At 54.0% G+C, this 70,170-nt stretch overlaps 1 protein-coding gene across 2 annotated transcripts; it reads left to right on the forward strand.

Moving 5' to 3' along the window:
• The first annotated feature begins 9,640 nt into the window (after nt 1-9,640).
• CDK18 (cyclin dependent kinase 18) lies at nt 9,641-40,375 on the forward strand. Of its 2 annotated transcripts, none has more exons than XM_055420039.2 (16): nt 9,641-9,789; nt 27,775-27,923; nt 28,091-28,230; nt 28,821-28,946; nt 30,049-30,105; nt 31,348-31,462; nt 31,624-31,718; nt 31,925-31,987; nt 35,384-35,492; nt 35,589-35,709; nt 36,443-36,540; nt 36,742-36,847; nt 36,956-36,998; nt 37,893-37,983; nt 38,280-38,357; nt 38,995-40,375. In XM_055420039.2, exons 2-16 carry the CDS (start codon nt 27,800-27,802, stop codon nt 39,027-39,029), a joined length of 1,401 nt encoding a protein of 466 aa, XP_055276014.2. In that variant the 5' UTR covers nt 9,641-9,789; nt 27,775-27,799; the 3' UTR covers nt 39,030-40,375. The 2 variants fall into 2 exon arrangements, with proteins under 2 accessions (XP_055276014.2, XP_055276013.2); XM_055420038.2 differs by having other exon boundaries at nt 35,369-35,492; nt 38,995-40,374.
• The last annotated feature ends 29,795 nt before the right edge of the window (nt 40,376-70,170 follow it).

A 70,170-nucleotide genomic window follows, 5' to 3' on the forward strand; every position in this document is an offset into this window, starting at 1 on the left:
CTGGGCTCCCAAGGTGTGGTGGCAAAGGGCTCCCAGTGGGCCTGGCGGGACAGGCTGGGCTGGGAAACTTGGTTCCTTGGGGCCGCAGTGGGAGGGGAGCCCTGGCCCAGGGCTGCTGATGAGCTGGGGTTCGGAGCGGGCACCGGGAGGAGCACAGCTCGCCTGGCATTGCTCCAGCTTCTGCCAGCCTCGGAGACCAGCGGTGTGAGTCACCCTCTGAGGCCATCCGCAGCCTCCTGTCCTCCCGGCTGGGACTGGGGGGGCCGGGGGTGCGGCAGCCTCGGCCTGGGCCGGTCAGAGCCGGGAGAAGACCTGGGGGAGGGCAAGGCCCAGGTCCAAGCTCTCTTCTCTCAGCAGAGGTAATTCCTGAGCTCTGGCTGGGCACCAGCCACCACTCCCGCTGCCCCGTTAGGACGAAATGCCTCACCGATGGGTGCCAGAGGGCGTCGGTGTCCGTCCGCGCCTGCCTCGGGGCTCCGGCCCGGGTCCCCCTGTCTCTGGCTGTCTTGCCCGCTCACCGTCTTTTCTCTGCAGTGCTCCCTTCTCTGTCAGGATGGGGCTGCTGGAGCTGGAGGTCGGAACAGCACCCATCGGGGCCCAAGCGGCTTGGGCTGGGGAGGCGGCACACGAGGGAATCCCGAGGGGCACGGTGCTGCCCTCCCCGGGCACCAGGCAGCTGCTGGTCCTGCAGTCTGCCCTCTCTTGCTTCGCCCTCTGTCCAGACCTGGGTGCTGCCGGCGTCCTGCAGTGTCTGATCCCTCCTCCAGCGGGCGGTCGTGGTTGGCTGGAGACCCACGGGCATCAGGGCAGGCAGGTCACCCAGCACCCCTCCCTGGGGATGTCTCTTCACCTGTGCAAAGCGGATCTAGAAGAGAGGCCGGGGCTTTGTGGGGGTGGGCAGAGAGCTGCTGGGACCAGCTCGGGCCCCTCTTGCTTCCCAGGGAGTCTGTGTCCTCCACTCGGCATAGCACAAGCTCGGTGGCGTCCAACCCCACTGTCTCGTCCCTGGAGCATTCCTGGCCATTAGGGGTGCTCATCTCTGCCCTTAGAGGCTTGGAGAATGATTTCTCCTACACACATCTTGTTATATTTCCATCTTGGGAACCTGCCTGCCAACCCAGCCCTTACTGCAATTCTGGCTACTGTGGCCTCTGGGGGCCGTATTGCCCCGGCCCCGAGTCCTCCCCCGGCCCCAGGTACCATCCCCACCAGCCCCCGGGTGACTGAGAACCAGTGTCTGTGTGTGTGTGTGTGTGTGTGTGTGCACACATGCTGGGTGGCTTGGGTGCTTAAATGTTCTTAGACAAACTTGGAGCAAAGACTTTACCACCTCCCCACCTTCCTGGAGTTCACCTCCAACCCAGAGTCTCCCAGGAGGCCCGTCTGGCCCATTGCTCCCGGTACCAGGTGTCCAAGTGGGGAGAAGGCGGGGTTCCTGCCCTTGTTCCTTGCCCTTTCACTTCCTTCCCCGAGGACTTCCCAGATCTCCTCCCAAGGTCACAGCAGGGCTGGGACTCTCCTCTCAGACCTTCGCTCTGACCTCCCTTCCCCTGAGCAGGGCCCACAGCCGGGCCCGCCCGTGCCCTGCCCCTGCCCCTCAGGAGGGGCGGGTGGGCACCTCGCTGAGGCCGGGACTCTGTGTCTAATTATGGAGCAGGCGCTTGGCAATGGGGCGGTACCCGGCAGGGCGTGTAGCGTCTCTGGCACCCTGGCTAATGAGATAGCACCGAGCCGGCTGACAGGCAGCCTCTGTAATTTACGGGGGCCTAATTGCCATGCAGGCTATTGTTTTTTAATGTGATCAGGAGCAAAGGCCTTCTTCTTCTTCTTTTTTTCCTCCCTTTAATTCGTCCAACTGGGAGAAACGGAGTTCTGGTCTCACCTCACATGTTGTTCCAGCCTGAACTCAATGGCCATGAGTGGTCCGTTCAAACAATCTTGACTTCTGAGCCACTGTGCAGAGCAGGGTCCTGATCCACCTGGTGCTTGGGAGACGCAGAGCGGAAGCTGAAGGTGCCTGCAGCGCCCCTCAGATTAACGCCCTTTAGCGCCTGTCACTGCATGCCCTGCAGTCAGCATGCAGGTCCGTGTCGCCCACTGGACCCCTGACTCTTGGTCTTTTCTGGACCAAGAGCCCTTTGAGAGTCTCATGAATGCTTCTCTCTCTCTCTCTCTCCCTCTCAGAAACAACAAGAGCCAACACTGTTCGTCCTCTTATTCTGTTCCAAGCGCTGTGTCATTTATATACATTCCCCATTGTGCCCTCACTGTGACCCTAGGAGAAAGGTACTATATGGTCCCCATTTCACAGACCAGGAAAAGGAGACGAAGAGTGGAGACTAATTCGCCATATCACACAGATAATACTTGAATCCAGCTGACTGGCTCCACCTGAATATGTTCATTTGTAGCGTCTCTCTTTAGAACCTGCGGTCTCCATCTCTGACACACACACACCGAGCCAGTATTGGCATGTAGCAGTATGGGTTTTACAGACTCTCTGAAGCTCTCTGCTGGCTCCAGGGTATAAAATTCTCCACGATCAGGTCTCCTGAACCCAGACTGTGAGACCCCTGAGAACAGGAACTCTAAGCATCATCGTGACGCCAGAGAGACAGCACTTAACTAGTGTTTACTGAAGGAAGGAAAGGGGAGGCAGTGGGGAGCACATGGTCCCTGCCTTCGAGAAGTTCAGGATCTAATTACTGGGACAAGATGCACAGATTCAAAGAAGACTTTCACAGCTCAAAAGAAGAGAGGACCCCCAACCTGTCCGAGCAGAATCCGCTGTGCTCAGTGGACAAAATACACAGAGGACAGAGGCCGCAGCTGCCGCTGCAGGGATCAGGGTGCTGGAAGGAACAGTCGGGCGGCAGGGCTGGAGCCCTTCGGGAAGAAGTCACTCAGATGCCCACAGAGCTCCTGACAGCTTTGTCTGCCATCTCTCCGGAGCGGTGGGGCTGGGGAGTCCCCCAGTTTCTCGCCTGCTCTCCCCTCTCAGCACAGCCTCACAACTCAGCAGTCACAGCACCCCAATCTCCCTTCTCTGCCTCCATCACATCAGGCTTCTGCCCACCCCCACCCGCAGAACTGCACTCGTCAAAGTCACCGATGTTGAGTGACTGACCACCTCCATTTGCCCAAGACTTTTCATCCTAGGGCTAGATGAGCCCTCGAGAAGTGGGACTGTTTGCTTCCTAGTTGCCAAATTCGAGGCTAATTTTCAGTCCTTCACCAGCTTAACAGCCAGACAGGCCCCTACTGATGCCTCCTTCCTTCTTGATGCCCTCTCTGCTCAAGACTCCTGACTTGTTCTTCACCTCCTGTGCCCGCTCCGTTTCCTCTGCCAATTCAGTCCCACCATCTTGCTTCTCCAGACCTATTAAATGCTAGATCCTGGGAATACAAAGGCTAAAGATGTGGTGTCTGGCCTTAGGAAGCTCATAGTAAAGAAGACAGACAGAGTCCCCATGTATCAGGAGGCCCTCGGGGAGAGAAGTGTGTAGACGGGGCAGAACTGATTCAGGCTGCAGAGTGATTGAGCCTGTCTGGACAGCATCGAAGAGGTGCTGACTCCTGAGCTGGGTTTTGAGGAACGAGCAGGTGTTAACTAGACACCAGGAGGAAGCCTCTCTAGCTGGTGAGGACAGCATAAGCAGAGTCACAGTGAAATACAGCAGGTATGCAAGAGACCCGCATGCAGATTGACGTGGCTGGGCATACACCAGCCGGGGAGGTCAGGATGGGCTGGCGAGGGAGGCAGAGGCTGGTGACCTAGGGGCCTCACGGGCCATGCCTCCACAAGCGACTCCCTGAACGAGCTTGAAAGAGGCCCAGAGTCCCCCAGAATGAAAGAAAAGTACTGTGCATATGTGACTCTAGGAAGGGAATTCCTCAGCTTTCACCGAGTTCTGAAGGAGGTCTTGGGGGTCCGAAGGCCCATTGTTGGGGAGCTATCGTGCAGCTGCGCAGAAGAGACCACTGTCTGTTTTCCACTCTTAACTAAGATCACGCTGGCAGCTGACCGAAGGGAGGAGTCTGAGGTGTGGAGCAAAAAGCCAGTGGGGCGCAAGGCTGGAAGCCTCAGCTTTCTCTTTGGCCCGAGCGGTCTCTGCAGGCAGTCTGCCGTCCGTACCAGGACCTGTACCCACCTCGCAGGTCTGCTGGACCTTTCCAGTCGCCTCCACCAAGACGCGCTGCAGGCCCCTCGAAGTCTGCCTGGCCACAGCCAAAATCAGCATCTGTGCCTGGCAAACGGCACATCCCAAGTAAGTGTTCTCAAGTTGAAGTGAGTTCCAACTCACAATGAATTCATGAGCTGAATTTTAGGACTTGATTTTAGGTCTTTCTGGGGACCTATCAACTCTCTTTTTACCCAGAAGTCTCGCATTTCTTTAGGTTTTTCTAAAAATGTAACCTATAGTTTCCATCCCTATTAATTAGTTGAAAAGTAATTACATGCTCTGAGCACATAATCTAATACAAGTAGGAGCATGGACCCCCATCTATAGATGAGAAACGGAGGCCCACAGCTAAAACAGTGGGCTTGGAAAGCCTTGGTGAACCAGCTCTTTCTCCCGCCTCGTCCTGCATGGGACCCTACTCAGTGTCCCAACCCCAGCTTGTGCTGCCTGCATTCTCATCCCAGTGACTGTCCGGTCTCATTGCTGAGGGCCACTTTCCCATTTTCTTGGCTGTATGTGGTGGTTTCGTTGCCGTGGCAATGCAGCAACCTGAAGGCTGTGTGTGTGTGCGCGCGTGTGTGGAATGTTTGGGAGGTACTGCTGGATACAGGGGTGGGGTTCTAATTGGCCTGATGGTTGCTAGGGTCGACAGGACTGTGATTGGCTGGCTCTGTTTATGTGCCCACCCTGTCCTAGAGCCCTCTAGGGATGCAGCTGTTACCCCATCTGAAGTCTGGAGTGGTCGCGCAGTATGTGTGTGTGTGCATGTGTGTACACACGCACAAGTACAAATGCGCCTGTCCATTTGGCACGAACAGTGAGGAGAGATGAGATGTTTGGTGCAGTGATAAAGTGGAGACTCCCTTGCCGTCTACCAGAATCATAATGGAATCAGGTAAATGATATTTTTCTCCTACTCATCCCCACTCTCCACAGATCACTGGAAAACATTTGGCCTGGGTTTATTTAGAGGAGAAGAATTGGCTGAGTCCAGCCACATCCTCCTTTTCCAGCCGACTGGTACAGCCTAAGGAACAAGGCCACAGGGGTTTAGTCTGTGGGCTCAGGTCTCTACCGCCACTCTCCCTCCTCCCTGCCAAGGACATACATGCCCTTCTGGAGAGTTTCTCCATTCTTACTTAGTTTCTCAATTCTCTTGTCTTTACTTGTCTCCTAGAACCCTAAGAAGGGCCCTTTGGCCAAACACTAATGATCTACACACATGCAGATCTTCTTACAGTTAAGTAAGCAGTTCTACATTCATATTCTCAGAATCCTCCTGAGAGGCAAGCATTCACTTTATTCCCATTTTGCAGAGGAGGAAAACTGAGGCCCAGGTAAAGGAAATGACTCTGGCACCTTAGGGGTAGAGTCAGGTCAGGGCCCGCCAAGGGTTCCTGCAGTAGTGCTTCGGGAGACTCTGTCTGCCCGGGTGCAGGTGGGGCCAGAAAGGAGAGCCTGCAGCAGTGGTGCAGGAAGGGGGTTTCTCTGCTGGCTGAGCTCTCCTGGTCTGGATGCTGCGCCTCCCAGGAGAACGTGGGGCGGGCTTGAACTTTGGTTTTTCAGAAACTGCCTGCACAGTCTGTGAGGGAGAGCTGTTTCCAGCTTCCGCACTCGACCCGCAGGGAGCAGGGATGCCTGTCCTACCTGCAGGGCAGTGACCTGTCGCGGGCAGCGGGGAGGAGGGGCTGAATGGGGCAGGGGGTGGGCTGGGCTGCCCCGGGGCACCCACGTCCTCACTGTCATGCTGCTTGGACTCCCGAGCTGTCGTGCTGGTGCCACCAGAGCCTCCAAGGAATGCCACAGACCCTTTAGGTTGGCAGAGCAGAGGCGTCTGCAGAAGAGGGGCCCCAGGGGCTGCGGTGCCAGGGGAACCCCCAGCTGAGTCTTGTCTGACTCTCCGCAAGGAGACAGCTATTGGGCTGCAGAGGAGGGAAGAGAGCATTGGGCATGGGTTTGCATCTCACAGCAGCCCCACGAGACAGGCACTGTTACCGTCTTCACATTACAGATGGGCAGGCAGGAGACGTGAGCAACTGCCCAAGGCCATGTGTCTAGTGGCTGCACAGCCCGAGGTCCTACTTGCTGGGGCAGTAGGGTGGGGGGTCCCTCCTTAGTGGAGGACCCAGGCACTGCGGTTTCTACTAAGCTCAGCTTGTTGAGAGATGGAGGGAAAGAAAATCGGCGTCGGAGAAGGGTGGGGACATCAGAGGATTTGGAGGCAACTTTCCAAAGAACAGAGAAAGGGAGCAGAAGAATCAGGATGAGCCACACACACGCACACAGGCAAACTCCGCCCACATGCCCATGGTCACTCTCACCTGTCTTCCCCTCCTCCCTGTCCACACGCTCATGCCCTTCCCTGGGGATGCCAAGGCTCCATCTGCCATTCAGACTCCATAGAGACACCCATCTACAGCCCATTCCCCCCGTCCAAATCCAAAGAGCAAGGCTTTGCCGTCAAAACTGAAGATTTCAAAGATGCTGAAATGCAATCCCATGTCAGAGGGTGGGGGCGACGGGTCAGTCTCTGAGCAAGTCGCAGACTCTCCGCCGTTTCAGCCGTACCCTCTCCTCTGTGAAGGTGTCCCTGACTCTCCTGGGCCCTAGCCCATATCACCTTGCTGTGCAACTCTTCCTCCACACATCTCTCTCCCCCTGGACGCTGACCTGCATGAGAATGGGCACTGAGATTTAAATCCCAAGGATCCACTACAGACCCTGGCACATAGCAGATGCTCAATAAATGTTAGTTGAATCGACAAAGGTAATTACATCTGCTATGTACTGAGGTCCTGTTACGAGCCAAACCCTGTGCCGTGGGAAACATTGTCTTTAGTGTGTACCACAACCACACACGTTAATTTTAGTATCTTTACTTACAGATTGCAAAACTCAGCTCAGAAAGTTTAAGTCACTTGCCCAAGGGTACACAGGAGGTCCTGGGAGTCAAGGTGTCCCTAAGAAGCTCCCAGCTTGGCTTATCACACCAGTGGTTCCAACCTGGACACTCTGATCCCTTATCTTCCAGGCACAAAGTTCCGTGACCCTGTCTCCTAACTGTCTCTCCTCCCTTCGTCTCTGCTGCTCCTCCTCATGGTGTTTCACCAGCTTCGGCCTCCAAACTGGGGTTCTCATCTCCCAGTTCAACCCCACCATCAGTCCTCCACTTGACTACCAGAGGGCTTGTCCTCAATCACAGACCGGGTGATTCCTCTTTCCTCTGAAATGTTCTAGGTTGCCTCCTTTTGTAGGAGAGGACCCTGGCTCATTAGCCCTGGTGCATGTAGAAGGCTCTTCAGAACCCAGCACCTGCTCCCTTTGTGAAGTCACCTCCAGCTCCACTCCAAGCGCTGGCCGTACAGAGCTGTGTGGCCAGATTCTCCAGTCTTGCACTTTGCACTTGATATTATCCCTGCTGGAAAAACACAAAAGCCCTTCCTCCCCTCCACTGTCCTCTCATCCCGTAACCCTGCGCTCAAGTAGCAGAACAACCCCTCCAGGCGGCCACGGCTCTGACCTTGGCCCTCTGGCCCAGGAACTGGTCACTTACTGCCCACGGGAGAGTGCGCTCCCTGAGGGCGGGGCTGCATTTCATTCAGCTTCTGTGCCCGGAGAATTGGCTGTTGTTTGCATAGAAAAGATGATCAGTCGAGTTTTGTTGAAACCTCTTAACTACATATACGCCCCTGGTTCCTTTAGCCTCATTCTCTCTAATCCTCTAAAAAACAGTTCTTCAGCATAGCTCCTGCCCGGCCACTGCATGGACTCCTCCCGGCATGCCTGTATTCTTATCACACAGGTGGATTATGGAGCCAGGCAGGTTGCTGCTGCTTCTGAAAGCCTGGAGTCTCCAGATCCAGGAGACTTTGCTCCTGATCCATTGCTCTTGGCACCCCTTCAGCGCGCAGCAGATTTATTCCTATAGAGCACATGGCTCAGGAAATCTGCCTGCCTTGGCAGAGAAGACAGAGCGAGCAAAGAGCTGGGAGGCCCTTTGCCAGGTCGCTGTCCTGATGGGCCTGGTGTCTCGCTTCTGCCTCCCAAGTCCGAGCCCTGTGGAGTCGCGAGAGTTCTTGTGCTGCAGGCTGGAGGCAGGCTGATGTCGGAGGGCAGACCTCAGGCCCATGTCTTCCGGAAAGAAATTTTTCCTATTCTCAACCAGTCAGTCTCTCTCTCTAGGGAAAGGGCCCAGGCTCAAAGCCTAGGACTTAAAGAGTGGCAGTCACTTTCGATCAATCGCCAGAGAGCATTCAGCAGGAACAATCCCCACTGTGGACTGTCCTCCTCAAGAGTCCTCTGATAGGACCCCCAGACTGCAGAGGCCACGTCCACTGGCAGGGCAGAGGCCACAGCCCTCCCCGATTTGGTGACCATCTCCTCTCCTCACAGCCTTCAGGAGGAAATAGCGCTGGAAGGGGGCCAGATTGGGCACTTGATCCCATCCCAGTTTTCCTTTGATCCCTGAAGTCTGATGGGGCAGGGATGGCAGTGGCCATTGGCCTAGGTCCTCATCATGGTTTGCCACTAACTCCTTGTGAGACTGTGCCAATCCAATATCCTTTCTGGGTGTCAGTTTCCCCTTCTCTGGCCTAGTACCAGGTATTCCGTAAGCCTTGTTGGGTAATCCTCAGTTGGCTCGCAGGGTTTTATTCCAAAAGGAGACACTGAATTACTCCGGGGTAGGAAGTGGGAGCGATGATTATTTTTACCTACCTTTGCGCAACTGTGTTAGTCGCTCAGTAGAGTCCAACTCTTTGCGACCCTCCTCTGTCTATGGGATTTCTCAGACAAGAATACTGGAGCAGGTAGCCATTCCCTTCTCCAGGGGACCTTCCTGACTGAGAGATTGAACCTGGGTTTCCTGCATCGCAGGCAGAGTCATTATTGCCTGAGCCACCAGGGAAGCCCTTACTCACCTGAAGGTAAGTGATAAGTCCCATTGGACAGAGGGACAGCCCTGCCAGGACTGCTGCTGTCAAGAACTCTAAAGGCAAAAATGACCAACGGGACCCGTCTGTGCACATTAGCTCCTGGGGTGCCAGGTGCTGGGATCCAGCGTCAGACCCAGAAGGCTGGGAGAGCCTCACTGAAAGGTGGACACTCAGCAAATCCCCCCCAGCCCCCTTTTCCCCGGTGCCCTGGCCCCAGTCCTGGGTGCTCCAAGTCCGGAGACCTCATCCCCGGGTCAAGGCGCTCAGGGCAGCCCCAGAGGGCTGACGGAGGCCAGGCGGAGGACCGAAACCGGAAGAGGCGCTTGGACCCTGGCTCCCAGGCGGGAGAGGGGTGGGCACCAGGGCAGAGCGAGCCCCGGGGATTGGCAGCGGCTGTGGGCAGGGCGGGCGGGCCGGGGGCGGAGTCGGGCCGTGCGTGTGGGAAACTCCGGCGGGGGCCCGGCTCTCCCCGCCCCGCCCCGCCCTCCTCCCAACCCCTCCTCCCCTCCTCCCCTCCTCCCGCTCAGGTTGCAGCCTCTCCGGGAGCCGCTCACCTTTCCCGAGCAGCGGCCGCCGCTCCGAGCGCGGGCAGGGACCCCAGCAGGGCGCAGGGCCCGGCCCCTCGGCTGTCGCGGGCGGGAGCCGGCGCCGCTGCCCCCAGGACACGCGCGGTGAGTCCCGCGGGCGACTCGCGGCGGCCGGCCGGCCAGGGAGGAGGGGGCGGCGCGGCGCCGGGTAAACGGAGCAAAGGTAAACCGAGCGGCTCTTAAAGGCGCAGCTCTGCTTCTGCCCGGGGCCCCGGGCTGCAGGGCGACCACAGGGCGAAGCGGGGAGGTCGGCGATGGCCGGGCGGCGGGGCCGGCGTGCTGGGGGGCGGGCGATGCCCTCCCTGCGCTGGCCGGCTCCCGGCGTCCAGGGGCTTAGGACGGAGGGCTGTTTTGCCTTCTCAGGTCCGCCGCCCCTCCCGGGCTTCTCCAGCGGGACTCACTTTGGCCTCCCCCGAGCTCCTAGGAAGCAAAGTTTTTCACCCGATCGGGAATCGGGCGCGTTCTCTGCTCCCTTCCTCCTGGGAAGGGCAAGGGTCAGGAGCCTCCGGTAATGGGAGAACCGCCAGTGTGGGACCAGACCCCGCCTTGAAGGGCTTTCGGGGCTCCGGTGAACTTTCCAGAGAGGCAGGCTGGCGCGGGTGGGAGGCCAGGGCCCTCGGGTGAAGGTGGAAGGACACACGTGAAGCCCTGCAGCTTCCAGCACTAGGGGGTGTGTGGGGGTGCGGGGGTGGGGTGGGGGCTCTTCTCTCCCTGGCCAACCAAAGGGGCAATGCCCCTTGCACACCCAGACGCAACAGGCAAAGGGTTAATGCAGTCATGGGAAGGGTGGGTGGCCAGTTGGGAGATGTGGCCTGAGGATTCTTGGGGAGGTGGGGAGATGATCAGGAATCAGAAATCTGAAGTCAGCTCTGGCTGGAGGCCTCTCTTTTCTGCCTGTTGGGGGCCAGGGTTTCTGGAGCTGTCTGCAGGCCTTGTGGTGGGTGTCCTGCGGTTGAGACAGTGACTGATCTCTGGTGCTTGGGGTCAACACCCTGCTGGGCACCAGGGGCCTTTGATCCTCTCTGAACTCCTTCCCTACAGTATGAGTGGGAGACAGCTCCCCAGAACCTCATCCCCACCCCCAGCCCAGCCCTCAGCAGTTCCCCAACTGCGTCCTGAGCCCTGTGATTCACTGACACCACCAGCCTGGCCCTCCAGTGCCGGCGCCCTGGGAGATTCAGTGTGCTCATGGGGCATTTTCCACTGGGCTCGGGCACACAGCACATTCCTGGACACTGGCCTGAGGGAGCAGAATCCTTAGGACGAGGATGCTGGAATGTCTGGCTGACAGGCGCATCCTCAGAGATCCCCTACCTTTCCTCTGACCTGGGCGGGGGGTGGGGGGTGGGGGGGTCTGGGATCCCTTTGCTTAGGGTTGGGGGAAGGCAAAGATGGCCCCAGGCAATACTGGCTCCTTGGTGTTCTGGAGAGAGGGTCACCTTGCCACAGGAGAGCTTCTGTCTCAGGTTACCCTGCTCCAGGCACCTCCTGTGCAACTGATGAGCCTGGGAGCCTGACCTCCCCCCAGCCCTGCACACTCCCTGCCCACTCGGTTTTGGGACTCTCCCCTCTGGCTGCCCACCCCTAGCCAGGAGCCTTCATTCTTCCCAAACGTATTGGGGTTTCCAGAGCCAGAGTAGTTTTCAGTAAGTTACATTTGATTTCTTAAAGCCTTAGTTGCTACCGTTTATTAGTTATCTACTGGGTGCCAAGCAGTGTGTCACACAACTTTATGAGGGAGGTAGTATTTGTGCATGAGTGCATGCTAAGTCGCTTTAGCCATATGCAACTTTTGTGATCCTATGGACTGTAGCCTGCCAGGCTCCTTTGTCCATGGGATTCTTCAGGCACGAATACTGGAGTGAGAAGCCATGCCCTCCTCCAGGATATCTTCCTGATCCAGGGATCAAACCCATGTCTCTTACATTTCCTGCATTAGCACGCAGGTCCTTTACCAGTAGCGCCACCGCAACTGTTATTATTATCCCACTTTATGGTGAGGAAACAGAGACTCTGCGACACCAACTTTCCCCAGATCCACATAGGTGGGATCCCACTTCCTCTGACCTCAAGCCCCCTGGCTTTTAGTTCATGCCCCCATCAAGGGAGACCCCAGCCTACTCCAGAGCTGGTTCTATATTGGTCCTTGGAGAAGGAAGGATGGGGGCTGGTGCTCTGAGTAAGGAGGCTCCCACTTGTCCTGTGCCAGGCAGAGCGTGGCTTCTCCATAGGTCATGGGAGAGAGGCACCCGATCTGAGGGACAAGTAAGTTTTTGGTCTAAGATCTTATGGGATCAGGCTGCCTGTCTTGGAAGTGCCCCCTCGAGGAGATGGAGCTGCCTTTATGTCTGCATTTGTTTTCCCTACGGACCCAGACTGTCCTCTGGTGATTTGACCTTCCTATGCCCAGGTAGACAGGCCCCATGCCTGGCTTGGCCCCTCACAGTTCCTACCCCAGTCTGGCCTCTACTTTCTGGCCTCTCACCCTGCTTTGGACTTTTGCTCAGTATCTCCACCTATCCCTTCTCTGATTCGTTTTTTCCTTCCCTGAGTTTGAGATCTAAAGGAGAGAGCCAGCCCAGAAAGTGCTCGCTGTGCGACTCCTCTCCCCCAGCAAACTCCTGAGCTTCTCCTAGCCTGTTTCCTCACCAATGAAATGGAGGTCATAACAGGGAGGCTTGTTACCTGAATTAAATGAAGTAATGTACAGTGCCTGGCACCTGGCAAATGCTAAATAACCGGTGGCTTTATTTTTTGTTTGGGAATGAATTGCTGGTTATTGCACTGTGCCTGGCTTTGCGTAGAGATGGAGGCAGGCTTTCCTAATCTCATCAGGCTGGGCCCTTAGCAGTATCTTTTCCATTCCTCCAGATTGAGGAGGAGGTCCCTGTGTAAGAGAGTGGGGGCTGGGTGGGGTTCCTGTTGGATTAGAACCTTCCTGGAGGGGACCAGGGGGACTGGCCCCCCGTGAGGGGGACTCTACCCTCCCCTCTGTCTCAGCTTCCAAGAGGAGTGAGGTGGGCCCCGGGGGCTGGGAAGCTAACAGCCTCCTGCTCTGAGGGCCCTCCGCCAGGCCTCCCTTCCCTGGGGTAAGAAGACCCTCCCCCAGTGCTTAACTGCGGGCCCAGTTCTGCTCTGTTGTCTGGGAGGGAGTGGCTGGCCTGGATCCAGACTCACCTGATTAGCTTCGCCCCTTTGGGTGTGAGTCACATTTCTCTTCTCCTGTCCACCCTGGACCCTTCGCCCTCCTGGCATCAGCTGCTGAGTATGCACTTTCCCATCTCTGGGGGTGGGAGCAGACCAGGGTCTTGTCCTGGGCCTCACAGCGCATGTGCCAGTGCACGCACACAGAAGCCAGCTCGAAGGCTGGGCTCATGGCCGCTCAGACAGTCTGGGACCCAGGATCACGACAGAGCTGGTGGCTGGCCTGGCAGGAGCTGGCCCATGGCGCAGCAGCAGACTAGGAAGAGGGGACACTGTGGGCGCATCTCAGCCAGACCTCCCGTCGGAAGGAGAGCCCCCCCAGCTCCTGACGTCTTCAGGGTCCCGTCTGCAGAGGAGGAGCGGTAAGGAGGCAGGGTGAGGAGCGCCTTTGAACTCAAGAGGGTCTTCAGGCTCCCTGACAGCATGAGCGGCCCTGGTAAGACAGGACACCCTGGTCTTGGAGACATTGGCCTGAACCTCTGAAGGGCAGTGGTGAGGCTGGGAACTCTGCATGGTGGCTTCACCCCATCCTCCCACCCCACCCTTCTGACGTTAAATAAAGTCTTTCCTGGAAATAGAGGAGTCAGTGTAGACAAGACGACCCGATAATTTTTTAAAACGTTTATTTGTTTGGCTGCCCTGGGTTTTAGTTGTGGCACGTGGGATCTTCAATCTTCCTTGCAGCATGCACGATCTTTAGTTGTGGCATGCAAACTCTCAATTGTGGCAGGTAGGACCTGGTCCCCTAACCAGGGATCAAACCTGGGCTCCTTGCTTTGGGGGCTTGGAGTCTTAGCCACTGGACCACCAGGGAAGTCCTGGATGACCTGCTGATGATGGCGCACTGGTATGTTCATTCATTTTCACGTGTGGAAGGTGTATCTCTTGCCCGCCATGGGTGGGGGCAGTGTTTGGACTTCGGGGTCAGTTCAGATCCTGCCCCTCTTGCTCAGGAAGTGGCTGCCTTAGGTGAAGGACCTTGCTCACCCAAGTTTTAGTTTCCTCCTTTAGAAATGGAGAGAGGAGCAGGATTGCCTCGTGTGGCTGTGAGAATTCCGATGAGATATTGTCAACAGTACTCCTCACCTTTTGCCTCACCTGGTGTGACCAAGGGCTGGTGGCAGACGGAGTCAGCGGACCGCATTTGGCAGTCCTCAGAACCCTGCCCTCTCCTTGATCCCTGTAGAAACCAGGGCTCAGGCCCCCAGCTGGGGAGGAAGCTCTATTCTTAAAACATTTCCACGCTCCCTTACCCTAAGCGCCCTCTCCATGTTATCATTATCATGAGAAGCTCTGGGAAAGCTCCAGAATGATTTCTGTCCTCACCCCTCGCTTCCATAAAGCAGCCTCCCCTTTTCTTTCTTTGGGGGTCCCCTCAGAAAACAGGACTGCTTCTCCCCTCTGGCCCTAGCCACCCAGCAGAGAAGATTCTTGCTGGGAGAGCAGACCCCTGGAGAGGGGGTAGATAGCTGTCCTTCCCCACATCCTGGCAGGACCCAGCGCCTGGAAGCAGGTAGGGAGTAGGTCCTGTGCTGGAGGGCATCACGCTCGTGACATCAGCAGTGCTGGGTCCCTAGACCCCCTCTGCCAGCAGGCCATGGGCTGAGGCCAGGAAAGGAGGCCCTAAGCCCCTCCCTGTTCCTGGCACGGAGCTCAGCTGGCAGCACCTCTTGCCATGGCTGGGCCGAGTGCCACGCTCTGGGCTGATGCCAGACCTGCCTAGCTGCTTCCCTGGGCAAGGCGGCTCTCCAGTGGACGGCTGATGTCCCTGATAATGGTGCCTGGTGCAGGGAATGCCATCTCTGACCAGACCCTTGCTGTCCCTTCCAACCCTGGGGAGCAGAAAGGGCACTGAGCTCAGAGTCACAAGCCCTCGGTTCTCGTTTGGCTCTACCCCATTGGACAAGTGGCCTTGGGCAGGCCACTCCCCTTTCTGAGTCTTCCCTTCTTCAGCCGGTAGATGAGGGCACAGACCTGGGGATTCCTAGAGCCCCGTCCAGGATCGCTGGTTTGTGGTTCCAGCTTTTGCCAATCCTGCTGGCAAGGGGAGCTGTCCTCGGAGACCCCAGGAGGGACTCTTGATCCCCAAACTCTGCAGCACATGGCCTCCCCCCAGCTGAGGCCGGGGTAGCTGGCCCTTGCCATAGCTCCAGCGGATGAGGAAGCCCTGGAAGACCACCTCCTTGTCAGGCGCAAGGAGAAAAAGTATTTCCCAAGGCAGTGGGTGTAGGATTCAAACATCATACAGGCACTGATGCCAAAGGGCAAGGCTTGACGAACTATGGCTCTTGGCCAAATCCAGCCTATATTAGTCTGACCTGTGAGCTAAGAATGATATTTATAGGTTTAAGTGGTTGGGAAAAATTCAGAAGATGAAAGTAATATTTTGTGACACTTGGAAATTACATAATATATGAATTTTAGTGTCCACGAGTGAAGGTTTACTGGAACACAGCCATGCATTCGTTTCCATCCTGTCTGTGGGTACTTTTAGGGGGATAGAGTTGTGTGACGGCAGCAGAGACCGTCTGGCCACAACGCCCAAAATACTGGCAGTCTGGCCTTTACAGGAATACTTGCCACCCTGCTTAGATAATCATAGTTCTCCCAAGGTTTGCACTAAACAGCTCTGGAATCTCTATCTAAAAATACTTTCTTTTCATTTAGAAAGAAACGTTGTTCTTTTAACATAAGCAATGAAAGTTCATTATGGAAATATTAGAAGCTGCAAATAAGCGAAAAGGAGGTATTAAAATCACCCGTAATTCTGTCACCCAGTTAGATAACTAGTGTTAGCGTTTTAATGTAGAGCCGTCTGGAATATATATATATATAGTGTGTGTGTGTGTGTGCACGTCCCGCTGGATTATGGAGTGTTCGTCTACATGTATTTACAGGTGTTCATGTATGACACACATGTCTAGCACACAGCTTTTACAAGTTGCACACAAATGCCCTTTTCATTTAAATACACATCTCAGACTGCTTGCTGTCTCAGGGACTGTCCTAGGCACAGTGGGGTGATTCTAGTATCCCAGACCCTGGGGGAACATCGAGACCGAGGTGCCCAGCAGGCATTCGGGCCTGTATGTGAGGCTCAGGGGCTTGGTGGGGCCTGAGCTGCGAATCTGGAAGTCATCAGCACGTGGGTGGTGGTTTCCACTGCAGGAAAGCCTGAGGTCACCAGGATGAGGGTAGAGACGGAAGAACAGAGGACCGAAGAGGGAACTCTGAGCAGCGTGACATTCAGAGCCAGGTAGAGGAAGTGAGCTCCCAGACAGGGGCGGAGGAGGAAGCTGGAGAACTGGGGGCTGCGGGAGGGGAGATATAATGAGAGCTTGGTGCCGAGCCTGGAGCCTGGTGCCGAGCGGGTGCTTCTGGAATGAGACCGGGACTAGGAGAAACCAGCGCTGCCCCCAAGCTCTGAGCGGTGGGTGCCGCTGACGGGCCATCGGAAGCACAGGATGTTTGGAGGTGTCCCAGAGCGGGCCTTGGAGACAGAGCGGAGCAGGGCGGTGGTCGTGGCCGCAGCGGCTGCCCACGCTGAGGGTGAGGAGGCCAGCATGCCCTGAAGGGTGGAGAATGTTGGCCAGGGTCCCTCAGAAGGCGGGCGTGACGTCTCTGGGCCAGGCTGGTGGTGGCGAGTGCGGGGAGTGCAGTATAAACAGGAGCGTGGTCTGGAGATGTGGGAAACCCTCCCCTCCGGCCCCTCACTGCTGATGAGACAGCTGTTCCCCTGGGATGCGCCCGCTTGAGGGCCCCTGCTGTTCCGTGGCTAAAGTTGGGCGTGGCGAGAAAACCAGAGATGTTAACAAAGATCCCGCGACAGGTTGTTCAGTCTGGACGAGGGAAGACGAAAGGGAAGGTGGCCTGGGTGCTCTTCATGTCTCCTGTTGGTTGAATAGAGGTTGGTGGGCATCAGGCTCTGTGTTAGGCAAATAGCGTGGAAACAGATAAGCTCTTTCCACTGGGATTTAGCGAGGAAGACTTAAGAAAAGGTTCCAGACTTTGGAATTTTAAAAACACTGATGGTAGGTGAGGGACCTTCCTTGAGGGTCTTTCTTTGGTGCACACTGAGTGGAAAAGGGTCTCCTCTGTCTGGGAGGTGGGGTGGGCCTGGTCTGGAAGCAGACATAGGAGACAGAGGTCTTGCCTGCCCTGGCTCCTTGCTCCCACCTCTGGTCTGGGTGGGATGTCTGGGACTGCCAGGGTCAGAGCTGACAGAAGGGTGCCTCACCCCACCTTATCACTTAGAAATCCACAGCCTCTCCAGAGATTCCAGGCCAGCCTTGGCTGGGTGTCCAAAAAAGGCTAAAAAAGAAAGTGCTAGAAGATGATATATGTGGCTTCATTCCTTGAGCCCCAGGAAGCCAAAAAGAGTGACAGTATCAGCAGGGCTGATGGGGTGGTCTGGGGTGAGGAGGGGTCATCTGTAGGGGTCAAGGTCAAGATCTGAGCCCAGGTGGCACACGTGACCCGTGAGGCCCTGGAAATCTGCCCCTGCGGGGACGGGAGCCCAGGAGGAGGGCGCCGGGGCCTGCCAAGCCCCCTCCCACGAGACCTGGGAGCCGCAGCTCAGCGCGTGTTCAGCTGGAACCACTCTTGAGGGTCGCCTCCATCCCTGTCTATTCCTTACCAAACTGTGGCAACTGCCCACCCTCAGGCCTGCACAGACCTCACTGGGAGCACAGTTGCGGGGCCGGAAGCCCCTGTCTCTGCCCCAGCCTCCCCACCCCACGCCCCCACTACCCTGGGGAAGGAGCCTAGCTTACAGCTGAGGCTTGGCGTCCAGTGGGCAACTGGCAGCCTCGGGGTGGCCCACTTACCTCCAGACACTCCCCGAACCAGGAGTGCTCGGCTGTTGTAGATTTGCTCACTGCTCATTCGAGGGTTTGCGTGGTGCCAAGCCCTGTGTCAGGGACTAGGGGTGTAATGATGAGTCAGACCAGTCCTTGCCCTTAACTCACCCACAGGCAAACTAGGGAGACAGACAAGCCAGCAGTTACAGTACAGCAAGCCAAATGCGCTGCTTGGGGACATCTAGCATGCTGTGGGAGCCCAGGGTAGGGGCCCCAGGTGGCCAGTGGAGTTTCAGGCTAGAGAGACTAGGAGGGGTGTGGTGGAAGGCATGCGAGGAAGAGGTCACGTCTGCCCTGAGCCTTGAAGATGCAAACACTTGGTTGGCTTTCCCCTTGTCCCTGGTGCACTGGTCCCTGGGCTCCAGTTTCCATGGAAATTCAGGATAACCAAAGAGGAAAGACGTTTCAGGGAGCCCTGGGCTAGCCGGTGGACCCCCGGGCCTGCCCTTGTGTCCCCAGGAAGAGAGCAGGACCAGGCCACCCACGGGGCCAAGTCCCACCTGCTGAGAGTTGGGGCTGGCCTGACAAGGAGAAGATAAACGTAGCAACAGGACCTGGCCTGCCTGAGAGTGAAAGAAAGGGTCTGCACACTAATGGAGTGTCCTGGGGGTCAAGGTCTTTTTCTTCAGTGGGTCCAATGTTTAAATGTAGAGGAGAGGCTCCAGTGAGCCGTTACAGTGCACCCTATGGTCTAATTCACTGTGTCCATTCATTCCATGAACACTGGGTAAGCGCCTGGGAGGTTGCTTCCACGTGAGGCTGCGGAAGCAAAGCTGCCCGAGTCCATGCTCTTGCCCTGAAGGACATGTCAGTCTGGAGGCATCTCGTTTTACCTCCTGGAGGAGGGGCGGCCACGGTCAGCCTCCTAGGGGAAGCAGCAGCTGAGTCTGGGGGCAGTTTTACTAAGGGAAAAGTGAGGAAGACCGTCCCAGGGGTGGCCAGGAGGGTGCTTTCCTCTGAGAAGGTCAGCTGTGTTCCCGAAAGCGGGACCCTCCAGGGAGGCCTGAGAGCAGAGACGAGGAGGAGACAGGGGGCAAAACACAAGAGGCCTAGTCTTCTGGCCGCTGGACTTTGGACTTTTTCCTGAGGGTGGTGTTAACACTGAAGGATTTAAAACGGGGAAGTGATGTCATCAGAAGGCAGCTGAGAAAGTCAGGTCTCGCAGCCCCCCGTGGCAACTGGATAGGAGGTTGGACATTCTCCCCATTTTGCAGACAAGGAAGCTGAGGTCTTCCCAGGTCACGGTGCTAGCAGGTGGGAGAGCTGGGGCTCCTCCCATGACTCCAAACTGAAGAGCCTTCTGGTGAGCAGGCCCGGGTGGCATGTGGCCCTCACGATGGGACTTTTGCATCAGGTAGGATGCCATCCCTCACCACTGTGGCTCCTGCCCGCCCAAGGCCCGCACAGACCTCCCTGGGGGAGTGACTGCTGGCCGGAAGCTGTCCCCTCTGCCCCGGCCCACCCTGCTCCCACTGCCATGGGGAAGAATTGGGGTGCACTTGTCTAGGACAGGGTCGACCCTGGGCCCCAGACAGCCGCCTCCTGCCCAGCTTCCTGTGGGTTAGTCCAGAAGGCCTTCCCCCCCTGCCCCCACGCATTCCGGCAGGAGCTGTGGGAATCATCTCTGAGCTCTGTCCCTGCATCCAGGGCATCTGTTCACTGGCAGGGTGACCACAGGCCTCTCTGCCCCCTGGATCCCAGCCCCTCAGAAAGGCCCAGGCTGACGGCCTCTCCCCCACGCGGGAGCTCGCAGAGCAAGGTGAGTGATGCGGGCTCCGGGGCCTCTGCTTCCCCGCTTCCTCCCTGCTCCCGGTGGTCATGGGGTGACTGGCTTCCCCTGAGGTTTGTTGTGATCTAGGGAAACTAAAGCCTCAAGCCGTGCAGGGCAGGGTCAGTGAGAGGGTGCAGGAAGAGATGCTTATCTGCCAGCTCCCTGCAGGCACGGTTCTGCTGGGGGAAGGGGTGTCTCTGAAGTCCCAGTGCGTGACGTGTGCAGACCTGGTCAGCTGTGGGCCCTGGCTATTTTAAAACCTGCCCACAGGCCCAGAGTGGCCGAGGCAGGGCCTGGAAGCGAGCAGCGGAGAGTGTCATGAGGCCCGTAGCTGGTGGTCGGCCTTTGGGCACGAGAGAGACCTTCGGGGCTTCGGAAAGCGGGCAGTTGGAAATTACTTCCTTCATCCCCTAGCCCTGGGCTCGCAGAGACTGAGACCTAAAAGAAAAGAAAACAAAGCATAAGGGGGACTTGAAAAAGCACTCACATGCCTGGAACTCAGCAGGTGCTCCAAATGCTGGTCAAACAGCCAGGCTGCCATGTGCCGCAGCGCTAGCCTGGGGGTCGAAGCATGCCCGGTGAGGGGCGTGAGCAGAGTCCTCCCCATGGCCCCACGGATGACGCACTTCCATGAGTGTGCCCATCGGGAGGGTGCCCGCTGGGGAGGCTTCTGGAGACCTGGGACCTGAGCCGCACGCCACGGTGGGGAGTGGGGAGAGTTGAGCCCCAGAGGAAGGCGGTGCAGCTTCTGAAGGGCCCTGGGTTGCAGGCTGCGAATTGGCTTTTTTAAAATAAACTGTATCTCTTTGTTATTTTGGCTGTGCTGGGTCTTTGTGGCTGGGCACCAGCCTTCCCTAGCTGTGATGCACTGGCTTTTCTTGTTGCTGTTGTGGCCCGTGGGCTCAGCTGGTCCACCCCGCATGGGATCTTTGCAGGCCATGGGTCGAACCCGCATCCCCTGCATTGACAGGCTGATTCTTAACTACTGGACTACAGGGAAGTCCCAATGAGGGCTTTATTCAGGAGGAAGGCAAAGGGGCTTCTCATAAGGTTTCCTGAGGGATCTCAGAGCTGGCTTCCCTGAGATTTAGGAGGAAAAGCTGACCTCGCCCTCTGCAACAGCCTGCAGTCACACTCCTGTGAGAGGGGGGCCGTGGCCCAGCTTCCCGGGATGTTCTGCCAGCCGCCTTCTCTGCCTCCAAGGTCTGCCCGTCTGGGTCTTCCAGGTGTCCCAGCTGGAGGGCGGGGGTTAGTTCTGGGTCCTGACAGAGGTTGTCCTGGGGGCAGGGAGCCTCTGCGCCTCCTGGACAATGGGTGATGGGCTTGCGGGCCGGTGGCCTCCCCGGGGATGGGCGCTGTCTGCCCGGGGGCTGAGGGCCTGCCTGGTGGTGTCAGCCACGGGGACCCCTCCTGCCTGCCCTGCCCTCTCCGTTTGGAGGCTCCAGCCTGCCCATTGCTGACCACGTCCCCGCTTCCTGTCCCTCTTCCGTCCCAAGGCCTCAAAGTGCCTTATGGACGGTAGGAATGTCTGTGAGGGATGTGTGTTATAGGATGAGCTTTATATGGGCCTCTTTTCTGATATTTTTACATCTGTGCCGGAAGCCGAGAAAAAAAAGGAGAGAAGAGAGCTAACATTTTCTGAGTGCCTTCCTTGTGTCAGCTCAGCACCCCCACTCAGACATCAGTGAATGTAAAACTCGTGCCCCAAACCCATCCAAAGCTTGTGCCCCAAACCCACCAGGCCTCCGCTCGCAGCACCCCTCACCCCCACGGTGGCCACCCGTCCTTCCCTAGCTCAGGTCAACCCCTTCGGAGCCCCGCATGACTCTTCTCACCCCCCATTTGCAGTCTGTCAGCAAATCCCTCCGGCTGCCCCTCTGTGATACACCCAGGAGCCAGCGCTTCTCCCCACCTCTACTGTGCCACTCTGACCCTGGCCATCACCCCCTCACTGTCGTCTCCTGGCCAGGCTCCCTGCGGCCCCCGTGCTGTGGCCAGAGGGAGCCTGTTAGAACCTAAGCCTGATCAGATCACTCATCCCCTCAGGCCCTCCCAGACCCCATGGAGACCCAGCACGGTCTGTGGCTCTCTGCTCTCCAGACCACCCCAAACTCACTTCTGCCTCAGGACCTTTGTACCTGCCATTTCCCTGTTACCTGCTTCCCCCAGATTCTGTGTGACTAGCTCCCTCCCTGGTGCCTTCTCAGGATTTTCCTCAGAAGATGCCACCTTCTCAAGGAGGACTTCCTGATCACCCTATTTAAAATTGCAACACCTCGCCTCTCACATCCCATCTCTTTCTTGTTTTTTCTCCCTTGCACCTGTCACCATCTAACATGTTGTGTCTTTTATTTAGTTATATTTAATTATATTGTCTGCTACCTCTCCCCACCCCCGTTAGAGCATCAGCACCTTGAGGACAGAATTAGTGCCCGTTTTGTTCACAAGTAGATTCTCAGGGTCAGCGACAGTGCCTGGTGTGCAGTAGGCATTCAGTAAATAATCGTGGGATGAAAGACTGGGGCCGACTACGAGCGCTGGCTGCGCGCTGCCCTTGGCCTGCTGGTGTCAGCGCAGAACCGCCATCTGGGGCTGTCTGGCTTTGAATTTGGGCTGAGGGTGGAGGAGACCTGGGAGGCAGAGAACAGCACTTACAACCTGGGCCTCTGGAGGGGCAGGGGGCAGTTCCAGCTAAGAGAAGAAAGGAGCGATGCGGTCACGGAGTTTGTGCACTTGGCAACAGCCAGGAAGTCGCTGCATGATTTTGAGCAAGTCAGTTCCCCTCTGGGAGCCAGTGAGGACTGGAACAGTGGCTCTGTGAGTGCCCGCTCCGGCTGGCACTCCAGGAGCCCCACCTTTCCCACGGCGGCCTCTGGAGAAGCGTCCTCCTGGCCCGGCCCCCACTTCCTCCTGTGCAACTCACTTCTCTGGCACTTCTCTGGCTGGCTGGTGTGTGCCCAGAAGGAGGTGATGGCAGGAAGGCGAGAACTTCATGGACTTACCTGGGCAGGAGGAAGGGCTGCAGTCTGCCTTCCAACCCTGCAGCTCCCAAGGGGGACTGCTCCTCCAACACCCTCCACACCCAGCCAGGCCAGCATCTCTGAACGCGCGTCTCCCTCTTCCCCTGGCACCGGTTGCCCGGGGACAGCCCCAGATGGCTCCCTGGCCCTGGGGACAAAGGCCACACTGTGCCCAGCCCTGGGCTGGCTTCAGACTGGGTGACACTGAGCCCTTCTGTCCCCCGACGCGGGTGAGGGGCCGACTGCACGAAGGTAACAGGCCTTTTTCCTGTCTCCCTTCCCCCTTGACCCTCAAATCTGAGGAGCTGACGCTCCCAAGAAAGAAGTGACAGAGGCATCTTGTGTCCTGAGCTAGGAAACAACAGACCATTCACTGCCCAGTCTGCACTGTCGCACTCAGGCCCTGCTGGCTTCAATGCCCCAATTGTCCCCATCGGAGAGCAGCGTCCACTCTCTGCGTGGGTACCGCTGCCTGCTCCCCGGCCGCCATCAGGAGGCCCATCCTGACGTCTCGCCCCCATTGCTGCTGCTGCAGCGGCAGCCACTTCCTCTCTGTCTTCTCAGGCCGGCCGAGAGCAGCTGGTCCCCCGTGTCGTCTGCATCGCTTCCTGCTCAAGTCTCCAGTTTCACTCTTTCCACGCTTCCTGGTCCCACTGGTGGCTCCTTGCTTCTAACTTAGCCACGAGGAGGGTGGGTGGGATTCAGGCTGGTTCTCCTTTGTCTTGTAGAAATTGGGGACCTCCCTCCCACAAGGCTTTTGATGTGTTTCCCTCCCCCACCCCTCCAGGCAAGAGCAAGGGCGTCAGATTTATGGCAGCTCCTGGTGGATTCCTGAGTCACCAACTCAACCCAGTATCCCATAAATCCCAGACTGTAGGACAGCTTTATGGGAAGCCCTGTTTCTAGAAGAGGACATGACTGCCTCCCCCCACCCTTGGTGGAACACAGACCTCAGGAAGCCAAGTGCCCAGTTCCCGCCCCCCCCAGGAAGACCATGGCGGAGCTTGGGGCATCAGTTTGTGCAGGGTGGTCATTCCCCCTCCCGGGGGGTCTCGTGCTCCACTCAGTGTTCACCCCACCTTCCCGTGCCTCCCAGACTCCCTGGATCCCCCATCTTGGCACATTAGCGCCATCTGGAAACCTAGGCAGATTCCATCCCTTACTTGGACCTCAGCTACTTCCTAACCATGGTTCTAATGTTCAGATCACTGGGGATGGTTTTTAAAAACACATTTTCCCAGGCACCACCCTCAGAGCCTCAGTTCTAGAATCTGAGAGTGAGACCGCGGAATCGGAATTTTTTTCTGATGCTACTTGCTGATGCTGATGTTCACCCAACTTGTAAGCAGGTGGTCTGTGCAATGGGGAGATCTCCACTCTCCCGTCGTGTGGGAGGTGTGAGCGAACACACAGGGCATGTCAAGGTCCTCTTGTCACTGGAACTTACACGCTGCCTCCATCAGGAAGCCCCCGTTCCTGCCCCCATTTCCCTGTGAGCTCCACACAAGAGTGAGGTGGCTGGCAGCCTCTGGGAGCTTTCTGTCCATGAGAATCCTGCAGACCGTGGGTTCAGAACATCACACAGAGCCCGGAGGAGTGGCTGAGGTTGACTGATGGGGATGAGCTTGGAGATGGAGAAGCAGGGAAGTTCCAGGCTGGTGAGGTTGGCAGGGAAGCTGCAAGAGGAGTTCTCGGCAACCTTCTCACCTCAGGAGCCCTCGCAGCCCCAAGTCCTTGAGAAGAGGGACCAGGCTTCACTCACCACTAGCCCCAGTGCCTGGCTCTTCGTTTGTTGGGCTGAACTGAGTGAGACTTCAGGGCCCACTGGCAGAGATAGGCTCAGCAGGCAGTGTGGACCTGAGGCCTATACTCTGAGAGGTGCCAGCCTGAGGATGCAGGGGGTCTGGGCTCAGGAGAGCTGAAAGGTCTCAACTTAGCTGCCTTTGGAGGCAGCCAGGAGCCTGCAGGCCCAGGGGAAGGACCCTTTCCAGGCTGGCTGAGGACAGAAGGATGTGATCATTACACAAAGTAAATATGTTACTGACCCATCATCCCTTAAACCAGGATTCAGGAGGGGCCTGGTTGCCTCAGCAACTGGTTACTGGCCAGTGACAGTGCTGAGAGCGTCCTCTGGGGAGGGGCCATGCTTGGTGCATGGGTGAAACCCGGAGAGACTGCAGGGTGGTCCCTCCATCGCAGGGCCGGCCCTGATGGCTTCTTGGCAGGCCTGGGGGGTGGGGGCGCCTGGTGAGGCCTCTTGATCCCGGCCCTACTGCAGCTGAGGGAGAAGTGGGCAGAGCAGAATGAGGGGGTGGACACACTGGAAGCTGATGAAACCACCGAGGGGAGGGGAAGGGAGGGGGGGCGTGACGGCCCCACTCTGAGTTTTCAGGGCAGAACAGAGAAGGAAGAGTCGGTGTGAAAAAGCAGTGGCACCAGACCCACTGAGAGGCCAGCAGGGTGTCCCCTTCTTAGAGGCCAAGACGGCCATGCAGCCTTGGGAGGGAAACCCTCCTGGCTGGGGAAGGGGCCCAGGGGCGAGCAGACAGCCCGCCCTGCTGCTTCATCGTCTGCGCTGCGGTGGATGCCCTGCCTGCTGGCTTCTGTGTGGGAAGGACTGACAGTGCTCTGCATCCTCACCCCAAGGAGCCCTGTCTGTTTCCGGCAAATTGCTGCCTTTGCCCTGAGATGTTCAGCTGCTCTTGACCTCTCATATTTCAGCAGCAGAGATGGGAGCAGGGCCAGCTCCTCCCCTCATCCCTTTCCTCTCTTTTCCTGTCTCCTGGGGACTCACTTTAAGCCAGAGAGGGGCTTCTAGGTGTCAGTATTAGGATGAAACTGTTTGGGCCAGACTGCATTACAAGGGTATAGGCTAAGGTACGTTCAGCTTATGGACATCCATTAGTTAGGCTTCCTGGCTGTTGACATATTTGGCCTCCTCCATGTGAGTTGGTAAATAGCTGCTGGCCCAGGGGCCTGGTTCTGGTGTCCTCCCTGCCCCCCACCTCCAGCCTCCTTCCAGAACTCTCTAGGCCTCCGGCAGTTAAAAGACTACCGTCTGGCCCTTGGGAGGCCTTCAGGATCCTATTGGCACATCAAGGCACTATTATGAGCAATACCTTTCTCTGCTTCTTGATATGCATTGTGAATATCTCCCCAGGGGCAGGGAATCCAGAGGGGATAAGATTCCCAGGTAGGAAGATGGTTAGGAATGTCGCCCTGGCCCCCAAGTGCAGGGTGATTGACAGAGCTTGATGGGAAGACCCAGGATTCACATTTGGTGTTGACCAGACCCACTGCATGTTCTCATCTGTTCTTACCTGTTCTCATCCATTCTCACCTGTTCTCATCCGTTCACACCCATTCTCACCTGTTCTCATCTGTTCTCACCTGTTCTCACCCATTCTCACTCGTTCTCAACCATTCTCACCCATGCTCATCCATTCTCACCTGTTCTCATCCGTTCACACCCGTTCTCACCTGTTCTCATCCATTCTCACCTGTTCTCATCCGTTCGCACACGTTCTCACCTGTTCTCATCTGTTCTCACCTGTTCTCATCCGTTCTCACCTGTTCTCATCCATTCGCACACGTTCTCACCTGTTCTCACCCATTCTCACTTGTTCTCAACCATTCTCATCCATGCTCATCCATTCTCACCTGTTCTCATCCGTTCACACCCGTTCTCACCTGTTCTCATCCGTTAGCACACGTTCTCACCTGTTGTCATCCGTTCTCACCTGTTGTCATCTGTTCTCCCCTGTTCTCATCCGTTCTCACCTGTTCTCATCCTTTCGCACACGTTCTCACCTGTTCTCACCCATTCTCACTTGTTCTCAACCATTCTCACCCATGCTCATCCATTCTCACCTCTTCTCATCCGTTCACACCCGTTCTCACCTGTTCTCATCCGTTCTCACCTGTTCTCATCCGTTCACACCCATTCTCACCTGTTCTCATCCGTTCGCACCCGTTCTCCCCGTTCTCATCCGTTCTCACCTGTTCTCATCCATCCACACACGTTCTCACCTGTTCTCACCCATTCTCACTCGTTCTCAACCATTCTCACCCATGCTCATCCATTCTCACCTGTTCTCATCCGTTCACACCCGTTCTCACCTGTTCTCATCCGTTCTCACCTGTTCTCATCCGTTAGCACACGTTCTCACCTGTTCTCATCCGTTCTCACCTGTTCTCATCCATTCGCACACGTTCTCACTTGTTCTCAACCATTCTCACCCATGCTCATCCATTCTCACCTCTTCTCATCCATTCACACCCGTTCTCACCTGTTCTCATCCGTTCTCACTCGTTTGCACATGTTCTCACCTGTTCTCATCTGTTCTCACCTGTTCTCATCCATTCTCACCTGTTCTCATCCGTTCTCACCTGTTCTCATCCGTTTGCACACGTTCTCACCTGTTCTCACCCATTCTCACTTGTTCTCAACCATTCTCACCCATTCTCAACCATTCTCACCCATGCTCATCCATTCTCACCTCTTCTCATCTGTTCACACCCGTTCTCATCTGTTCACACCTGTTCTCACCTGTTCTCATCCGTTCCCACCTGTTCTCATCCGTTCACACACGTTCTCACCTGTTCTCACACGTTCTCACCTGTTCTCATCCGTTCTCACTCATTCTCAACCATTCTCACCCATGCTTATCCGTTCACACCTGTTCTCACCCATTCTCACCCGTTCGCACACGTTCTCACCTGTTCTCATCCGTTCTCACTCGTTCTCAACCATTCTCACCCATGCTCATCCACTCTCACCTCATCTGTTCACACCTGTTCGCACACATTCGCACACGTTCTCACCTGTTGGCATATGTTCTCACCTGTTCTCATCGGTTCTCATCTTTTCTCACTCATTCACACCCGTTCTCACCTTTCTCACCTGTCCTCACCTGTTCTCACCTTTTCTCATCTGTTCTCACCTCTTCTTGTCCGTTCTCACCCATACTCACCCATTTTCACCTGTTCTCATCCATTTGTACCCGTTTGCATCCATTCACACCCGTTCTCACCTGTTCTCACCGTTCTCATCCGTTCGTGCCTGTTCTCATCTGTTTGCACCTGTTCTCACCCATTCTCACCCGTTCGCACCTGTACTCATCCATTCTCATCTTTTTTCACCTGTTCTCATCCGTTCTCACCTGTTCTCATCCATTCTCACCCGTTCTCACCCATTTCATCTCTCCTGCCCCAGGACCCGCCACTGCTCCCTGCCGATCATGAGCAAGATGAAGAACTTTAAGCGCCGCTTCTCCCTATCTGTGCCGCGCACTGAGACCATTGAGGAGTCCTTAGCGGAGTTCACAGAGCAATTCAACCAGCTCCACAGCCGCCGCAACGAGGGTGAGGGTTCTGGGACCCTTTCCCCACTCCTCCCCTCCCCTGCCTTCCTGCACACCAGCACGACTGGCCCTGGTGGGGAAGGAGAGAGGTCCGGGTGGACTGGATTCCCCACTCCGCCCCCATCCCGGGGCAGAGGCTGGGAGGGTAGCTGATGCCTCTCCCTTCAGACCTGCAGCTTGGTCCTCTTGGTGGAGACCCCCAGACAGAGTCCAGCACCTTCTCCCCCACAGACAGTGGGGAGGACCTCGGGCAGCCGTCCCCAGGCGTGCAGTACCGGCGGCAGAATCAACGCCGCTTCTCCATGGAGGTGAGGGGCTCCGGGCTCTATGCTAAGGACATGATAAGAGACACATCCACAAGTGTGTGTGCCCAGGAGGGTGGTTGCCTTGCAGCCAGACTTCAGGGGTTCAAATCCCAGCTCTGCTATTGATTAAATCTGTAACTTCGAGCAGGTTACTCAGCCTCTGCATACCACAGTCTCCTTATGTTAAAATGATCATGATGAAGATGAAATGAGTTAATATATGCCACGTGCTCAGAACATTCCTGGTACACAGCAAGGGCTAGGCAATTTAACTACTGTTCTTATGGCCCATATCCATGTGCCCAAATGTATAAAAAACAGGCTTACAGAAGCACGGTGTCTACAGGAATCTCATACTACAGATGGTGACGCTGAGACCCAGAGAGGGCAAGGGACCTCCTGAGGTCACCCAACACCACCTGGATGTTCACGTTTGCCTCTGAGCACAGCTTTGAAGCAGTCCCCACCCATGATTCAATCCTGCTAGGATTGTTCACAGGGAAAGTGAGACCCAGGCTGGGAGATGCAGGCCCCACAAGCCCTGGCTACCCGGGAGCAAACTCAGACACCTTGTCTCATCCTGGCCCCTGCAGGACATCAGTAAGAGGCTCTCTCTGCCCATGGACATCCGCCTGCCCCAGGAATTCCTACAGAAGCTGCAGCTGGAGAGCCCAGACCTGCCCAAGCCACTCACCCGAATGTCCCGCCGCGCCTCGCTGGTGAGTCCTAAGAGGGTCAGAGGTCACCAGAATGGCCACCCACTCCCCTGCACCGTCCTGGTTTAGCCTGTCCCAGCTGAGGCTTGCAGCGGTTTCCAGGGCGGTTTCTGGGAGTCTGGCGCCATCTGCTGGTCAGAGAGGATTCCCACAGCGGATCCTCCTTTGTCAATCTCCATTCCCTAGTTGGGTCCTACCAGTGATGGAACTGGGCTCCGAGCCCTCTCTGGGTTCCAGAGTCTTCACTGAGATGAGATCAGTAAGCCAGCTGGCACGTGTTTCTGAGCTTTGGCCTGTCAGATTTCCTTGGGAAATCTTACAAAACACAGATTCTGACCCCCCATCCAGATGCCTACAGAATCAGACTCTGGGTGGTGGGGCCTGGGAATCTGTAGTTTTAAGGGTTGGGTAGTGCAAGGAGATCCAACCAGTCCATCCTAAAGGAGATCAGTCCTGGGTGTTCATTGGAGGGACTGATGTTGAAGCTTAAACTCCAGTACTTTGGCCACCTGATGCAAAGAGCTAACTTATTTGAAAAGACCCTGATGCTGGGAAAGATTGAGGGCATGAGGAGAAGGGGATGACAGAGGATGAGATGGTTGGATGGCATCACCGACTCAATGGACCTGGGTTTGGGTGGACTCCGGGAGTTGGTGATGGACAGGGAGGCCTGGCGTGCTGCGGTTCATGGGGTCACAAAGAGTCAGACACGACTGAGCGACTGAACGGAACTGGACTGAACTGAGTGCTGAGTGAGAGCAAGTGTGCTGATGGGAGGCTGGAGGGAAGTGGGTTCTGAACTGGACACTCAAGGTGCAGTGACAAAAAAAGGCACAGTTCCTGTCCTTGAGGGGCTTCTGAGTTGGATGGAGACAGGTGACGAAGGCATGGGGCCATCCTGGGCTCTGGTCCCTGCACTGCCATGGGAGAAAGAAACTCTCTCCCAGGGACAGAGAGACGAGAGGGAGAGAACGACTGGCACTGCCCTCCCCCTGCTCGCCTCGGACCCACAGGGTCTCGTTCCCTTCCTGCCTGGAGCCCGGGGCGGGCAGATTGACTGTATGCGGGGGCCTTCAGGCTCACAGATGCTCTGTCTCTCTCTCAGTCAGATATCGGCTTTGGGAAACTGGAGACATACGTGAAACTGGACAAACTCGGGGAGGTAAGAGGCCAGGTTGCCAGGCAGGATGGTGAGGAGGAGAAAGGGGTCTCCCCAGCCTCCCCTGGTCTGCACTCACACGCCCCTGCCCACAGCTCCTGCCATCCATGCTCTTGGCCATGCAGTCTGTCTGGCCTAGCCTTTGGCAGGTGTTACGGTGGGCCCAGGTCCTGGAGGAGGCCCTGAGGATGGAGTGCCTGATGGACTCTGGGGCAGAATGCAGTCTTTTTGTTCTGCAAGTATTTCATGCCTAGGATCACGTCCCAGCTCCACTGTTGGCTAGCTGTGTGGCCTGGGGTGAGCTCTGGGGTGACCTCCCCCTGTGCCTTGGTTTCCCCCTCTGTCAGTGGAGGTGGTAACTCTTCTACCTCATGGGGTGCTGTGAGGACTGAGAAGGTCCCTAGAATAAGCTTTCGTGCTGTGTGCTGCTGCTGCGTTGCTTCAGTCGTGTCCGACTCTGTGCGACCCCATAGACGGCAGCCCACCAGGCTCCCCCATCCCTGGGATTCTCCAGGCAAGAACGCTGGAGTGGGTTGCCATTTCCCTCTCCAATGCATGAAAGTGAAAAGTGAAAGTGAAGTCTCTCAGTCGTGTCCGACTCTTAGCGACCCCATGGACTGCAGCCTACCAGGCTCCTCTGTCCATGGGATTTTCCAGGCAAGAGTACTGGAGTGGGTTGCCATTGCCTTCTTTGTGCTGTGTATTTACTGACTATTTCCATTGTCATTGCACTGGCCTTTGTGTTCCAAGCTGGGGGTGGGCAGAGGTTTACAGAGAGGAGGAGGGTGTAGCCCTGTCCTTCTAGGAAGCCAGAGGAGACCTGCATGTAAACATCGACAGACTATAAGGAAGAACAAAACTAGAGCTATAATAGAAGGGCACCTCGCCTGCCGGGAGCTTACAGGAGAGACGTTCCTTCTGACCAGGGAGGAGTTAGGGACAGCTTCACAGAGAAGCAGGCTTTGGAGGAAAGGGAATTTCAGTGAAGGGTACGGGGCAGGGAGGGTAGGCAGGGCATGCATGCCAAGTCACTTCAGTCATGTCTGCCTCTTTGCGGCCCTGTGGACTGTAGCCCACCTGGCTCCTCTGTCTGTGGGATTTCCCAGGCAGGAATACTGGAGTGGGTTGCCATTTCCTCCTCCAGTTGGCAGGGCAGTCTGGCCCATGTCACAGCCCAGGCAGAGGCACAGAGAGGAGGGCGCTGGACAAAGGAGAGCCGGCCCTCAGTGTGGTTCTTGCTCCCAGGGAACCTATGCCACAGTCTTCAAGGGGCGCAGCAAACTGACAGAGAACCTCGTAGCCCTGAAGGAGATCCGGCTGGAGCATGAGGAGGGGGCGCCCTGCACTGCCATCCGCGAGGGTGCGTACACCAGGGTCCTGCGGGCTTGGGGCTCCTGGGGGGGTCCTGAGCCTGGGGGCAGCTGGGGGCCAGGAGACATGGCTGGGGCGGGGGCCCCCGAGGCTGACCCCAGGGCGACGGGTGAGGCGCACATGGGGCTCAGGCGTGCCTGTCGCCCGTAGTGTCTCTCCTGCGGAACCTGAAACACGCCAACATCGTGACCCTGCACGACCTCGTGCACACACAGCGCTCCCTCATCCTGGTGTTTGAATACCTGGTGAGTGGCCGTGGGGCTGGGGCGGTCGGCGGAGGCGGCCCGGGCCTTGTTCTCAGAGGCTCCCAGGCAGGAATGGCCAAGGGCCCAGGCTTAGGGCCAGTTCGGAGCTGGGGGCCTGTCCCACTCCCGGGCTGGGCCCTGCCTACGGGAGGGCTTCTGGCCAGGGATCAGGTCAGGGTGGGGCTGAGCCAGGCGCCGTGTTCCAGGACCGTGACCTGAAGCAGTATCTGGATCACTGTGGAAACCTCATGAGCATGTACAACGTCAAGGTGAGAGCCTGCCAGTCACGGACCGCCCCTCCAGGCCTGCTGTACCCCTCCCCGCTTCCAGCACATCTGTCCATGGACCGCCCCCCCAGGCCTGCTGTACCCCTCCCCGCTTCCAGCACTCTGTCCATGGACCGCCCCCCAGGCCTGCTGTACCCTTCCCCGCTTCCAGCACATCTGTCCATGGACCGCCCCCCCAGGCCTGCTGTAACCCTCCCCGCTTCCAGCACATCTGTCCATGGACCGCCCCCCCAGGCCTGCTGTACCCCTCCCCGCTTCCAGCACTCTGTCCATGGACCGCCCCCCAGGCCTGCTGTACCCCTCCCCGCTTCCAGCACATCTGTCCATGGACCGCCCCCCCAGGCCTGCTGTAACCCTCCCCGCTTCCAGCACATCTGTCCATGGACCGCCCCCCCAGGCCTGCTGTACCCCTCCCCGCTTCCAGCAATCTGTCCATGGACCGTCCCCCCAGGCCTGCTGTACCCCTCCCCGCTTCCAGCAATCTGTCCATGGACCGTCCCCCCAGGCCTGCTGTACCCCTCCCCGCTTCCAGCAATCTGTCCATGGACCGTCCCCCCAGGCCTGCTGTACCCCTCCCCGCTTCCAGCAATCTGTCCATGGACCGCCCCCCCAGGCCTGCTGTAACCCTCCCCGCTTCCAGCACTCTGTCCATGGACCGTCCCCCTAGGCCTGCTGTAACCCTCCCCGCTTCCAGCACATCTGTCCATGGACCGCCCCCCCAGGCCTGCTGTAACCCTCCCCGCTTCCAGCACTCTGTCCATGGACCGCCCCCCCAGGCCTGCTGTAACCCTCCCCGCATCCAGCCCATCTGTCCATGGACCGTCCCCCCAGGCCTGCTGTAACCCTCCCCGCTTCCAGCACATCTATCCATGGACCGCCCCCCCAGGCCTGCTGTACCCCTCCCCGCTTCCAGCAATCTGTCCATGGACCGTCCCCCCAGGCCTGCTGTACCCCTCCCCGCTTCCAGCAATCTGTCCATGGACCGTCCCCCCAGGCCTGCTGTACCCCTCCCCGCTTCCAGCAATCTGTCCATGGACCGTCCCCCCAGGCCTGCTGTACCCCTCCCCGCTTCCAGCAATCTGTCCATGGACCGTCCCCCCAGGCCTGCTGTACCCCTCCCCGCTTCCAGCAATCTGTCCATGGACCGTCCCCCCAGGCCTGCTGTAACCCTCCCCGCTTCCAGCACTCTGTCCATGGACCGCCCCCCCAGGCCTGCTGTAACCCTCCCCGCTTCCAGCACTCTGTCCATGGACCGTCCCCCTAGGCCTGCTGTAACCCTCCCCGCTTCCAGCACATCTGTCCATGGACCGCCCCCCCAGGCCTGCTGTAACCCTCCCCGCTTCCAGCACTCTGTCCATGGACCGCCCCCCCAGGCCTGCTGTAACCCTCCCCGCTTCCAGCCCATCTGTCCATGGACCGTCCCCCCAGGCCTGCTGTAACCCTCCCCGCTTCCAGCACATCTATCCATGGACCGCCCCCCCAGGCCTGCTGTAACCCTCCCCGCTTCCAGCACTCTGTCCATGGACCGCCCCCCCAGGCCTGCTGTAACCCTCCCCGCTTCCAGCACATCTATCCATGGACCGCCCCCCCAGGCCTGCTGTAACCCTCCCCGCTTCCAGCCCATCTGTCCATGGACCGCCCCCCCAGGCCTGCTGTAACCCTCCCCGCTTCCAGCACATCTGTCCATGGACCGCCCCCCCAGGCCTGCTGTAACCCTCCCCGCTTCCAGCAATCTGTCCATGGACCGTCCCCCCAGGCCTGCTGTACCCCTCCCCGCTTCCAGCACATCTGTCCATGGACCGCCCCCCCAGGCCTGCTGTAACCCTCCCCGCTTCCAGCACATCTATCCATGGACCGCCCCCCCAGGCCTGCTGTAACCCTCCCCGCTTCCAGCCCATCTGTCCATGGACCGCCCCCCCAGGCCTGCTGTAACCCTCCCCGCTTCCAGCCCATCTGTCCATGGACCGCCCCCCCAGGCCTGCTGTAACCCTCCCCGCTTCCAGCCCATCTGTCCATGGACCGCCCCCCCAGGCCTGCTGTAACCCTCCCCGCTTCCAGCCCATCTGTCCATGGACCGCCCCCCCAGGCCTGCTGTAACCCTCCCCGCTTCCAGCACATCTGTCCATGGACCGCCCCCCCAGGCCTGCTGTAACCCTCCCCGCTTCCAGCCCATCTGTCCATGGACCGCCCCCCCAGGGCTGGTGTAACCCTCCCCGCTTCCAGCACATCTGTCCATGGACCGCCCCCCCAGGCCTGCTGTAACCCTCCCCGCTTCCAGCACATCTGTCCATGGACCACCCCCCCAGGGCTGGTGTAACCCTCCCCGCTTCCAGCCCATCTGTCCATGGACCACCCCCCCAGGGCTGGTGTAACCCTCCCCGCTTCCAGCAATCTGTCCATGGACCGCCCCCCCAGGCCTGCTGTACCCCTCCCTGCTTCCAGCCCATCTGTCCATGGACCACCCCCCCAGGCCTGCTGTAACCCTCCCCGCTTCCAGCCCATCTGTCCATGGACCACCCCCCCAGGGCTGGTGTAACCCTCCCCGCTTCCAGCACATCTGTCCATGGACCGCCCCCCTAGGCCTGCTGTAACCCTCCCCGCTTCCAGCCCATCTGTCCATGGACCACCCCCCCAGGGCTGGTGTAACCCTCCCCGCTTCCAGCAATCTGTCCATGGACCGCCCCCCCAGGCCTGCTGTAACCCTCCCCGCTTCCAGCACATCTGTCCATGGACCGCCCCCCCAGGCCTGCTGTAACCCTCCCCGCTTCCAGCACATCTGTCCATGGACCGCCCCCCCAGGGCTGGTGTAACCCTCCCCACTTCCAGCACATCTATCCATGGACCGCCTCCCCAGGGCTGGTGTAACCCTGCCCGCTTCCAGCAATCTGTCCATGGACCGTCCCTGCCAGGCCTGCTGTAACCCTCCCCGCTTCCAGCACATCTGTCCATGGACCGCCCCCCCAGGGCTGGTGTAACCCTCCCTGCTTCCAGCACGTCTGTCACTTGAGAGCACCAGTTACCTGTCAGGGTGAAGAGGAGCTTCTGGGGAAGCTCGGAGGAGTGAATGGCCTCTTCTGCGTGCGCACACTGGGCAGGCTTCCCGGCTCACAGTGGCGCCTCTCAGTTTCCCGCTGGCGTGCTCTCTCCTGCCTCCTCTGCATGCCCGGTGCCCTCCCCTCTGGGTGGGGCCCAGGACGGGGCGTCCATGTGGGGAGCAGAACTAGGTAGCCTCCAGTACCTCACCTGCACCCGGTCGCGTCCCCCACCCCGTCCCAGCCCCGGGGCAGAGGTGCAGGCCCCCTCCGTCCCCCGCCGAGGGGTGTGCTCCCACCGCGGGCTGCCCCCTTCCTTCTCTCCCCCCAGATTTTCCTGTTCCAGCTGCTCCGGGGCCTCGCCTACTGCCACCGCCGCAAGATCCTGCACCGGGACCTGAAGCCCCAGAACCTGCTCATCAACGAGAGAGGGGAGCTGAAGCTGGCCGATTTTGGTGAGGGCCAGAGCCCGCGGGGCTGGGAGGACCCAACAGTCTCTCCGAGACATGGGCGCCGTGGAGCGGGGAGGTGCAGTGACGGTTTGCTCCTAGGACTGGCCCGGGCCAAGTCAGTGCCCACAAAGACCTACTCCAATGAGGTGGTGACCCTGTGGTACAGGCCCCCCGACGTGCTGCTGGGGTCCACGGAGTACTCCACCCCCCTCGACATGTGGTAAGCGAGCCTGTGGGACCTCCCGACTCGCCTCTGTTGCCCCACGGGCTTCTTCAAAGGACTGTCTAACCTCCTTTGAATAAAAGCTATGTGGCATCCTACTGAACTGGATGTCAGAGAACTAAGTCAGAGCTACATCAGGGTTTCCCTGGTTCTCAACAGACTGTGCTAGGCTGTGCTTCTGAAATACCCTCCAGGGGCACATAGGGGGTCACCAGAGGGTGCAGGAGGGCCCCCACAGTGCATACAATGAATCTGCCCCAAGCATTAGTTCTGTGGAAAAATTTAGAAGGGATGCATTATTTTTGTATTAAAATTAACACACACAGGATTCAGTGTAGAATGAAAAGTTGGCCCAGGTTTCCAGGTAAAACACAGGTCTCCGATGAATGGCCTCTGCAGTATGCAGGGGTTTCCTTGGAGAGCGGATCTGTGGGCTTCTCTCTTCCCTGGGGGTACACGATGGACAAAGTTTGAGATAGCGCAGCTTGGAGAGCCGCCACAGCAGAGTAAAAGGGGGAAAGCTCAAAGCATCCTGGAGCCCAGAGGCTCCCCAGACAGAGACTGCAGTGGGGGCCATGCTGCGCTAGGAGCCTCGGCAACCTTGGGCCCCCCACCCCTGTGCCGTGACCACTGGAGCCTCCGTGGGGGCGGATCGCGGTGGAGCAGCCCCAGGGAGTGCGGGTGCAAGGAGGCCCAGGCCGACTTCAGCCCTGCCCATCGCCTCCTGCAGGGGCGTGGGCTGTATCCACTACGAGATGGCCACAGGGAGGCCGCTCTTCCCCGGCTCCACGGTCAAGGAGGAGCTGCACCTCATCTTCCGACTCCTCGGTCAGTCTCCTGCCGCTCCCTCGTCTCCCCTCGAGGGGGCGCCAGCACCCGGGCCAGCACGGACACTCCCGGGACGGGAGACCCTCCGGGGCGGGGGTCCCGGTGGCCAAGGCCACTCCGCCCCCGCCTCCCCCCTTCCCTCCCCTCGCGTCGCCCTCGGCCCTGGCCTCTCAGCCTCCCAACCCCTTCTCGTCTCCGCAGGGACCCCCACGGAAGAGACGTGGCCCGGGGTGATGGCCCTGCCCGAGTTCCGAGCCTACAGCTTCCCCCGCTACCTCCCGCAGCCGCTGCTCAGCCACGCTCCCAGGTAGCCCCGGCCCCCGCCCCCGTCCGCTGAGGTCCTCAGGTCCCCCGGGGAGGCGGCCTCGGGCTCGCTGCGCCCCCGCAGGCCTGCGCTAGCTCCTTCCTCCCACAGGTTGGACCCTGACGGCATCAACCTCCTGAGCAGCCTCCTCCTGGTGAGTGTGCCGGGGCCCAGCAGGCAGGGAGCTGAAGCCTCAGACTGAGGTCACCCTGGCTCCCAGTCCCAGCCCCGGCCCGGCTTGGGGCTCCCTGGGACCCCCGTCCCCGCAGGAGAGGAGCGCTGGCCTCCCCAGACGTCAGAGCCGGCGTGCTCCAAACGGAAACCCCAGTTCAAACCCTAGCTGCGTAGCCGTGGGCAGGTTACAGAACCTAGCTGTGCCTCGCTTGGCTCAAATGCACAGCAGAGTGAATCACTCACACCTTGTAAGATGGTTGTGAGGGTCAAGTGAGGTTGTTGAAGACACTTAGAACGCTGCCTGTCTTGTGTAAGTGCACGGTAAGGGTGGTTGTTAGTATTGTTAGTATTGCTGGTATTCAAGTTATAATCATGTATGCTTTTGCATCTGTATTTCCATCCCCAAAGGAGATCATTCTCTTTAAGTCCCATGTCTGGTTCTCTCCTGGTGGCTGGGGACCTGGGACTCTGAGCGCTGGGCCAGTCTTGAACTGGGCTAGCAGCTAGGTGGAGAAGGCAATGGCAGCCCACTCCAGTACTCTTGCCTGGAGAATCCCAGGGACGGAGGAGCCTGGTAGGCTGCTGTCCACGGGATCGCATAGAGTTGGACGCAACTGAAGCGACTTAGCGTGCATGCATGCATTGGAGAAGGAAATGGCAACCCACTCCAATGTTCTTGCCTGGAGAATCCCAGGGACGGAGGAGCCTGGTGGGCTGCCGTCTATGGGGTCGCGCAGAGTCGGACACGACTGAAGTGACGCAGCAGCAGCAGCAGCTAGGTGACCCCAGGGGTTGCTCAGGTCAGACTGGCCCTCCCATCTGGGCCAGGGGACTAAGCATAGGGGTCCTTCAGCCGCCACCCCCTGCCTTTCAGTATGAATCCAAGAGCCGCATGTCAGCAGAGGCGGCCCTGAGGCAGCCCTACTTCCGGTCTCTGGGGGAGCGCGTGCACCAGCTGGAGGACAGTGAGTGCGCGGGGAAGGCTGGGGGCCTCCCTGGACCCTGGGGTGGGGCAGCGGGTCTGGGCAAGGGGGGAGCAGAGCCCAGAGCCCAGGGCCCGGGTCTGGCTGAGCATCCTGGCGCCCCCCTCCCTGGGTTTTCCTTCGTAACGAGGGGAGCGAACCCTGTGGACCGCGGGGCTGCCAGCCCCGACTGAGGGGGTGCCCCCAGCTCCCTGCACATGATGGGCGAGGGGCCGCAGACCGCAGGAGCGGGCCAGTTCACTGAGCTGTCTCCCGGCCTGTGCCCTCTCTGCCCACAGCTGCCTCCCTCTTCTCCCTGAAGGAGATCCAGCTCCAGAAGGACCCCGGCTACCGGGGCCTGGCCTTCCAGCAGCCAGGTAAGGGCATGTCCTCCCCACCACTCGCCCTGACTAGAGGAGGCCAGGGTGGGCAGCGCTTGCCTTCCTGAAGAACAGAGATAGGGCCGGGACACGGGGGCTCCTCCCGGCCCGGGCCTCTCTTCCGGGGGCCTGCAGGGAGCAGGGCAGGGCCGGTTTCCCTATCTCCTGCCCAGGCTTCCTTCCTGTGTCTTCCTCCTCAACCCTCACCCCAGACAGAACGCCGCATCTGAGAGCAGCCCCAGGAAGGTGCGCCCGTTTCCTGGTGCCTTCTCTCGGCAAATTCTGAGCTCCGTCCGGGTGTAGCCTCTATCCTCGGAGAACTGTGCTTATTTCCAGACTAGCTGATGGCCTCAGATGTGATAAGTGCGTTCTACGTAGCATTTTATTTAATCCTAAGATTTTCCTTGAAGTCGATACCATTGGTTAGTGCTCCCCATTTCTCAGGCAAGGAGACCGAGGCTCTGGGAGGCTGAGTTGCAGTTTCACACAGTGAGTGAGCAGAAGGGATGGGATTAGAGCTCAGGAGCCGGTACCAGCTCCTGAGCACATGCAGAGCAGTCTGCCGCTGCTGATCTCAGGCGACCTTGGCCCCTGCCTCCTCCTTGCAGCCCCCATCTTTCCTTCCATCTTCCAGGGCGAGGGAAGAACCGGCGGCAGAGCATCTTCTGAGCTGTGCCCGCCTTGCCGTGGCCCGGGGGCGAGAGGTCACACCGTGTACAGCTGCAGCGGGATGGGGCCCGTGCGGCCTCGGAGGACAGATGCGTGAGGCCCAGGAGACCGCGGGCAGCCCTGCTGGCTGTGGCTGCTTCCTCTCCCTGCTTCCCACGTGCCTCCCCAGTGCCCTTGGCCCAGACACCAACCCCTCCACCGCCTGCCCTGGGGCCAGGCCTGAGCTGCTTCCCTGGGAAGAGGCGGTGGGCAGAGAGCCCTGGGGCACCCATGGGGAGCCCACATGGACTGGAGAGGCCAGAGGCTGAGCTGAGCGCTGTGCCTTGGACATGGGCACCACAGTGCCCCCGACCTCCCGGGGGCCTGCCTGCCTCACCAGTTTGGTTGAGACCCTTGCAGGCCTCTGGGAGCCCGTGCATCTTTCCCCTGGTTCCCCTCCAAGAGCAGGAAGTGACATGGCACCTTGTCTGGGACCCTGGAACCCTGGGTGCCAACGTTTGTGCCAAAGCCCCTCCCACCTGAGGGGGTGGCTGTCCCCAGAGCGACAGAGCCGCATCCCCTATCCCACTGCCCCCGACTTGTCCCCACGGCCCGCTCCTCGCCAGTGGACCCATGTGCTGCTGGTAGCCCAGCCAGTCCCGTGGGACCCTGGTCCCCCGGCCACACTCCTGCAACTCGGCGGAGCCCACCCTCCACCCCAGTCTGAGCGGGATCGCCTTAAACTGCAGGCGGTAGAGCACGCACTGCCCTGGGAGCTCCTCCTCCTGCTCCTACCGGTCTGCCCTCTCCCGAGAGCTCTTCCTGCTTATCATCCCCGAGTGCTGGTGGGCCCGCCCTGGACCAGTGTTCTGCGGGAAGCGCCCGGGTGTGCCAGGCTGGCGCCAGCTCCGTGGTGTTGGCACAGCCTTCTTCTTCTGCTCCTCCCCAGTGCCCGTGGCTCTGTCCTTGCTCCGGCCTGTCTGGAGCCTCCCCATGCCCAGAGGAGGCCAGGCCCACAGTCTGAGGTGCAGGAACGTGGGGAAGGATGGGGTCGGCTCTTACCCTGAGCCGCAGGGAACCAGGAGTGTGTGGGGCCGTGGCCCCGAGAAGGCGCCTCCACCCGCTGAGGAGCATGCCTCACGTTGTCCCAAAGTCTCCACACTGGGCTGGGTCTTAGATGTCAAGGCCAAAGGGAGGCCAGGCCCCCTGCCCACCCCCTTCCCCCTGAGGAGCAGCCCTGGAGGGTCTTGGCTTCCGCATAAGTCCCCCCCGCCCCCCACCACTGTACTGTGAATGTCCTGTGACTCAGCATAGAGACAGATAATATATTTAATTCATATGCTACAGAAAGGAGTGAGCAGTCTCCTGCACAAAAGCTGATGTTGACAAACTGATGCCAAAGGTGGGGGATGGAAGGGCCGCCCCAGGCCCCCTGAGTGCAGGCCGGGCTTGTGTCTGTGTAGACAAAATGGAAAGAGTCCGGTTAGTGTGTGTCCCTGAGCCCGCTCTGGGCCATGGGCCTGATGCCCTGTACTCTCCCTGCTGTATTCTGGACGCTGCTGCCTTCGGGGCTGGCAGTCAGTCCTGGGTCCCCTGGGATGGGTACAGGAGAGGCCTGGGACTCGGTGCTCTCTGTGGCCGCCATGGCCCGAGTTGCTGCCGGGGTCCTGGGGAAGGGTCTGGGTTCTGTCTGATGTAGCTGACCTTTGTGCTCCCCCAACCGAGTGAGTCTCTGACTTCTTGGAAGGCAGGGAGGAAGGTTTCAGAGAGGGCTGACGTGGAGAATGGTCAAGTCCAGCACAGCGGAACTGGGGCACAGACCTCCTGTATTTCCAGCCTGACGGTAACTGCACAGACCTGACTCCCCTTCCCGCTCCCCAGATGCCCCCTTAGCCTGGGTCTGTTCACACCTCCTTTCACACTTATCTCCCTGAGTTCTCAGTGTCATGCTGTGTTTCCCAGTTCAGTGTCCGGGTTTGTTCTCCCCAGGGCCACCCTGAGAATGTCATGTTGCAAACCACGCCTCCTGGCTGTGTCTAATGCCCCACACATGAGAACTTTCCAGTTTGCTGGCACGCTTGAGGGGCTGGCTGCTTCCCGGGGGAGGAAGCTCGTGTTGAGAGGTCGGGTGGCACTCCCAGGACCATGGACGCAGAGGGTGGGTCAGGGCCTGGCTCTCAGCACTGATTCTGCCAGCCTTAGTCCCCTCACCTGCTAAAGGCAGCCGGTCACCAGGCTGGAGGGCAGGGGCCAGGAACCACACTGGTGGGGATCCGCGTTGGGCTTTTGAAGTTGAATTTGGGAGACTAGCAAGACCTGAAGTTTGTTGAGCTCCCTACTATGTGCCACCACCGTGCCTCTCGCAGCAGCCCCTTTCTGCCTGTTTTGCTGCTGAGGACAGTAAGGTTCCCCTGGGTTAAATGACTTGCCTGGGGTCCCACAGCCAATTCGAGTCCAGGTCTGTCAGCTGCCACAGCTGTGGGTCTTCAAGGAGGGCAAAGAGAGAAGGGGGGCAGACTGGAGAAGCACACAGGAGGGCAGTTGGAGCAGATGCTGCTTCGCTGCAGCTCCTCTCTGGACCGGAGGCCACCGCTGTACCCCAGGCAGCGGCCCCTTTGAGAGTCTGGAGGGGCAGGGCGGCTGCTCTTGCTGTGGCAGCTCCTGTCCTCTCTGGAGGCTGAAGGGGTCGAGGGGACTCTGGGGGGGTCTCTGTGCAGACATCACAGCATTCTTGAGTTTCTGCCCCAGAGAGCTCCGGGGTGGAGTGGCAGGCTCCCCCCAGGCCTCATGTGTGATCAGTGCCTGAGGAAAAAGGACGTTACTGGAGAGGGAAGCTGGTGGAGTGATGGTTGTGAGCTGCTGGGGCAGACGGGCCTTGAGGACCGTCCTCAGCCTCTCCGGTGGCCAGACACCACTGCACGGGGCAAGGTCCTGGGCCCTCTGTCTTCTGGGCGCCCCACCATCATTCTCATATGCCTCTCCCGAGCGGCGCCTGCCCCTGGGCTGGAGTCCCTGGCCAAACCTCCCCCCAGCAGCTGGCCATCTCCCCCTCTGGCCACCCTTTGCCCTCTTCTGCCCCTGGGATGGGTCAGGAGTGCCTGGGGCGCCTGCCGGCTTCTCCCTTCACCACACCAGCCCGTCTGGCGTGGACGGCGCCCTGCAGGGGCCCTCAGCTGCCTGAGGAGCTCCTCTTCAGCAGTGCTGCAGGGGGAGGCTGGGCTCTGTCCCGCAGTAACTCGCACCCTGCCGGCCCTGGGGCTGCCTCTGCCCTTCCTGTGGCTCTCAGTCACACCATCTCTCTGGTCTGGGTGGTCAGGGCTGCTGGTCTGACCATGGTCACCGCCCTCTTTGCCTGCTGAGCTCCAGGTATGGGACACGTGCCGGACTTCCTTTCCTTCCTCCTTGAAGCAGCTCAGTTCCTTCTGGGCTATCTTTCCACCTTCACCTCTGCTCAGACCCCTGCTTCCTGTCCTGACGCAACACAGCATCCTACAACCCCTGGTCTCCAGAGCAGATCTTCAACCCCAGGAATTTGTCCCGGCCTGGCCTCCAGCTGGGAGCCAGCACGCTGAATTATGGGACTCTGCACCCTTGCTTTGCAGCAGCAGGAGCTCAGACCTGTCGGTATGGATGACCTTTCAGCAGATTTGTATCAAGCACCCGCCATGTGCCAGGCACAGTGCTGGGCCCAGAGGCCGGGGCAGCGAGCAAGATTGCCTTGTCCCTGCTGTTGCAGAGCTGATGTTCTGGTGAGGGGGGAAAGCATTACCCAAATTAAACACCCCAATGTCAAGAGCTCAGGTGTGAGGAGGCGGAATCAAGCAGAGTCAGGGGCCACGTGATGACGCAGTGTGGTCAGGGGCCTCTGGTGAGATTGAGGAGAGCAGTGCCTCGTCAGTGGGGAGCTGTGTGGACCCCCAAGGACAGATTGTTCCAGCGAAGACCCCCAAGGGAGGGTGCGTGAGGATGAACGAAGAGGCAGCCGGGCTGGACGGAGCACAGTGGCCCGGTGGGGTGGTGGGTGGGCTGGCACACACGGAGGGATGGATGGTTCTGCACCTCGGGCCCATCGGGGAGCATGTAGGAAGTGCGGTTCCAGGTTTCCATGCTGGAAATTCAGATTTTCCAGCAGTGGGACCAGGTGTCAGAAATTTAAAAGAAAAAAATTTTTTTTTGGCTGCACGCACTCTGCAGCATGTGGGATCTTAGTTCCCTGACCAGGGACTGAACCCACACCCCCTGCATTGGAAGCATGGAGTCATCACTGGACCGCGAGGGAAGCCCCATCAGTATTTTTTTAAAAGCTCCCCAGTTGACCCCAGTGTGTAGCCAGGATGGAGTCCTGTGGGGCCTGGGAGGGACTCTGGATCTCACTTTGAGCTGGGAAGACCTTGAGCCCTGCTTTTAAAGGCTGAGAGAGGCCAGTAGCATCCACGGGGTCCCACACACAGACACATACACACACACACACAGGCACACACTGGGAGGCTTCGTCTGAGGAGCCTCCCTGGAAGTGGAGCCCTGTGGTGGGACTCTCACTCCCTTTCCCGTATCGAGCCTGAGGCTCTGCACCCTGCAAGGGGGTTGTCAGAGCTCACACCCTGCCTGCCACCCTGAGATGCAGCGCTCACAGGACGGCCCCTGCCTGCCAGGGCCGTGTGGGCATCTGGCACCTGGCTTGCCTGCTGCATTCCTGGCAGCTGGGAGCAGGCCTTCACCCTCGGGTCACCTGTGGGCATGGCCGACAGGCTGCCAGAAGCCCCAGAGGGCGAGGCCCTGCACCCCATCCCACCTCACGGCCCCTGCCATTACCCAGCCCCCTCCTCGGGACCCTCTGGGCCTCCCCACCAACTCAGCAGGCAGCCTTGGGCACTGGGGGCCCAGCTGCCACGCCAGCGCTGTAGGCGACGTCCCTTCTGACTGGCGGCACCCTATTCCAGGGAGAGGACACCAGCTCTCCTCAGACAGGATGGACGGGGCGGGCGGCGGCTCGGAGGCCACATGTTGGTGCTTTCTATCTCTCTGCCCCTTCCCCTCTGCCAGCTGCTCTTTCTGATCCTCCCCGGTCCTTTCCTCTTGCTGGGGGGCCCCCCTGGAGTAACACATGTCCAGAGATGAATCATCTGATGCGGCCTCTACCTTAAGGAAGCCTCACCTAGCTGCTCACCCAGCCCCCAGTCCCTGGGAAGTTCTCGCGACGCCGGGCACCATCACTTTCTCCTGCACGCACGTCTGCCTCTTCCTGGTGAGGTCAGCACGAGGCATGGCTGTGCAGCAGCCCATCCGAGTGGCAGGGACACGCTCAGCCCTCTAGGATGCCATCAGCGCTCCTCCCTGCTCAGGCTTCTAGCCCAGCCCCTCATCTTCCTGTCTCCGAGTTCCTCCCACCCACATTCACTCATTATTCATCCAAGACTTCCTGACCACACACGGCGCTCTGTTTCCAGTATCTGGGGCACCAACTCGACCCTGACTTAGACCCCACTTGCAGGGACTCAGAGTCTCAGTGTCAGTTAGGATGTGGTCTTTGCTTCCTCTCATGAGGCCTGGGTTACTCGGGGGAGGGGGAGTTGTTCCTCTGAAAAAAAAATGTACCAAGAATTTTTTTTTGCTTTTCTTTTCTTCGGACACAACCAAGACTTTGTACCATCCGTGTTTTCCCTGGAAGAGGGGTCAGCGGGGTCCTGGGTTTCCAGGGAAGAGTCTTGCACATCCAAGGCTCCAAAATACAGGAATCTGGATTCAGATCCCTGCTCTGCTGTTTGCAAGCTGATAAATTGAATCATACTTTTTTCTTGCATTCTTCACCCTTGATAAGATCTCGATTAGCAAGAATGTATTAAATACTTTCTACCTAAAAGATTTTGCAAGACTTTAGGATGACCTCATCCTGGTTTTGTTTCCACAGAGCTTTAAGTATAGCTGGGGAAGTAAACATGCAAAGAGTTTTATGGTAAAAAAACACTGGGTCATAGGTATTAGCAGATCAGCTGCCTTCTGAGGTGGTGAGCTCTCTGTCCCTAGAAGCATCCAAGCCGAGGATGGGAGACCACTTGGGAATTCCAGTAGCACGCAGTGTTTCTGGCAAGTCTTACTAGGTTGCATAAGAAGGAGCTGTCTTGGGGTCGGCCAGATCTCTACTTTGCCAATCAGGACAGGAAGATACAGCCCACAGATAAGAAGCGTCCCTCAGAGATGCTAAGAGGAGTGTTGCCAACCGCGGTTGTAAGCTTGCAAAATTCTTCCACCTGGATTGCAGGATGCCTGGAGCGTCCAGTGGGGCCACTTGCTTTGAGGCCAGACTCCCTTGGCCTTTCTAGACCTGGGGCTGACTCTGGGTTGTGGGGATTCCTAAAGTTGGAGCTGATGCGGACAGGAGGGAGGGCCCAGAAACAGGGCCCAGCACTGTCTCCTGCCTTGAGGTGATGACTCGAAGTTTACCCTCAACCCCCTGTGTTTCTGCACCTCTGCTAAGTGTTCTGCTCAGTGGCGGAACTGACCGCCCCGCTTCAAGGCACAAGAGGAGGCAGGGAGGCTGGAGTTCCCAAGCGACAGAGGCAGTGCAGCGTGACGGTCAAGAGCAGAGCTCTAGTGCCAGGCTGTCTCGGCTTGAATCCTGGCCCCATCACTTCCTAATTGTGGGATCACAGCAAACGGCTTCTCTGTGCCTCAGTTTCCCCATTTGTGGAAGGGGGTGTTCACAAGATTAGTGTGAAGATTAGATGAGTTGTTACACGGAAAGCACTCAGAATTTATTGGCCACATAGAAAAGTGTCACCAAAGTGCTGGCTGTTGCTGTGTCGCCTGTCCACTGGGGTGGAGGCCTGCATCATTCTCAAGGGGAAGGGCTGTAGGAGCACAGGAGGTGATAAAACCCATCTGTCCATGGGAACCCACCCATCCTTCCAAACTGCCAGCAGAGTTTCAGAATTCTGATGTCCCTTGGGCTTCCCAGATGGCGCAGTGGTAAAGAATCCACCTGCCAACGCAGGAGATGCAAGAGACTCGGGTTCTGTCCCTGGGTTGAGAAGACCCCTGGAGGAGGAAATGGCAACTCCTCCTCCAGTATTCTTGCCTGGAGAATTCCCTGGACAGAGGAGCCTGGCGGGCTACAATCTGTGGAGTGCAAGGAGTCGGACACAACTGAGGATACTCACACATTCATTCATATCCTAACAGATGTATATCAGGCGAGGTACTGTGAATTCAACAAACCATGACCTAAATCAGAATTTTTAGGTAACATTCAGTTCAGTTCAGTTCAGTCGCTCAGTCGTGTCCGACTCTGCGACCCCATGGACTGCAGCACGCCAGGCCTCCCTGTCCATCACCAGCTCCTGGAGCTCACTCAAACCCATGTCCATCGAGTTGGTGATGCCAGCCAACCATCTCATTCTCTCTCATCCCCTTCTCCTCCCACCTTCAATCTTTCCCAACATCGGGGTCTTTTCAAACGAGTCAGTTCTTCACATCCGGTGGCCAAAGTATTGGAGTTTCAGCTTCAGCATCAGTCCTTCCAATGAACACCCAGGACTGATTTCCTTTAGGATGGACTAGTTGGATCTCCTTGCAGTCCAGGAGACTCTCAAGAGTCTTCTCCAGCACCATAGTTCAGAAGCATCAATTCTTCAGCACTCATTAAAATTTAGATAACAAACCATTACCTAAGTCCACATTTTTTTCTTTAATTTAACAGACATTTATTAAGAATCTCCTTGGTTCAAACCACTCTGTGAAGCGCTAAACATTCAGAATTGAGTAAACTCCTCAAGGAACTCACAAATGCAGATAATCCCATAGGGTATGAGCAACCTGTCTAGGGTCTTTTTACTTACCACCACCTTCCCTTGCCTTCCTCAACCTCTGCATGCCTATCAGCATTGCAAGTTTCAGAGAGTGAGTTGGATCTCTGGGCCTCATAGTTCACAGTTGTGAATGAGAGTGAATTAACATTGAAATGAAATATCCGATACTTCAGGACCTTGCTGGAACCCACCTCTGCAAGCCCTTCCCTTCCCTGCCTGCTCCCAGGTAGTGAGCACCCCCAGGTGACCCTCAACGTTGAGTTTAGACCTCTCTAGGCTCGGTGCCATTTAGTCACATGGTAAAGTCAGTCTTATTTCTAGGTGTTTCCATACTCGACTCCTCCAACCCCCTTCCCACCCCCAGAATACTCAGTGAGGTCCTGGGCCACAGAGGTGCTCCTGGAGGCCTCAAGACATGCTGTTGGCTCCCACCATCACCTCTAAGGGGCTGTGCCACCCCAGCAAGGTGCCCTTTGGGTCCCAGCCCTGACACTCCTCTCTCTCCGGTCCTGTGTCTGACCACCCACCGCACACTCCTCTCCTGCCAGCAGACCAAGGATCACCTTTCCCTGGAAGGCGACTCCTCCTTCAAGTCTTCGAACCTCTGTCTGGACATCCCTTCTCTGCTCCTGCAGCAGCTCAGCCAGACGCTGGGCCTCAGGCAGGTGCTGGGACTCAGTGGTCCTGTCCCTACAGTGATGGGGTTGAGGGGTGCAGATGCCCTCAGAGTGCGCTCCCTGCTCCCGATTTTTCACCAATGTGTCTGTTTTCACTTTAGGGTTTTGTGGGAAACTTTTCCCTCTGTATCCTTTCAGGCACACCTCAAATCCTCCTCCAGGAAGCCTTCCCTGACCAACCCCTTGAGCACTATGTGCTCAGCTCTGCTGACGGCAAATAGGCCTACACCAACGCTGATGCAAGGGCTTCACAGGGGCCTTAGCCCCTGATAACCTCCATTTCCCAAAAGTGAAGTGAAGTGAAGTCGCTCAGTCGTGTCCAACTCTTTGTGACCCCGTGGACTGTAGCCTACCAGGTTCCTCTGTCCATGAAATTCTCCAGGCAAGAATACTGGAGTGGGCTGCCATTTCCTTCTCCAGGGGATCTTCCCAACCCAGGGATTGAACCTGGGTCTCCCGCATTGCAGGCAGATGCTTTAACCTCTGAGTCACCAGGGAAGCCCTTTTCCAAAAGGTCACCCTAAATACACACAACCTAAGGAAAAGCACAAGGCTTAGTATGAAAATGTGACCTCTGGGTAAGTTTTCCAGTAAACGCTCCCCTGTTCCCTCTCCACTTATCCTACTCCACCCTGCGCCCCAAGCCTGTCTGAACATTTTCACAGCCTGTGGTCAGCACTCACGTATCCACGTTTCCAATCTGTTAGGTTTCTTCACTGGGTTCAGGTTGCCAGCTGCCTGGGCTGAAGAAGGCCATGTCCTCATGGGTGTGCCTCCCCAGGCTTGCCACCCCACTCCCCGGTCACTCTGCAACGATAATATCACCAGTGATGTGTTTATGGTTACTGAGGTGCTTTCATGCATGGCAGCCCATTTTGCTCTGAGAGAGCCCTGTGTAGTAGACAGGACATACACGAGTCCTCCCATTCAACGGATGTGGAAACTGAGGGCCTGGGAGGTTTAGCACCTTGCACAGTCAATTAAGTGCGAAGCAAGATCTCCCACCAGCTATGCCTACCTGCTGACTGCCCTCTGAACAGCTTTGTTTGCCAGCTCAGGTTTTAGTCCATTCCAGTGTCGGGGCTGTTAAGCAGTGGTCTCCAGGAACTGGCAGGGGAGCCAGAAAAAGCAGATTTGACTTGTAATCTAACCTGCCCAGCTGGTTCCGGAGGCAGCCAAACTGGGGAGATCTGGTCCTGCTTCCAGCCCTGCCCCTCCTCCACAGCTGCTCTGGCATCCCTTTGCCTCCCTCTGCACCGCCATCCCCAAACCCTGGGAGCCACAGGGTGGGGCCCCAGGAGGATGTGAGCCTATGGACAGGCGGGATGTTTTTCCTGCTCTGCCCATTGTGTGGGCTGAGAGCATGACGTCCGTCACCAAGTCGCCTGGCAAGTTTTCAGCAGAGCTGGGAGCGTTTCCGAGGGAACTGACCCGTTATGAATGGCTGAAGCTTTTTACAAGTTTTGGCATTTCTTTGGATCGGCCAGACTAGGGGAGTCCAGGAAAGAAAGGACTTGTAGACTCCCGGTTTCTGGCAGCCTGCCACAAGGCTGAAGGTCCCAGGGACCTTGGCCGACCAGAGGTTTGCCAATGCCTGACCCTAACTAGGAATGGCTCACACCTGAGGGTGGGAACGAACCTAGTCACCTTGAAAACTTCACTGAGCTCACCCCAGAGGAAAGGCAAGGTCAGAATTGTTTTAAAGCTGCTCTGTGTTTGCTGTGGGGTGAGTAGCGTTCAGTGTTCTTAGCTTGCAGCACTTCCCTCCCAAGGGAGGCATTTATGTTTGCATCCTCTTTGCCACTAGATGGGGTGTGCCTTCAGAGCAGGTTCTGGATGCCCGGTGCTCTGAATCAATTTTCTCAGGGTCTGACTGAATCCTCACAGCAAGACCAATAAATAGGCAGGTATAGTACGCCATGTCTTACAGATGAGAGGTTAGGAATTAGTTCCAGTCCACTTAGCTACCTCGTGGCGGGCCTGGGATTTGAACCCAGGTCTGTGACACTCCACAGTCCATGATCGACAGCAGGACTTCTCAGCCATTCATGTGCGTAAGAGTTGACCAGACTGCTTGCCAAGTGAAGATTTCCGGGCCCTGCATTCTCCCCTACTCTAATTCAATAAATCAGTGTGGGGCAGGAATCTGCAGTTTTGCCAAATAAGAGGGGATTCTGTAGCATGCGAGCAGGTTGAGAAACACTGCCTTGACGGCTGGATTCTGTTTCGTGATTTCAGCTGAGAGAGCAGCACACTGGTCTAAAACAGAGGTTCAGCCTCAGGCTCCTGCTGAGACCCCAGGAGGTGGTCCTGTCCCCTCACCTGTCCCTGCCTATGTGCGAGACCCAGGAGAAGCTGCCTGGAGCCTCAGAAGACAAAGGGAACCGATCTGCAGCCTAGAGAAGTCTCCCATCACCCATCAAAATATTCAAAATACAGAGAGAGAAAACTGAGTAACAAAGGCAGAATAAAGGGACCCTCTCCATGGGAGTTTCCTGGGTGGCATAGTGGTAAAGAACCTGCCTGCTAATGCAGGAGATATAAGAGATGCAGGTTTGATCCCTGGGTCTGGAGGATCCCCTGGAGAAGGTCAGGGCAACCCACTCCAGTATCCTTGCCTGGAGAATCCCATGGACAGAGGAACCTGGTGGGCTACAGTCCATGGGGTCGCAAAGAGTTGGACACAACAGAAGCAATTTAGCCCACACACAAACTGTGGGAAAGGGCTTGGGACAGACACCTCTGAGATGCGAATAGAGTTGGATGCATCAGGAACCTCCTGCTTCAGAGGTACCTGAGGTTTGCTAAGAGTGCAGAGTCCTGGGCTCTGTCCCAGCCTTCAACAGTCAGAATCCGTGGTGGTTGAACTCTAGGAATCTGCATTTTGTTTTAAATGGGTTCTTTAGACAACTCTGAAGCAAATAGGAGTTTGAGAGCTGGTGGCCGGAGGGTCTGGGGAGGAAAGGAACTCCTGAGGTGAGGGCCCCAGAGCTACAGCCCCTGGGGGATGCCTGCGGCCTGGCTGTAGATAAGTGAAAGGGGCTCCACACCCACATCAGTGTGTGGAGTTCTGGGTTTGAATCCTGGCTTGGCCACTCTGCACTCCGGGGCAAATGATAACCTCCCTGAGCTCAACTCTTCACAGAGCAAATGAGGGTCATCTGGCCCACCTCTGCACATGGCTGTGAAATCACTGCTAGCACGCAGGGCTCCCTGCACGGACAGCAGCAGGAGAGCAGCGGTGGGAGCTGACCCTCCGTGTCCAGGCCATGCTGGCCGAGGGCCCCCAGCAGCATCCACCTGCCACTGACCCACTTCGCTCCATTGAGAGCCAGGGGCTGGGCCGGGTGGTGGGGGTCAGAACTCAGAATGAGACCATGAGCTCTGATGAGTGGCCTGGGTCACCCTCGGAGGGTCAGGGCGCAGGCTGTGGCCCGCAGGACCCTGAAGCCCCGGTCAGGTCCGCAGGGCTGCTTCCACCACTCCACTCCCCTGTCCGTCCACTCCCCAAACCCTCAGTTTCACACCAGGAATCACACCGAAAGCATGCCCTCTGCGGGATCATCCCAGGGGCCCTTCCCACAAGACCCTCAGTGCTGCGCAGGCTTACTTCCCTGGAGTTGTCTCTGCTGAGCTGGGGGACCTAACCACTCCTCCCTTCCTCCCCACCACTTTTGCGTGCCTCCAAGGACCCCTATCCTCTCTTCCTTGACCACCATGTCGTCTTTCGAGGCTCGCTTTCCCCCTCCTCATCTCAGGAAGGCCAGGGGTCATCCTCAGGCCAACTGCCATCTCCCTCTGGGAAAAGGATCTGATAAATCAATTCATCCCCAGTGGGTGGATGAGGCAGGCCTGCGGCCCTCCCCTGGAATAGGTGCACTTTACAAGCAGCTGCAAGAAAGCGGTCCCGGGGCACTTGAGAAGGCCTCTCCCTTGGCAGAATAGCCTCGAGGGTAAGAGCACAGGCTCTGGAGGCAGAGGGTTCATCCTGGCTAAACCATTCATTAGCTGAGTGACCTTGGGCCACTCACTTCAGTTTCCTTAGGTACCAAACAGAACTATAACAAGTGTATTTGCTTCTTTAATGCAGAAGCACCCAGAATGTGTCTGGCACATACTAAGTACTCAGTAAATATTACTCATTATTGCTCATTAATGGAAGGATTCGGGGCGTGGAGGAGATCCTTAATAGTTTGAATTTCATAGGTAAATGCCCCTGTCCATTCCAGGGCTGTGTGCCCACCATGTCTAGCCTAGCCCTGACTGTCATACAAAGCAGACGCTGCAAGTGGGGCCAAGTGTCTGAGCTCTTGGGCTGGGATTTATCCTCGTAGTAAATCTCTTTGGGAATAAGGATATGGATGAGAGCAACAGCCGCCAGATCAGGGGAGAATGTTAGTATCTCTTAAGCCGGGGCTTAAGGGAAAGCATAGATGGATCCGAAAGGAATTTGACATCTGCTCCGGTCTGCCCTTAAGGCTCAGTTGCCTGCGGACTCGGGGCAGGGCTTGGTGAGTCACTGGGTATCTGCCCTCTGAGAGCCTGGGAAGGGGTGGGATTCTCTGACAGTTTTGTTTCTCTGTACCGGTCTGTGAGTCTGTGAAGAGGCAAAGCAGAGGCTCAGATCCTCCAAGAAAGTGGATGGCTGACGGGGCCTCCGCCCCTGCTTCTGTCTCCTTCCCTTCCAGCCAGTTTCCCTCTGGAGTGGAGTGGGAGGGAAGACTCAGAAGGCACCTGGAAGGGACTGGAGGTCTTTGGGACAGAGGCATCTCCCGGCCCCATTTTCTCCAACAGACATGAGAAGAGCACCTCCTCTTTCTTGGGCAGACCAGCCACCCTGGGGAGAGTGCGTTCCCCTCAAACTGGACTGCTGGGGGCTGATCTGTGCAGTTCTCTGTGAAGAGTGCCACTCGGTAGAAGGCCCCACCGGGATGGGAACAAGGACTGCAGCCAGGTCAGGCAGGACACCGAGATTACACCCCAGAGGCCCACAGACAGAAAGGAGACACCAAAGCAAAGTGAGCTTTGCAGCCAGCAGTAACTTTCTTAGCACCCCCGTCTCGCACAAGTAGAGAGAGCCACAAGGGAGACATTGGGCCCACACTTTCCCAGCGTTCATCCTGAGTCAGCCCCTGGGCTGCTCCTGGGGGCCCAGTGGCTCATGAAACAAGGGCCACATGTCTAAGGAGTCCAGGCCGAGGAAGACAGCAGGTCACTTGAGCACAGAGAAGGGCAGCGCTGATTCTGTCTGGGTGGGAGGACATTTGAGCTGGATACTAACGTCTGGGTTGCATTTCTGTAGGACAGGGGAGAACAGCCGAGGAGCCTGTTAAGGGGTCACAGAGCCTCCTGTAGGGGCAGTGGGAGGGTTGATAGGAGAGGAGGGAAACATAGGCAGGGCCTCAAAACGCACTTTGAAGTCACTGAGCTTTATCCTTGGACAGAGGGGAGTGGGAGTGCACATTATTTTTTTCTGATTATTAGGAGCAGTATACCTTTGGCATACAAACCAGAGAAACAGAAAAAGTATAAAGAAGAAAATTAAAATCATTTATATGTCAACTACCCAGAAATAATCACTGATGTTTTCTTTTCAGACTGTTTCTTATAAAAAGACCTTTAAAACAAATATATGTAGGATAGATAAAACATGCAATATATAGTCAAATTAATACAGCAAAACACATATTTCATATTAAGAGGTTGTGTTATATTAAACATATTCTGAATTCATAGAATATATAAACATATGAGTTATTTTATAATCATTTAGTATAATGCAATGCCTCAAAAAACTAAATTGAGATAATATAAAGAGGGAGTTTTACTTTTTATTTATTTATTTTTAATAGACAACACATTCATGTGCTCCATAAATCAGAAGGCACGAGAAGGATGGGTTCAATCCTGGTCAGGGAACTGAGATCCTGCATGCTGCATGGCATGGCCAAAAAAAATTTTTTTTAAAGAAAAGGCTCAAGAGGTTATAGAGTGAAAATATCCCATTCATGCCATCCCCCACCATGCATCTCCCCTCCTTGGACTCAATAAATGTTCTTGTAACCTTCCAGGAGCTTTATGCATAGACAAGAAGATAAATACATATTTTTTTTTCCTCTTTACAAAAAAGTTACACAAGTGTTAGTCCCTTCCTTAGCATCCGTCAGTTTTTACTTAGTATATCTTTGGCACCATTTCCTGCTGCTGCTGCTAAGTCACTTCAGTCGTGTCCGACTCTGTGTGACCCCATAGATGGAAGCCCACCAGGCTCCCCCATCCCTGGGATTCTCCAGGCAAGAATGCTGGAGTGGGTTGCCATTTCCTTCTCCAATGTGTGAAAGTGAAAAGTGAAAGTGAAGTCGCTCAGTCGTGTCTGACCCTTAGTGACACCACGGACTGCAGCCTACCAGGCTCCTCCATCCATGGGATTTTCTAGGCAATAGTACTGGAGTGGCTTGCCATTGCCTTCTCCGTACCATTTCCTATAAATATATAAAAAGTTTTCTTAGTTTTTAATGACTGCATACTATTTCATCATATTGTTGAAGGGAAAAGCCAATTCTGACTCCATGTTGGAACTGTTTCTTTGACTTGCTTTCTGTTGCTTTTATTATTACAATCATATATAATAGCCTGCTTCAGAGAACACTGTCCCTCTACTTGACTGTTAAAGCGCCTTTGTTCAGAACCCTGTCCACCTGTAGATGGCAGGAAAGAAGAAATAAACACACCCCCTGCCTGAGGCTTGACATTCTAGGAGATATTTGCAAGATTCAGTTCAGTTCAGTTGCTCAGTGTGTCCGACTCTTTGTGACCCCATGAATCACAGCACGCCAGGCCTCCCTCTCCATCACCAACTCCCGGAGTTCACTCAAACTCACCTCCATCGAGTCGGTGATGCCATCCAGCCATCTCATTCTCTGCCATCCCCTTCTCCTCCTGCCCCCAATCCCTCCCAGCATCAGAGTCTTTTCCAGTGAGTCAACTCTTCGCATGAGGTGGCCAAAGTATTGGAGTTTCAGCTTTAGCATCAGTCCTTCCAATGAACACCCAGGATTGATCACCTGGTGGACTGGATCACCAGAATGGACTGGTTGGATCTCCTTGCAGTCCAAGGGATTCTCAAGAGTCTTCTCCAACACCACACTTCAAAAGCATCAATTCTTTGGCGATCAGCTTTCTTCAGAGTCACATCCATACATGACCACTGGAAAAACCATGGCCTTGACTAGATGGACCTTGGTTGGCAAAGTAATGTCTCTGCTTTTTAATATGCTGTCTAGGTTGGTCATAACTTTCCTTCCAAGGAGTAAGCGTCTTTTAATTTCATGACTGCAATCAGCATCAGCAGTGATTTTGGAGCCCAGAAAAATAAAGTCTGACACTGTTTCCACATCTATTTCCCATGAAGTGATGGGACCAGATGCCATGATCTTAGTTTTCTGAATGTTGAGCTTCAAGCCAACTTTTTCACTCTCCTCTTTCACTTTCGTCAAGAGGCTTTTTAGTTCCTCTTCACTTTCTGCCATAAGGCTGGTGTCATCTGCATATCTGAGGTTACTGATGTTTCTCCCGGCAATCTTGATTCCAGCTTGTGCTTCTTCCAGTCCAGCGTTCCTCATGATATACTCTGCATATAAATTAAATAAGCCGGGTGACAATATAAATGGCTGTTTTACTTTGTTCCCTCACCTCTCCCATCTCTGATCTATAAAAGAAGCTGGCATCCAGAATCCACTAAGATGGTTATTTAGAGATATTAGTCTGCTGTCTTCTCAGTCAGCTGTATTTCCAAATAAAGTCATATTCCTTGCCTCAACACTTCATCTCTCAGATTCATTGGCTTGTCATGTGGCAAGCAGAGAGAGCTTGAACTTGGTAACAAATTTGGCTTAGCCATCCAGGATCCTTGCTGCCAGAGGCTAGCTGGCCCCGGTCAAGGAATATTGGGACAAGGCCCTAGCAGCTGCCAGGACCATCTTGATCTTTTCTTCAAGATTCTGGGAAGCGGCACCAGCTGCCCCAGTGCTTGGCAGTTTGAAACAAGGAACTGACCAACTTCTACAAGTCAATGAACTCAGTTTCATAGGATAAGTCTCCCCAATTTGATGCCAGTTGATTTGTTTGTGGCTTTGCATGCCCTTTTGTGTTATGAGTCCACAGACTTGGTTTTGTAGGGTAAGTCGCTCTGGCGTGCACACTGGGAACACATTTCCCCCTCAATTTGGATTTTTCCTTTATGGGACAAACCGATTTGGCTGGGGTACCCTGTTGGAGAGGAGAATTATTGTTGGACTCTACCTCAGTTGGAACCAGTTCATTGGGGAACTAATTCTGATGTGGGCAGGCTACGTAGTTGGAATTAGTTCATTTGTTCTGTAGGGTAAATTTACTTACCTGAGCTGGGACCCAGTTGCTCTGTGCATCGAAGCTGGAATTTGTGCTGTCTTTGTTGAAATTCACCTACATCTTTTGTGTTTTGGTGTTATCAAACTTATAGAAATGGGAAGTATTTCATCTATCCCAAAGGAAAGCTCTTTGGGGCATATATTAGATATGTTAAGATCAGAAGAGCAACGGCCCATGAATGGCTCACAATTGTGCAATTTTGCAGTTAGAAGTACTTTGCAAAGGAGAGGAACACTCTGAGAATGAATGAATAGATCTGGAGGCTCCCTTGGACTTGAGGTGTCCAATTCCAATTTCCCCTATAGGACCCCTAGGTAACTCTGACAGTGGAGAACTTCAGCTCCAGTTTGGGGAGCTTCCCCTGTGAAGGAAAACTCCTTTTATAAAGCATTTTGGACAAAGGTCATAGATCTAATGGAACTGGGAGTTCACGTTAGTGTGACTTTCCAGCTAGCTAGGTTTTGGTTTATTTTGGTTACTTTGGTAATCTGGTAATGCGCAGACATCTAGTACTAACTGCTTAAGCTAAAATGAGAAGTGCTTTCTCTAAGGTTCCCGCTCACCCCCACAGCAACTCTCTTGTTTCTCTCTCCTCAAACCCTCTGTAAACAGGCTGCTGGCTAGAGAAGCAGTTGAGGAACTCCGGCCAGGGTTACTCTCTGGCGTGTTCTGAAGATCCCACAGCCCACCGTGGCACAGTAGCTATCACCTGTTGAGGTCCTTTAATGGACCGGAACCGGGTGGTCTGGAGGCGACCGATGAGAAAAAAAAGGAGAGAGAAAGAGGCTGATGCTCCTCGGTTTTTGCAGAAAGCCAGTAAAACCCCTGCACGGGGCCTGATCTGTGCACGAAGGCCTCAGGCGCCCTCCTGAAGGCGTGAAGGCACAGAGTGCCTTCTCAGAGGGTCTCAGAAGCCCGGGCAGGAAAGTGAACCCAGAGAGCCTCCACGCTCCAGGAATTAGCCTGAAAAAGAGAGAAAGGGAGAGAGAGAGAGAGAAAGCAAGACACAGTGCCAGAGCTCTGATGAGCAAAGGCGTTTTAATCAACATGGTGTGGGCATATAGACTGTAGTCACTCTCAGCAAAGACAAAGACTAAAATTCCAGACTCACAAAACATAGGCGATCCATATTGAAAACAGAGAGTTGTAAATAATCACTTTTACCATATGGTTCATAAAAAGGAAGAGGGTACTTATCACCGTATAGAAAAACTAACTAAGGAAATGCCTGGATTCCTCAGCCCCCGGGAGAGGCTTGCCTCTCCTCTTAATTCCTGAATATTCAGGAATTAATAAGGAACAGATCCAAAACAGCACACAGGAAGCCTCCTGTTAGATGCTTCCTGACACTCACCCAAGGAGGTGTGGGCTCTCCTTTCCGCTTTCTCCTTTAAGCTGAAGACCAGATCAATTAAACTTGTGTGCCATGAGTCAGGCACTTAAAAGCTATTAGGGCAGCTGCTGCTTGAAGACTCCCACAGCAGGATAAGGGGATCACAGAATAGACCCGGCTCCTAGGGCATGTGCCCCCAGGAAGACAACTTCTGTGCAGTGTCATCACATATTGATTCAGGCACAACTGAGCCCACTTCTCTGGCTGCCGCCTTCCCAGGAGGCCAGGACTGCGAGGTGGGTTCCTCAGCCTATCTTTCCCATTACCTTCACCTCTTTACCCCTCAGTATTAAACAAAGGGTAGACAAAGTAATCCTAGGAAGAACTTGCCTGTATCTTTGAGATGCAAATGTCCTATCTGCTCTTTTCAGGAACGCTCATCTCTGCTGTCTTCTAAAATTCAAATTTTAGAGAGGGTAAAATAATTTAGAAGTTGGCTCATCCAAGGTAATTAGAAATCTTAAGCCCTTTTTCTGCAAATATTTAGCCATCTAGCCAAGTGAGCTTGACTCGTTCCATGTATGAGAAACCCAATTTTAATCCAAGCTTGTTTGTAAACTTATAGGTTTTACATTGCTGTACCTGACTCAAGACTAAAATCTTGAAATAAGCACTGAGGCCACTCTGTGGATTTGGCCTTTTGGCTAAGATCAAGTGTACTATCTTCCCTGGTGGCTCAAATGGTAAAGCGTCTGCCTACAATGCGGGAGACCCGGGTTTGATCCCTGGGTTGGGAAGATCCTCTGGAGAAGGCAATGGCAACCCACTCCAGTACTCTTGCCTGGAAAATCCCATGGACAAAGGAGCATGGTAGACTACAGTCCATAGGGTTGCAAAGAGTCGGACACGACTGAGCGACTTCACTTTCACTTTTTGCCTTTGGATAACATTGCCGTGGTTGATTTGTAAAAGAGCTCTATTTAATTGGCTTAAATAAAAGTAAGTGCTTACAAACCAAACAATTCTAAGTACAAGCGAAATTAAGCTAAATGAATTTCAGGTTCACAAGAACTGGGAAATATTCAATATTAAATTAGTACCTGGTATTAATGTTTAAAGTTTGTTGATATAATTAATATAGACATGGCTTGAGTGATCAGCATATTAAATACAATATTAAGTATAATACTTTCATTGTGCCTAGGTTTAACATAAGCTAAATAAGATCTTATTATATTTGTTGCAAATATGTCAGCAAGGAAAGTAACTCAATGTGAAGAAACTTTTGAGGAAAGAAAGTGCAAATGGGAAAAGAGTTTTGAGTGAACTTTTAGAAGTATATGTTTTAGGATCTCTCCAGATATTCTAAAACTCAAAAGTTAAAATTGTGCTAAAATAAGTTAAGGGATGAAATATTTGTGGAAATGGACTCCCAAAAGGGTTTTGTACATGATCAGTCAGGACTGACTAAGTTTAAAACAAGTTTAATTGAGTAAATGAATCTTTAAAGTAAGCTGGTGCAAAACATAAATTTAGTTTTTCTGTCAAAACAGATTTTCTAAAGATGTTAAACTGCCTTTGATAACATATTTTAAGTTTCTTTACCTTTTAAGTGATCTGTTCTACATTTGATTTGGAATCTTTTATTGTCACTTTGGCTAAGTAAATAACTATTTTTTCACAGGGAGCTATGATCCTGTTGTGTTTTTAAATGTTTTTTAAGGTTCTTTTGACAAAAATTCTCAAATCAAATTACCTCTAGCCAACTTTGGGATGCTTCAAAGGGTCCCTGAAACACCCCAAAGGAAGACATTAACCTAACTAAGTTTCTTTGGCATGTTAAACTACGTGAGAGGTATTGTCACATAAGCAATAAATTTTAAGCTATATGGTAAATGACACAGATATTCTAGAGAGTATATGGAGTTCCCTAAAATCTATCTCCTGGTAGAATATTATCAGTCATAATTCCAAATATCTGAAACTGTTGCATGTCACAGCAGTAACTGCGTTGCTTTGTCAACTACATTGTAATGAGATTTAAACTTGCCTTCATAAGTCTTTTGTCATTATAGACAGTTATGGTTTCACACTGATGCCTTTGCAAAAATGTGTCCTCTTCAAGATTTATAAAAAGGACGTTTGGATAAATACAGGTTTCTGACTTTCAGGTCTTAATGTTGAACTGGGAAAGACGTTGAAGAATTCTAATAGGGAAACTGATGGCTTCATAAAGCTGTTAACAAAAAGGAATAGTTACGTAAGACTGAGTAAACTGGTAAATATGGTTATAATTTCTATGGTTTCAAACACATGAAAAGATGCTCAACATTACTCATTATCAGAGAAACACAGATCAAAACCACTGTGAGGTACCATCTCATGCTGGTCAGAATGGCCACTATCAAAAAGTCTACAAGCAATAAATGCTGGAGAGAGTGCAGAGAGAAGGGAACCCTCTTACACTGTTGGTGCGAATGCAAACTAGTGCAGCCACTATGGAGAACAGTGTGGAGATTCCTCAAAAAACTGGAAATAGAACTGCCATACGACCCAGCAATCCCACTGCTGGGCATACACACCGAGGAAACCAGAACTGAAGGAGACGTGTGTACCCCAGTGTTCATCGCAGCACTGTTTACAATAGCCAGGACATGGAAGCAACCTAGATGTCCATCGGCAGATGAATGGATAAGCTGTGGTACATATACACAATGGAATATTCAGTTCAGTTCAGTTCAGTCGCTCAGTCGTGTCCGACTCTCCGCGACCCCATGAATCACAGCACGCCAGGCCTCCCTGTCCATCACCAACTCCCGGAGTACACTCAAACTCATGTCCACAGAGTCGGTGATGCCATCCAGCCATCTCATTCTCCGTCGTCCCCTTCTCCTCCCGCCCCCAACCTTTCCCAGCATCAGAGTCTTTTCCAGTGAGTCAACTCGTCGCATGAGGTGGCCAAAGTATTGCAGTTTCAGCTTTAGCATCAGTCCCTCCAATGAACATCCAGGATTGATCTCCTTCAGAATGGACTGGTTGGATCTCCTTGCAGTATAAGGGACTCTCAAGAGTCTTCTCCAACACCACAGTTCAAAAGCATCGATTCTTTGGCGATCAGCCTTCTTCACAGTCCAACTCTCACAACCATACATGACCACGGGAAAAACCATTGCCTTGACTAGACGGACCTTGGTTGGCAAAGTAATGTCTCTGCTTTTTAATATTACTCAGATATTAAAAAGAATGCATTTGAATCAGTTTGAAAGTGAAGAAGAACTAAAGAGCCTCTTGATGAAAGTGAAAGAGGAGAGTGAAAAAGTTGGCTTAAAGCTCAGAAAATTAAGAAAATTAAAGATCAGAAAATTAAGATCATGGCATCCAGTCCCATCACTTCATGGCAAATAGACAGGGAAACAGTGGCTGACTTTATTTTTCTGGGCTCCAAAATCACTGCAGATGGTGATTCCGGCCATGAAATTAAAAGACACTTACTCCTTGGAAGGAAAGTTATGACCAACCTAGACAGCAATTAAAAAGCAGAGACATTACTTTGTCAACAAAGGTCTGTCTGGTCAAGGCTATGGTTTTTCCAGTGGTCATGGATGGATGCGAGAGTTGGACTGTAAAGAAAGCTGAGCGCCAAAGAATTGATGCTTTTGAACTGTGGTGCTGGAGAAGACTCTTGAGAGTCCCGTGGACTGCAAGGAGATCCAACCAGTCCATCCTAAAGGAGACCAGTCCTGGGTGTTCATTGGAAGGACTGATGTTGAAGCTGAAACTCCAAATCCTTTGGCTACTTGATGCGAAGAGCTGACTCATTGGAAAAGACCCTGATGCTGGGAAAGATTGAGGGCAGGAGAAGAAGGGGATGACAGAGGATGAGATGGTTGGATGGCATCACTGAGTCAATGGACATGGGTTTGGGTAGACTCCGGGAGTTGGTGATGGACAGCAAGGCCTGGCGTGCTGCAGTTCATGGGGTCACAAAGAGTCGGACACGACTGAGCAACTGAACTGAATTGAACTGAACTGAACTGAATGAGGTGGATGAAACTGGAGCCTGTTATACAGAGTGAAGTAAGTCAGAAAGAAAAACACCAACACAGTATACTAACGCATATATATGGAATTCAGAAAGATGGTAACGATGACCCTGTATGCAAGACAGAAAAAGAGACACAGATGTAAAGAACAGACTTTTGGACTCTGTGGGAGAAGGCGAGGGTGGGATGATTTGAGAGACTAGCATTCAAACATGTATATTATCATATGTGAAACAGATCGCCAGTCCAGGTTTGTTGCATGAGACAGGGTGCTCAGGGCTGGTGCACTGGGATGACCCTGAGGGATGGGATAGGGAGGGAGGTGGGAGGGGAGGTTCAGCAATGGGAACACATGTATACCCAGGGCTGATTCATGTCAATGTGTGGCAAAACCACCACAATATTGTAAAGTAATTAGTCGCCAATTAAAGTAAATTAATTAATTAAAAAATAACTTCTATGGTTTCTATCTAAAAGGATTACTGGTTTAAATCTGTGTTTTCTAGTTATAAGGAAAACCTTCTCCTTAAACTAATTATGACTTACAGTAACTTGGTAAATTATATCTTCTTAAGCAAAATGGATGGAGAAGGCAATGGCACCCCACTGCAATACTCTTGCCTGGAGAATCCCATGGACGGAGGAGCCTGGTAGGCTGCAGTCCATGGGGTCGTGAAGACTCGGACACGACTGAACGACTTCACTTTCATTTTTCACTTTCATGCATTGGAGAAGGAAATGGCAACCCATTCCAGTGTTCTTACCTGGAGAATCCCAGGGACGGGGGAGCCTGGTGGGCTGCCATCTATGGGGTCGCACAGAGTCGGACACGACTGACGCGACTTAGCCGAAGCAGCAGCAGCAGCAAGCAAATTGGAAACTTTTTTCTGTCTACCTGGTTGATCCTGCCAGTAGCACACACTTGTCTCAGAGATTAAGCCATGCATGATCGTGCATGGCCAGTACAATGAAACTGCAGATAGCAGTTAATTCAGTTACGGCTCCTTTGGTCACTAGGTTGTGGCAACTGGATCACACCTAGTCACAACAGTCATTGCTGTCATCTGTTTCTGCTTTCAAGCTATGCTCTGTGCCTCCCTGCTGCACTGCCTCATTGTCAAGTGCTAGTAGCTGCATCCCTCACATCCTGTCTAACTTATTAGACTGTCTCTTACAGTACCCAGTGTATAACCAGGCCTTTTACAAAACTTATCTAGCCAGACATCATGAGAAAATAGATCACATCAGTAACATAAAATGAGTGCAGTAGTGTGATTCGAGGTGTGGGAAGAAGCAACAAGGGAATATGTCTCCTGGATTATAATTAGACAGAATTCAGAGAATCTTTAATTATTGATGGGGCCTGGTCCAAAATCTAGCACCTTGAGTGGCTTTTCAAAAATTTTCACTTGATCTGGAATGAATCTCCCAGCACTGTGGGACAAAATTTGATCACGAAGTATCTCCCAAATATTGGTCAAATTCCTGACCAAGAGGGGAAAGTGAAGTGGAAGTGAAAGTCGCTCAGTCATGTCCAACTCTTTGTGACCGCATGGACTGTAGTCCATGGAGTTCTCCAGACCAGAATACTGGAGTGAGTAGCGTTTCTCTTCTCCAGAGGATCTTCCCAACCCAGGGATCAAACCCAGGCCTCTCACATTGCAAGCAGATTCTTTACCAGCTGAGCCACAAGGGAAGCCCAAGAATACTAGAGTGGGTAGCCTATCCCTTCTCCAGTGGAGCTTCCTGACCCAGGAATCGAACCGGGGTCTCCTGCATTGCAGGTCAATTCTTTACCAACTGAGCTATCAGGGAAACCCTACCAAGAGGGGAGGATTTCTGAAAAATGGAAACTTTCCTGCCATCAGTGGTTGGAGCCCTCCAAAGTAAGCTGGTGAATCCTGAGGGAAAATATCTGCTACCTAGCAGCAATAAGACTGTGGCCACTCCCTATGGTAAATGCTGAGAAAGCTCAGAATATGAGGACACAGGATTATAGACCCCAGACAGCTAAGGTGCACATCAAGAAGGTAATTTTAATGAACCCTGACTCTTTCATCTTCCCATACGTAGAAAAGCACTACATTCCTTGAGATGCTGCCTCCTGGGTTCAAAGTTCAATACTTCTAAGTCTACAGGTGTAGACCCTTCACAAGAGGAGCAAAGGAAGACAAATGTCAGCACCTGGGACACTGGCACCAACGGCAGACACCCTCAGAAAGACCCACCTTGTGTAGCAGTTAGAAGGGTCATGGCCTCCCTCTCCACAGGACTGTGGAACAGATTTTGACAGTGGGGAATAGTTGCAGGGAGAAGCCAATTCTGACTCCATGCTGGAACTGTCTCTTTGACTTTCTTTTTGTTGTTTTTATTATTATAATCACACATAATGAGCTGCCTCAGAGAATCTTGCCTCTCTGCCTGACTGTTAAAGTGTCTTTTTTCAGAACCCTGTCCATCTGCAGATGGCAGGAAGGAAGAAATGGACGTCCTCTGCTCGAAACTTGCCCTTCTAGGAGAGATTTGCAAGACTGATGGCCTTTTAACTTTGTTCCCTCACCCCACCCCCAGCTCTGATCTATACAGGAACCTGGCATCCAGACCCAGCTAAGATGGTTTTTTAGAGGCATTAGCCTGCCATCTTCTCGGTCAGCCAGCTTTACAAATAAAGTCATATTCCCTGTCTCAATCCCTCATGTCTCAGATTCATTGGCCTGTCCTGCAGCAAGCAGAGTGAGCTTGGACTCGGTAATGGTGTGAATGTATTCTAATTTATTTAGCAAATCTCTACTAATAGTCATTTGGGTTGTCTCCAATCTTTTGATTTACAAACAGCTATTGTGCTGCCACAGATAACTCTGTACATATGTCATCTTGCACAAGAATAACTCCATATGCAGGAAAACTTCCTAGAAGTGCAATTACCGGTCAAGGGACAGGTGCGGTTATAATTTTGACGGATATTGTCAAATAGCCTTCTGTAGAGGTGATACTAATTGCTTTAAAATGTCCTCCCTTTAATGTAAATGAGGGATAAAATCAGGTCTGAACTTAGAGTATAAGGAAGCTGGATTAAAGGTGAGCAGACAGCCTCCTTAGAGGACAAACCCACCTGGACAAAGGATCTGGAGCCATGAATTAAGAAACGTTATGGACTTAGAACTGAGAGGATAAGACACAAATGACATTTGGATGTGAGTGAAAAGGTCCGTGACAAGGCAACTGGGTAGGTATAGAGATGGTGTCTGAAGTAAGAAGACAGGCAAAGCAAAAGCAGGCAAACAGAGAATTAAGGGTCCCCTGAAGTCTCCCTTTCTCAAAGTGCAGAGATATTTGTTACCATAATAAAGCTCTTAATTTGTTTCATTCTCCTATGTCAAGAAAAATGAGCTTCATTCTGAAAAAAGGTAAAATAGACACATTAAGAGGGGATTGAAGATTCCCCTTTAAAGACAGATTATTGGCCACATGTGTTTGCCACCTCTTCTGTGACCCCACTAAAACGATTATAAAGTAATGAGGAAACTTTACTCTCCTAGATAGCATATTAAAAAGCAGAGACATTACTTTGCCAACCAAGGTCCGTCTAGTCAAGGTTATGGTTTTTCCCGTGGTCATGTATGGATGTGAGAGTTGGACTGTGAAGAAAGCTGATCGCCGAAGAATTGATGCTTTTGAACTGTGGTGCTGGAGAAGACTCTTGAGAGTCCCTTGGACTGCAAGGATTTCCAACCAGTCCATTCTAAAGGAAATCAATCCTGGGTGTTCATTGGAAGGATTGATGCTAAAGCTGAAACTCCAATACTTTGGCCACCTCATGCGACGAGTTGACTCACTGGAAAAGACTCTGATGCTGGGAGGGATTAGGGGCGGGAAGAGAAGGGGACGACAGAGAATGAGATGGCTGGATGGCATCACCGACTCGATGGACATGAGTTTGAGTGAACTCCGGGAGTTGGTGATGGAGAGGGAGGCCTGGCGTGCTGTGATTCATGGGGTCGCAAAGAGTTGGACACGACTGAGCGACTGAACTGAACTGAACAATGAAGAGAATGAGGGAAGTCACTGCAGATAAGCATTGACAGGAAACACACAGGAGCTGAGAAATGGAGAAAAGAGTGGTCAGTGAAGAAGTGGGTGGAGGACAGAGGAGAAGGCAGCAAGACAGCTGCACATCATCCTTGCAGAACCAGAGCGGGCTCAGGCCTTGCAGACGCCGTGAGGGGCAAAGGAAGCAGGAGACATAGCCACCGCTAGAGTGTGGGGGCTGGCCTACGGTACATGGAACAGCCAATTCCCAAGCAGCAGGCTTGCAGCCAGGGGTACATCCCCAGTTGGAGGGTTCAGTCCAATGCCTCCAGAGCAGGGACTTCCACCTCTAATACTGGAGTCCTCGTGTGATGCAGGCTCACTACCAATCTGCCACCTGACCAGCCCAGCCTCACTCTTAAATAAGAAAACGATCATCAGACATTTGGAAAAAAAAGTCTCTGGCATGAATAAAAGATACAGATAAACTGGAGGGGTGTGGATACTCCATAATAAAGATAAATAATTTAGGGAACAGAAAACTAAAGAAATTACCAGAGATCAAATTGCCAACATCTCCTGGATCATGGAAAAAGCAAGAGAGTTCCAGAAAAACATCTATTTCTGCTTCATTGACTATGCCAAAACCTTTGACTGGGTGGATCACAATAAACTGTGGAACATTCTGAAAGAGATGGGAATACTAGACCACCTGACCTGCCTCTTGAGAAACCTATATGCAGGTCAGGAAGCAACAGTTAGAACTGGACATGGAACAACAGACTGGTTCCAAATAGGAAAAGGAGTACGTCAAGGCTGTATATTGTCACCCTGCTTATTTAACTTATATGCAGAGTACACCATGAGGAACGCTGGACTGGAAGAAGCACAAGCTGGAATCAAGATTTCCGGGAGAAACATCAATAACCTCAGATATCCAGATGACACCACCCTTATGGCAGAAAGTGAAGAGGAACTAAAAAGCCTCTTGATGAAAGTGAAAGAGGGGAGTGAAAAAGTTGGCTTGAAGCTCAACATTCAGAAAACTAAGATCATGGCATCTGGTCCCATCACTTCATGGGAAATAGATGGGGAAACAGTGTCAGACTTTATTTTTCTGGGCTCCAAAATCACTGCAGATGCTGATTGCAGCCAGGAAATTAAAAGACGCTTACTCCTTGGAAGGAAAGTTATGACCAACCTAGATAGCATATTAAAAAGCAGAGACATTACTTTGCCAACCAAGGTCCGTCTAGTCAAGGCTATGGTTTTCCCAGTGGTCATGTACGGATGTGAGAGTTGGACTGTGAAGAGGGCTGATCACGGAAGAATTGATGCTTTTGAACTGTGGTGTTGGAGAAGACTCTTGAGAGTCCCTTGGACTGCAAGGAGATCCAACCAGTCCATTCTAAAGGAGATCAATCCTGGGTGTTCATTGGAAGGACTGATGCTGAAGCGGAAATTCCAATACTTTGGCCACCTCATGCGACGAGTTGACTCACTGGAAAAGACTCTGATGCGGGGAGGGATTGGGGGAAGGAGGAGAAGGGGACGACAGAGAATGAGATGGCTGGATGGCATCACTAACTCAATGGGGGTAAGTTTGAGTGAACTCCGGGAGTTGGTGATGGACAGGGAGGCCTGGCATGCTGTGATTCATAGGGTCACAAAGAGTCGGACACGACTGAGCTACTGAACTGAACTGAACTGAATAGGTCATCAGGGAGATCTGAGGGAGCACTACATCCCTAAACAAGTAGAGCATGCTATGAAAGGAGAACCAGAAAATACATGTGAGCACCTGGGAATTAAAGATAGGCTTATGGAAATTGAAATTTCAAGAGAAAGTGTTGGGAGGTAAGAGAGTTAGAGAATTAGTTTGATGACTGGATAAGAGAAATATCCAGGAAAAAAAAAAGTGAAGAGAAAACAGAAGGGAAGAAATTCTCAAATAAGAAAACAAACTAATTCTTCAAAGCTGAAGAACAGCTTGTAAAGAGGACACCGAGGATCCAGCACAATGAGTGAATAAGGGACCCACATATGAGCATCATCATGGTAAAATTTTAGAATAGCCATGATAAAGACAAGATCCTAAATGTTTCCCTAGAGAATAAGAAAAATTTACCTTTAAAAATGTAGGAATCAAACTGACCTCAGGGTTCTCATTAGCAAAAGCTGGAATGATGCCATTAACATTCTGTGAAAAAAGCAATTTTCAACAAAGAAGTCTGTATCCATCCAAATTACCATTCAAGGATGAGGATGGAGCTATAACACATTGAGGAGCTAGAGACTCAGAAAATCTATGACATAGCACACTCTTTCTAAAGCACCGTTTTTAACATTGAAGTAAGAGAGAAGACTCTTGAGAGTCCCTTATACTGCAAGGAGATCCAACCAGTCCATTCCAAAGGAGATCAATCCTGGATGTTCATTGGAGGGACTGATGCTAAAGCTGAAACTGCAATACTTTGGCCACCTCATGCAACGAGTTGACTCACTGGAAAAAACTCTGATGCTGGGAAAGGTTGGGGGCGGGAGGAGAAGGGGACGACGGAGAATGAGATGGCTGGATGGCATCACCGACTCTGTGGACATGAGTTTGAGTGTACTCCGGGAGTTGGTGATGGACAGGGAGGCCTGGCGTGCTGTAGTTCATGGGGTCGCGGAGAGTCGGACACGACTGAGTGACTGAACTGAACTGAACTGAACTGAAAGTTAATTACAATGCTGTGTTAGCTCCAGGTGTACAGCAAACGGATTCAATCACACAGGTATAAAATACACGTAACCAAGTGTATATATATATATATATATATTCTTTTTCAGATTCTTTTCCATTACAGATTATTACAGAACATTAAGTATAGTTCCCTGTGCTATATGGTAGGGCCTTGTTGCTTTTTTATACATAGTAGTGTATCTATGTTAATTCCAATCTCCTAAATTATCTCTCACCCATACAAACACTCCTTTTAAGAAATTACCTGAGATGTGGTGCAGCAAAATAATAGCCTACACAAAAATAGAGGGAGGGAGGAATAGAATAAAGAAGGAAGAAAGTGGGGGAGAGCAGCAGGACCAGCTCAGGGCACCAGTGAAAGGAGGCGTCCAGCCAACAGCTGTCTAACAGAAAAGCAACACGCCCAAATTAGAGTGTATAGGAGGGGGCCCTGTGTGAGGTCCCTGGGAAAAACAGGAACCTCAGAGACAGAATACTCCATAAGCAGAAAAGTCAGACACAAACGTGAGGAAATAAGCATGGCAAGAAAAGAGAAGAGAAGGGTTAAGTTAGGAGGAAGGAGAAGAAAGGTAATCTGAAACTAAAACAAATAACAGAAGGAAATGTAATTATAGGACTTTGCGGGCTTTGCAACAGATATATTTACACAGTTACAAATGTAAACATTATTCATTGGTTTAAACTTATAGAACCAACTAATAAACAGAGCACAGAAAACTTAATCACAACTAGAAAATCAACATTGATCATCTAAAATAAACATTCCAAAGACAGAAGCTGGGAAGGGAAGCCAAACAGAAAGGTAGGAGTGATATCCTTACCCTACAAAATAGTGGGTCAAGACTATTGTCAATAGCTTATGGGATGAGACAGAAAGGTATAAATTTGTTACTTAAAGCAGCATAGATAATCAACACACTTATTTTAAATTTATTTAGAAGATCTAAATAAAAACAGCTATAAACCATGTTGCGAGTAGGGTGGGGGGTTATTTGGATGATGTATGTGAAATAAATTCTTATATTTTATATTTTATAGTTATAAACAAAGAAAGGATATTTTAAACTGAGAAATCCAGAAATAGTCACATAAGCACATTATTTAGAGATATAGAAGTCCTTCCCAGAATAAAGTGCTAAAAGACTTAGAAGCAATTGCCTCTGGGAACAGGACTACAGGGAGAAGGAATGAGGTGGGACTGTTCGTTGTAAGCTCTTCTGTTCTACTTTATTTTTAACCATGTGCACAATTACTTGGCTATGAAAATTTAAGTACATCACAAGACCGCTGAGAGCTTATGTGGCTGCAGATGAATTCTGGGGGCCATATTCAGATGAATTAGACACAGGGTCATGAAATAACTTGCAAGTAGGAATGAAAAACAACCTGGATAAACCATGAGGAAACTGGAGATAAGAAAATGTTCTCATTTCACAAAGAGACAGAAGGTGTTTCTGGAAACTATAGAGCAAATGGCTCAATACAGAATCCTGGCAAAATTCTAGCACAGATTATTAAACAGATGGCTTGAGAGTGCTTTGTGACTTATTTATTTATTTATACTCTGCCTCCTTGCAAAAAGAAGGATTTGTAGTAGCTTACAGAGATTCACACAATACAATAAGATAAAAAAATTTTAATGAGAAAGGAGTCTCAAAAATTTAAGCATAGAAGTACTATATGATCTGACAAATCCACTGGTAGGTATATACCCAAGAGAACAGAAAGATATTCACAAAAACTTCTAAATGAATGTTTAAGCAGCATTACTCATGATAGCCAAAAAGTGGAAACCCAAAGGTCCATGGAAAAACAAAATGTGGTACTTTCATTGTGAACAATGGAATATTATTCAGCTATTGATACAAGCTTCAATGTGAGTGAACTTTGAAAGCATTACACTAAATTAATGAAGCCAGACATAAAGGACCACGTAATTATATGACTTCATTTATATGAAATGTCCAGAACAGGCAAAAGCATAGACAGAAAGTTGACCGTTGCTTGCCAAAGGCTGAGGGGAGGGGTGAAGGAGGGTAAGGAGTTTCTTCTGGGGGTGAGGAAAATGTTCTGCAATGAGTCAGTGGTGCTGCTCTCAGCGGCGATGTGACTACACGAAA

This window comes from Moschus berezovskii, chromosome 17 (assembly GCF_049115385.1).
Source record: "Moschus berezovskii isolate FMDL1 chromosome 17, NW_MosBer_1.0, whole genome shotgun sequence".
NCBI lineage: Eukaryota > Metazoa > Chordata > Mammalia > Artiodactyla > Moschidae > Moschus > Moschus berezovskii.

Coding starts and splice junctions, on each gene's coding strand:
- CDK18 (XM_055420038.2), top strand. CDS start 27,800: ATGAGCAAGATGAAGAACTTTAAGCGCCGCTTCTCCCTATCTGTGCCG. Junction 28,947..30,048: donor TGTCCCGCCGCGCCTCGCTG/GTGAGTCCTAAG, acceptor TCTCTCTCTCAG/TCAGATATCGGCTTTGGGAA. Junction 36,848..36,955: donor CTGCTCAGCCACGCTCCCAG/GTAGCCCCGGCC, acceptor TTCCTCCCACAG/GTTGGACCCTGACGGCATCA.